This window comes from Cannabis sativa, chromosome 2, assembly GCF_029168945.1.
Source record: "Cannabis sativa cultivar Pink pepper isolate KNU-18-1 chromosome 2, ASM2916894v1, whole genome shotgun sequence".
In the NCBI taxonomy this organism is placed as follows: Eukaryota; Viridiplantae; Streptophyta; class Magnoliopsida; order Rosales; family Cannabaceae; genus Cannabis; species Cannabis sativa.
In genome coordinates, this window is record NC_083602.1 from 58,391,242 (window position 1) to 58,463,330 (window position 72,089).

Here is a 72,089-nt window from a genome sequence, read left to right on the forward strand (position 1 = left end):
CCCATCGAGAGTATACTAAATCATCAATTATTATCATCATTACCTTTACATTACAAAAAAAAAAAGTACCTAATATATAAAAATATAATCATATAATACTTTAATATTATAAAATATTTTATAATATTATTATAATATTTTATAAAATATTAAGTTACAAACGTTGTTGTAGGCGTTTTTTTAAAAAATAATCAAGGAATAACTGGTAATAATATAATATTCTCTCTATTCATTCTCTCCCTCCATTTCCCTTCTCATTTTTTTTCCTAATAATCATTTCTCTCCATTAGGGTTTCTTGTCATTATATCCAAAAATAACATCGTTGTGTTTTGTATGGTCTGACCACTAAAACTACTTTGTACATCAAATTCCTTCTTAGTCGTCGTCATCGTTAAAGATGTCAAAAAACATTTGAGTCACAGTTGATAATAATATACGCATTCTCTCCCTCCCTTTCTTCTTTCATTTTTTCCCCTGATAATTAATCGTTTCTCTGATCATTTTCCTGCAAGAAAGAAAGAAGAATTAATAGCCTCTTTTATTTTTAGGCACATTCATTCATTTTTCGACCAATTTCTTTTATTTTCTTCATTTTGGATCAATGGAAGCAAGTGAAGAGGTAATATATATTTTTATCAAAATATTTTAATTTAATTATATTTCTTATTCTTAATTGTCTTTCTCGTTTTCCTACAAATCCCTATCTCTCTCTTTCTCTCTTCTTTTTTGCTGCAAATTCTTCTTTCTTCTCCTCTCATTCTCAGATCGTAAAAGAGAGACTAATTAATGGCTTGAGTTGAGGTATTATTAATCTACTTTTTCTTTCTTTCTTTCTCTCTACTCTCTTAATTTTTCTCTAATATCCCTAGCTTTACTTTCTTGTCATTACATCTTGATTTTGAATAAATATTTATATTGACTTGGACTTGTACACGAGAGTTGTAACGCATTGACTCACAGGGACGCCACGTGTGTGTATTTTTACAAACTTATTTCTAACTAATCCATTAGTTTAGAAAAAGTGTGGTTTAATTAAAAACATTTTGATTAAATTAAAATAAAACTTTTATATAAAATACAACCATAATACGGGAATGCCCTGTTTATAAAATTCTTTTACAACAAGTTACAAAACTGCTATTACAAATTAAGGTTACATTTCCAACATAGAAAAAGGGTTGATCCTACTTTCCGGAAGCCAAGACACCACAGCTGATATGTACATTGATGGGAGACCTCTGACTCATGGTTGAACACAGTTCCTATCCTCCCTACCTGCACCACGAAGCACCCGTGAGTCACAATGACTCAGCAAGAAAAACTACTAGATCGAGAGCATTGAAAATGTAAGTATTCACATCTCAACATAATATACATACTCGTGATTCACACATATTCAACATGCATAGATATAGTTTAACGTCTATACAAACACATATATTACACAATATTAGAAAATCATAGCATCATATAGTCAACAACTTCATCATTACACTAAACGGATATTCATTCAATACATAATCACATATTCTCAGTGCTTCATAAAGCACTTTAATCTCACATTCTTATAATCACATAATCGCAGTGCTTCATAAAGTACCCTTACTACCCGTTATCCACGTGCTATGTATGTCACTATCGTAGCTCGATAAAGCGAACGATAAGTAAGAAACCTATTTGCAGTTTCAACGAGTAATTACTCATAACGGTAATAACCGTATCTTTATTCATTCACAATAACGGTAATGACCATGTCTTTCCCTCGATCATAATTGAGTCACAAACGATCATAATCTTTTCTCATCATTACCTCGATCACAATCAAGTCACAACAAATACTTATCATTAATCTCGATCTTAATCGAGGCACTAACGATTATAATCGCTTCTTATTTAACCACTTAGCGGTGCATAAAACTTTTCTTACCTCAAGTCCAAAGTCAGGTGTGTGGGCCGACCTGAGTGGAACGATGCTTGATGATCTCGGGTCCTATGTCACGATAAAGGTAAATTAATAAGGGTCTATTCCATAATACTGTCTAAAACTCGCATAAAATAACCTAGGGTTTTCTACCGAATCTTATGGTGAAAACACCCTAAAATAAATTATATCTTTTTGCTCTATTCTATGTCTCATACTGTAGAGCTCTTCATAAGCTTCGAAAACGGTATATAGAATGTCTAAAACGGACATTTGAGTGAAAAATTATGGCCAAAATACGAAAATTGGCAATTCTTAAAAAACTCACCAAACGGAATTTCGGTTGGTACTGCCCTATACCATCAGGAATTTCGGTTCACTACAGCAGAAACTCAAAAATTTCAGACCTTTAAAGTCCCAAAGCTTGCTCCAAACTTAACCGATTGTTCCCAAACTTCACAGAACAGTTTTATATCATGAATACAATGTATACAATCATAAAAACTCAAAAATTTATCAAAATAATAAAATCACCACACTTGAGTCAACTTTGAGTTCTTAAACTCAGTTCACCAAATTCAAACTTAACATCCATAAGATTCATTCAGTTTAACTTTAATTTAAACTTAAAATTAAGCTCTGAACTCAATTCAACACCACATATCCAAAACCACATAAAGCTCAACAAAACTTAACCTAAAACCTAGGAAAACAACAAGAAAAAGATGGAGAATTACTACAAAAGTCATACAACCTCTTAAAATCGGTTTATTCAGTTGGGAAATCCTTGAACTGAGTTGAAAATCCTTTAGTTCTTCAGCTGGCTCCTAAGGCAAAAAGGAAAGGAAGAGAGAGAGGTTTTGTATGACTTTTCTTAATTTTGGATAATCATCTTATTTTTCTAAGTAATACTTAAATAAATAAAATATATATATAAACTTACTATAATTTCTAATTCAGCCTAGAAAACACTAAAGACAAAAAAATTCTAAAACTCATAAAATGACTATTTTACCCTTTCCTCTAACACTTAAGTTATATATAACCTAGGGGTATTTCGGTCAAACCAACTATCCCAATAAAAACTGACAACTCCACTTTCTAATCTAGTCTAAATGTTTAAAGGGCGATTAGTTTTGTTTTATTTTTTAAAGCATTAGATTATTTGTTTTTAACATTTAGCTTGGTAGACAAATTCATCAAAGAGAATTAATTAGTAGTATGTCTTTTATTTGGTTCTATTATCTGTGATGAGTATGTATATTATAGGGTTTTTACAAAAATACTGGATTTGGGTCAAAGCTTACTATTTTACTGTCACAAAGAATTTTTTACAAAAATACTATCCTTTTATAAAACAACCGTAAAACAACAAAACAGAAAATTAAAATAACAGTGGAACAACTAAAAAATAATTGTGGAATAACAGTGAAAACTTAATACAATACACTTATAAAACTTACAGTATTTTTTAAAAAAAATTTGCCCCACAATAAAAAAAAAAAGTAAAAAAGTTAATAATTCCTATATTATTTATATATATATATATACATTTATATGTATAGAATTCTTACAATCTATATATATATATATATATATCTATTCTATATAAAGTGTGTCTATATAACTAAAATTCTTGGTTTATGAGAAATTTATGGGTGACTTTTTATTTTTATTTAATAAAATAATAAAATATTATTTATATATAATAAAATAATAATAAAATAAATCCTATTAATATTTGAATTGATATTTAATATATTTCAACTCTATATATAATCAAATTATAACTCTAGAAATTAAATATATATATATAAAATAATCGTCCATTTTATTTATATTATTTAGAATAATTCATTGTGGTTCAAGATCACAATGAACAGAAAAAGTGGCAAAAACACAAATGTAGTTCAAAATCATAGTAAACTAAGAAAGAATGAGAAGAGATTATTAAGCATTAAATATTCTCAGTAAACACACTCAAAGAATCGCATTGAGAGAGGAAAAAAAAGAATACCAATTGTGATATATATAAATAAATAAAAGCGAAGAATATTATATAATTATTTATATTCTATATAAAGTGTGTCTATATAACATAATTCTTGATTTATGAAAAATTCATGAGTGACTTTTTATTTATATTAAAAAATAATGATTTATTAATAAAAATAAAATGGTTTATTAATTTTAAAAATACAATTTTAAAAATTAAAAAGTAAAAACAAAACCAAACCAAACAGATTTTTTAAAACTACCAACCAATCAAAAAATTTTGTGTGGACTCATCTTTTAAATTTTCAGAAACATAAAACTTTTTTGAATTTTAAGCTAATCAAGCCTTTGTATATATGTACAGTTTGATAATAGATATATATGGGGTGGATTTTTAAATAAATTTAATTTTGTAGGTGAAAAAAATGACAAAATTGGTTGTAAATCACAAAGAGATAATTGAGGTTGAAAGGATGAGTAGGGAACCGAATATAGTTTATGATCGTAGATGTATATTTATATTAAAAATAAAATGATTTATTAATAAAAATAAAATGGTTTATGAGAAATTCATGGTTTAAAATATTTAATTTGATATCTTAATTATTAATAAACAATACCATAAATATACATCTACGATCATATAAGAATTTTATTCTAAAACTATACGATCATAGATTAAGTGGTCAAGGTCCAAAGAAAAATAATAATTTCTTATAATCTGAAATCAAGACACGAAAAACAGAAACTAATTGAATAGGACTCTATTCAATTGAGGTGTCGACCATGCATGGTAAGTAAAAAGCTATATATTAAATTTTATGCCATGATACAATTAAAAATTAAATAAGAATTTACTACTATTTATATATTATATATATATTGCTAAAGATGCAAAAGTATTGCATTTATATATCCCACGATGTTTCAAAAATACTTTGAAAAGTTCATCTTGAATTAATTATTAATATGTAATAAAAAATATTAGTTATTATACTATTATTTCAAACAAAGGAAAGTTCTAGCGGTGCTTCTACTTTCTAACCATAAACCTCAATTTTGGCTTCTTTAACCAGCTGCCACACACAACTTACTTACTCTTAATTTATAACCATTTACAATTTTTTAACACTCAAAAAGTTACTGAGTTTGTTTTCTATAGCTCTACTTATTAAGGTAGAAAAATAATTTTAGATTGACTCCATTCTGTTTATTAAATGAATTATTTTCAAGTTGACACATTAACTTAAAAATGACACAATAATGACCTACTACAAAGTATACACTTATATTCATTCTATTTATTGAGAATCAAAACTTCAATCTTATTCACTAGATTAGCCAGAGACACATAATTATATTTGGACATAAACACATGACACAATATTATAACTCAAACTCAGAAACACTTAGTCGAAACTTGAATGAATAATGCCACTCTTTTAAGTTTTAAGACTGTATATGACTAGGTAATTTTGGTTATTGTATTATTATTCCTGCTACATAGTTGATCATTTTTAGATTTTTGATGTGAAATTTCGTATTGTGAGCTTTTTAGAGAGTTTCTTATAGACTTCAATGAGTAATAGATTTATATAATTATACCTGGAATAAATTTTCATAATGTTGTTTGGTGGATTCCTATTTTGTTATTAGGTAACATAATATTATTATTCGTTAGGTCTGTCACAATTATTATTAAGTGAGAATGAATCAATTTAAAAACCTTTTACTATATTCAAAGGTGAGATTGATTTTAATATGAGCTTAGTTATATTTAATTTTATTTTGTGTATCTATTGTTTTATTTGAAAACATGTGAATAAATGACTACACTATATACAGCAATTAAGGACATCACTCCAACTACAGAAAGTTGGAAGAATAAAATGAGAGTGTTAGAAAAATTTGAAAAGCGGACAAATAAGAGTTCACCACTCAAATATCAAAAGCGCATGTTAGCAGACAAAAAAGTATACAATCAGTTAATTTATTGTTGAAATTGTCAATACTCTACTAATAAATGCTATATTTTCTGAATTTTGCCTGTACTCGCGTTGCAATAAATTATTATTTCATAAATATTTTTTCCCTTAAAAATGAACACAGGGTAATGATGTTGAACCTAATAACTAATAATATTTTTTTTAATTTTTAATTGTATCACTTTTTAATAACGTAGAAAAAAACTAGCATAAAATTTAGTATACGTGCATCGCACGTAACTTTTTACTAGTATATATATATATATATCTATAAATGAGAAGTATAAAACGGTGACGTGGCGGTTTAAAATTGTTTTCAATGTTCTTATCTATTCTCCCCTTAATTCCATCATCTTTTAATTTTTTTATTAAAACAATAAACTTTTTTCTCCTATTTTCTAATATTTTAACAAAAAAAAAACATAAATTTTTTTAAAAACTAACGGAAAAGAAATATTAATTCAACAGAATATTCATGATAAATACCATTAATTAATTATTAATTTTATTTTTTAATTTATCTACCTAGATATATTTAAAAATTAAAAATTAAAAGCTATGTAATTTATTTATTTTTAATATTTTTCTTATTTTTTTTATTTTAAAAATAAACATAATTTTATTCAAAAATAATAAAATAAATAAATATACCTAAAAATTAGAGCCTACGTTTTTAACTATTTATAATTATTAATAACTAAAAAAAATAAAAATATGAATAATTTCAAACTTATTTTTCTATTATTGGGTATTCTAATGTATTCTTTTATCATTTAATAATAATCTACTATTTAAAACTAAAGGCTATTATTTTTCTCTTCTATCATTTTTTTTCCATCTACATCTCAATCTCTCGCTACTCCCACCCACTGAATGTATAATTTTATGTATGAAATTTCTTTGTACACAATAGTAGAATGTATAATTTTTGAACTGTGAATATGTGATTCATAATATATAGTATAGAAAGTATGTTTATGTTTCAACTTTTGGCATTGTGAATGGTTTGTAATTGACACATGTTATGTCATGACTCTATATATATATTTTTTATTTGTGTAACAAATAAAAATTTTAAAAAATTGAATCATAAGTGGACCACCACAGTTTTGAGAGTTGGTCACTAATATTATAGTTGTTTCATTTAGTAAGCCTACATCTCAAGTATATCTAACTATCTATACAATATCTATTCTATATAAAGTGTACCTATATAACTGAATTCTTGTGTTTATGAGAAATTCATGGATAACTTTTTTTTAAAATAATTTTCTATTCAAAAATAATATATTTTTTTTATTAAGATGTATTTTAATATTAATTTTTTAAAAAATTAATATTACTTTTAAATTTTAATCGGGTTTATGAGAAATTTATGGGTAACTTTTTTTTTAAAAATAATTTTCTATTCAAAAATAATAATATTTTTTATGAAGATGTATTTTAATATTAGTTTTTAAATAAATTAATATTACTTTTAAATTTTAATCGTATAAACCTAACCGGAAACACAATCTCTGAAAATTCTCAATAAAATAACTAACCCCAAAAGGATGAGCAACCAATCGTGATTATTTAGGATAATAATTTATAATTTCTTTTTCTAAATCTCAAACCCTCAAACCCTATATTGCTATTGAATTATTGCCTCATCTTCTATGCCGTGATTCATGGCCTCTCTGCTGCGATTCCTCACTTTTTGTTGATTTGGGTGTAATATTCAGTGTTCTATTAGCGAGTTATCCTTTGTTGCTCAAGTAATTATTTATTTGAGTAAGTCTTCTATTCCCTTGCTATATTGCTTTACTTTTAAACAGCTTTGGGATATGCGAAATATAATGTCATCCGTTAGAGAGTTTGTTGGGCACACCAAAAGTAACAAGATATCCTTTTCAATTTATAATCCTTGAATTTTTGATGATGCTCATTTTGAAAGGCTAGGTGTAGTTGTAATGTCGGAGTAGCTAAATTTTTCCCAGAAGATAAAACTCACATCAGCACCGCCATTGCTGGCACCCATTCTGACGAATACTATTCTTCTAAGCTCATATCTAACACACAATCTTATGGGAACAACATAAAATTGGGTTGAACCAAGATGAGATAAACATTTTTAAGTGTATTACCTTTTAATATAATAAAAAATACCAAGCATAAAATTTAGTATACGTGCCTCGCACGTAATTTTTTACTAGTATTAATATATGCGTCTATATACATATTATATCTGTAATGACCGCTCTAATAATTTGGATTAGTAAAGGCAATTAGCACTAATTTTTATTAATTTATTATTATTTGTGAATTTATTTAATTGTGGACCCCAATATTTTGAAATAAATATTAGAGTTATAATTTCTCAATTCCGGAGATTTTATTAGACTCTAGGGGTATTATTTAGTTTATATGTGGAATATAATATTTTTGTAATTTTTGTTCGGCGACAACGGAAAATGCGATGGATGGCTAGATTGATCACATGGGTAAGTTTAGAACCTTATTTCTTAGTGGGAAATATCTTAGAGAGAATAAAATATCGGGATTGAGCGGGGTTATGGAATTTGACCATTTTACCCCTAGCTTTAGAAAAGCCTTAGTTTTTGGGTTAAGGGTATTTTGGACATTTAGTAAATTGATTAAATGAGTGTTAGGTGGCAGCCTTGGGTGGTGACACCTATATAATTTCAGCCTAATTAATGTAAAAGGGAAATACTCTTTGAAAGAAAGTAAATTAAGAAAAGAAATTGAAATTAAAGAAAAATATCATTTCTCTTCTCTCTCTTGGTGTTCGGCCCCTCTCAAACCAGAAGGAAACCCAGCCAAGTTACCATTTTTCTTGTGTTTTCAGCCATAGATTCAAGGGGAATCAACCTAAGGTAAGCTCTAATGAAACTCTTCTTTAGTTTTCAAGTTTTAAGTTTAGGTTGAATATGTGGAATTGTAAACTAGGGGCTGTTAAGGTTTGAATTGCCTAGGGTTCGAATTTTAGGGTCTTGATGAGTTGATTTTAAGTCCTAGATGCTGGTTTTAATGGTTGATTTAAGTTTTGTGCAATTCTAGGTTTAGAGTTCAAAGCTTTGAGCTTTAATGGAAAATTGAATTATAATAGTTTGTTCTGTGAATTGCTGGCTGGAATATATTGTTTATGCCCTAATTAGGTACTCTGAAAGGTTTCATGGCATTTGGTGGAAGATTGAGCATTGAATGAAATGCTTTGGGGAAACTGGTGCAAACCGGCTAGCCGGTTTGCAGGGCCACAAAAACCGGCTAGCCGGTTTTGGCAGGGTTCCCCGGGCCTTTCATTTTCTCAATTTTTGCCATTTTGATGCCTCGGATGGGTGTTTCCCCATTTCCAGAGTTAGAATAACCCATTAAGAGCATAGCAGAACCTAGGGTTTTGGTTTTGGATTTCCCGAGATTAGGGTTTTGAATCATGTAACTTACCCGGTTTCAAAATGTGATTAGGGCATTCATCTAGCACGAGATTTCCGTTCAGGTCGGCCAGCACGCTTGAATTCGGAAAACAGGTAAGAACTGAATATAACGTGTGATATAAATATCTGGGTGTATGTATATGTATGATATATATATGCATGTTGTGTGTATCCTTGTATATGTTTGGGTGATATCATAGCGACACAACCATTGTGTCGGTTCAGCAGTACAGGCATCGTACTGGTTAAGAGTGTTATTCACCCGGGAAAGTATGTTTTGGTACTATCATAGCGACACAACCATTGTGTCGGTTCAGCAGTACAAGCATCATACTGGTTAAGAGTGATATCATGGCCAATCATACTTTTGGATGCTATTGATGCTATCATAGCGGCACAAACATAGTGCCGGTCCTACAGCACGATTATAGCGCTGGTAGGAGTGATATCATGGTCAGTAGCACAAGCAGTTAGAACGTTCTTGCTCATCTGTTAAGCCCTGTAGATAGGTGTATGGGCGCCTATTTACAGGTCGGAATTTATGTGATATGTTATATGCATTTCTTACTGAGTCTGTCGACTCACAGTTTCTACTTTCATGTGTAGGTAAAGGAAAGGCGAAGGCTGAACAGGAGTGGACCTGAGCTCGGGTGAGATTGTACATGTCAAAGCAGCGCGACCTGGAGTGTTCGGTCTCGGGACATCTGAGACTTTGTATTTTGGTAGTCGCTGTGCGACCTGTAATAAATGTATATTTTGAAAAGTTAATTTTATAAAGTTTGAAAACGGGATCCCGATATATGTAAATATTTTATTATATTATAAAGTTTAATAATTAATATAAAAGTTTTAAATTGACACGTTTTTCGAGAAAATTCTTTGATTAGCAAAGATTGCACAATAATTAAAAAGCACTGTAGCGTGTCTTAGCATTAGGGCGTTACAATATCTATATTATATATATACTAGATAAATGTTACGTGCCAAGTCACATATGTTAATTTTATTTTAATTTTTAGTTTTTTAATATCATAATTTTAAAAATAATAATATTCAATATAGTAATAATTATTAAAATTTGAAATTAAAACATAATAGTGATTTAAATAAAAAAAATTATTATTATACTTTATAATAGTAATTAAAAAAAAATATTATTCGTCCTAAATTTATCTTCAGAATTAATGACAATGCTGATATGGTTAAACTATCAAAATATTCAAATTTAATTTAAATAATATTTAAAATTTAACTAATTCTAAATATCAAAATTTAAAAATAATTTTTTAATAAAAAAATAAACAATATGAACAAATTTATTATTAATTACAACCCTTTATGTAGATTAATTATATTTAGGTTTAACTAACTACATGGATGCTGACCCTTTACGTGGCAACATCTAATAATTTATTATTTTTTTTATTTAAAAAAAATCACCCAATAATTTCTTTTATATAGTCACATTTTATATAAAATAGATATTATTTGTTTCGAATTTGTGATATGATTATGTGGTTTTATTTTTTTGAAAGCTATTATTGTAGTTTATTAATTCGTTCCAAATTAATTTTCTTTTTTCTTTTAGAGTTATATACATGATTCTTGATTGTTTTGTTTTAAATATATAATTATGTATTTAATTTTTTTATTTTTTTTTTCTAATCTTTGATTTTAATAATAATAATAATAACAATTAATTATACTATTAAACATTTTATATACTAATATTAGGTATAATATATCCTAAGTGCATGTTTGACATCATAACTAAAAAATATTAGGTAAAATATATCCTAAGTGCATGTTTGACATCATAACTAAAAAATTATTTTTTATTTTTAAAAACAGAAAATTATTTTTTGAAAATAATTTGGCTTGTTTGGCCTTATTTTTTGAAAACAGTTTTCAGAAAACACAGGCTGTTTGACTTTACAGTTTAACAACTATTAGGAGTCGTTTGACAAAAAATTTCAAAAACTGTTTTTTAAAAATTGAGTTTTAAAAAACTAAAAAACAAAAAACATCAAAATGTTGTTTTCAATTTTCAAAAATAATTTTTTTTATCTTAACATATTATATTTTATATTTTGCTCACATACTCGAATCCTAGACCCGAAACCATACCCGAACCTAGACCCGGATGGATTAACGTCATGGTATGGTGTTAAAATATTGATTTTTTTTCGTAAGAAAAAATCTAAAAATAGTTTTTAAAAAATTGTGCCAAACACCATTAAATTTTTAAAATGACAAAAAACTGTTTTCTATTCTCACTTTTAAAAACACAATTTTAAAAACTGAAAACTGAAAACACAGCCAAACAAGCTCAAAGTTACAAAAAATAAGAATTTTGAAAACTGCAAAATGTTGTTTTCTGTTTTAAAAAACAATTCACTTTTGGTCAATATTGTTTTTAAAAAACACTAACTAAACATGACTTGTGTTTTAAAAACTTCAAAAATTATTTTTTGTTCCCATTTCTAAAAATAATTTTTTGAAAACAAAAAACAGAAAACAATACCAAACATGCTCTAAATTTCTCTCTCTATATATCTATATAAACACTAAAATTTTGTACTCTAAAATTACAATTATCATAACTATTAATAATATTTTAAAATCTTAAATATTAATTATATCAACTAAAATATTTTTAATATTTTCAAAAAAAAAATAATAACTAAAATATCTTCCATACTTTTATTTATGATTCTTGACATATATATTAGTTGTTAATATTTTTTAATATATAAAATATTTGAAAGTCGGGATGAAATCTAAGATTAAGATTGAGATTTGAAAACAACAATATTAGTGGCGACTACAAGTAAAATACGGTAATGACAATGGGTGAGATACGGTAATAACAATAGAAACTAAAATGATGGTAACAACTTTAAATGATCCAGAAATAAACATAATGCATTATAAAAAAGAATGTTTACTTAAATAATAATAATAATAATAATAATAATAATAATAATAATAATAATAATAATAATAATAATAACACTAATTTTTATGTAAACTCCCCTATTTGTTTACTTTATTTTTAGAAAAAAAAAGGTAATTTATAACTCTACTATACATTAATAGTATAAATTTTAAATTTTTTAATAATAAATAATAAAACACACTAAATAAACCTTTAATAAATAAAATTATCAATAATTAGTATTTAATGAATAAACTTAAATTCTTTTATCTTATTTTATGAAATTTTATGTTCTAATAAATAAAATTATTAATAATAATATGTAATTATATAATATAAGTTTACTATTATTATATATTATAATTATTTTTAAGTTACTATATATTATATTGATATATTAATAAATAATTATTTTTTACTTTTTTATTATTTTTTAATATAATACTAAAAAAATTAAAATAGCCGCGCGAAGAGCAGCTATATTACATAGTTGTATATGTATGTATATTGACTATGTTTGATGTGTATATTCTATTAATTTTTTTTAAGAGAATTATAATAATCTATGTATTATATGATAGTAATTTTTTAAAACTGCAAAAAAAAAATGTGGCATTTAAAAATAAATATAAAGTTATTTATAAATTAGTAAAGCGATTTAATTAATGATATAAGTTTAATAAAATGATAATATTATGACTAAAATTAAGTAAAAATAGACATTATTTAACAATGAACACTTCTCATAAAAATAGAGAGTGCAAAAAAGAATTTTCTTAGAGCACCTTCAACAGTAGCATTGTGAAGAATGTTTGATGAGGTGGAAAGCTTAGGTAGAAGATACCAATGGAGATAAGAAAATGATATTCGTGCATTGATGCCACATAATATCATTGATGTTATATTTTTTTTTTAAAATAAAAATTAAAAGAGCAATATATATAATAATTTAATAAAGAAAAAGATTTATTTATATTATTATGTATAAGATCATAATTATAGCATTCTTAAAAGATATTATACCATTGGAGTATTTTTTTTTTGAGGAAAAAACTGTTATTATAAATCAAATCATAGAGTCATTTACAATAACAGAGTTTATAGGCGGAGGAATACAATCTGACCAAAAACAATCTTCATCCACCCCGAGTGCAAATTTTGCCAAACCATGAGCGGCCGTATTAGCCGTACGTTTGACATGAGAAACATTTACATTTGGGAAAAAGGATAAAAGACTTCAAACATCCATAATAATATCATTAAAAGTAGAACAGGCTGCAGTTGGAATATATAGAGCATTTTTGACCCGTAGAGCATCTGTCTCAATTTGGAGTTGAGGGAATTGGAAATGTAAAGCATAATGCACACCATGGAAAAGAGCTAGTGCTTCCATCTCATGAGGTTCAAAACTGCCCAGTAATTTCTTGGAAAAAGCAGCAACAACCATCCACATAGAGTCTCGAAAAACAGCCCCTAGACCTCTAACTTCAGTCGACCGATCGACTGCTGCATCGATATTAAGCTTAACTACACCAGATGGCGGGGGCTTCCAGGGAACATTCAGACGGCAAGAGGCAGTGTGTGGAGCAGAATTAGTTGCCGGAGATGCACCAGAAATTTGAGGAGACTGCTGGTATTTCAATTGAGCTGATCTGAAATGCAGCATGTAATTTGTGGCAAAAAGGGACAGCTCCTTTGCAGACTTTGCCTTGTGACCATGTACCACTCGATTTCGCTCCGTCCATAATGACCATAAGTTGCATATAATCTGTTCTAGTTCAGCTTGAGAGTGAAGATTTGATAAGTGAATCAAATAATCCCCCTTATGCATTGAGGAAGCTTTAGACCAGTCAAAAGTGAAACCAGAGAATTTCCACATAGCCTTAGCAAACTTGCAACCAAAAAAAGCATGACCAACTGTTTCCCAAGCCTGACGACAAATCGAACATGTGGAATCGGTGATAATTTTCCTTTTCATCAGAGCAGTAGCTACAGGAAGGGCATCGTTGAAGACACGCCAAGCAAAGATTTTTACTTTCTGAGGCAACTGAAGTGCCCAAAAAAACTTCCACCATGAACTTTGTGACAAAGAGCTCGAACAATCATCAACATTCGCAAGAGAAGAAGCTAAATGGTAACCGGTCTGGACAGTATATATTCCTGAGGAGTGGTGATGCCAAGCTAAAATATCAGTATTCCTGAAAAAACTCAAAGGAATTGTTAGAATGCGATCGACATCCGACTGTGAGAACCATTGCTGCAGAAGGCCTATATCCCATTCTCGATTTTCTTTTATGAGATTAGAGACCACACCATTTATTGGTCCCTCATAGTGGAAAGGGAGGAAAGTTGAGTTCCCTATGATCCAAGGATCAGTAGCACATAAAACACGACACCCCTCACCTATTTTCCACCTTAAACCCGATGAGTGTTAGGCTAAAATTAGTCTAAGATTCGGGTCATATTTCGGTTAGTTTTCACTCTTTGTTTCTAGTTTTAGGGCTATATTACGCTTGATTCTTTTGTTTCAGGTCCTCGGGCATTTAAAGAAAGTATGTACAAGAATTGAGGAAAAACAGTGAAAGAATCGAGAAGAAAAACAAAAATCGGTGTTGCTGCCTATTCCCGTCGCGACGGGGAATTTGCCAGTCGCGACGGGAACTGACAGAAAGTTTCAAAAATTCGAAGTTTAACTCCCGTCGCGACGGGGGCTTTGCCAGTCGCGACGGGGACCCTTTTGACGGGATTTTTGGGCAGTTTCGTAATTTCACGAATTTTAAAGATGAGAATTGGTTTAAATAGTGAGGGTTCGTGAAAATTAGGGATGATTCAGAATTGGAACCCTAGAAACAAAGGAGGAGGCTAGAAGAGCGGCTTGTGGCGACCCGGATCAATTGCTTCAACTAGTTCTTTCTCTTCTCTTTAATTTTTCTATGTTCTTTTCTATTTCAATGTTAATTATGGATTTGATTATGGATGTTTTGAACTAAACTCCTATTTAGGGAGAATGATGAATGTTGTTTAAGTTTTTCCTAGTTAATGATTAATTGCCATTCCTCCATCTTGATTGTGAACACTATTCATATTTGTGTTTAATTTCCATGTGCAAGATTGATCACCTTTTACATGTTTTATGATCTCAATTCGAAATCTGAAAAGTGAGAATTGAGAATGCTAAAATTGGATAGTCTAGGTTTTGATGTGAAACGAAAGTATTTACATAGCCTTTGTGACATTTAGATTATTGCTTAATGCTGATTTCACGTTAGTTTAATTAAGAGATTAATTAGAGAGCATGAGATTTAGAACCTAGAAGATCTGAAAAGAGCTAGGTTAATTCATAATCTGTCATTCACTTCAAGAGAAGGATAGCATTTAGACATTAACATTGGTAACTTAACAACAGGATTCGTCTCCCTATTTTCTTATCTTGATTAATCTTCCTTTTGTTAGTTTTAATTTTCTGAATTGTTTTATTTAATTCATAAAAAGTATTCTTTTACCAGATAGAATCAATAGTATAATTTAGTAGTAATTAGTCCAATTCCCTGTGGTTCGACCTCACCTGTGTGAGTTTACTACTTGATTGCGTATACTTGCGTAGTGATTATAAATTTAGCAACAAGTTTTTGGCGCCGTTGCCGGGGAATTGTATAAAGATTGATATTACCCAAAATTATACTAACTTCTACTTTGGTATATTTTTCTCTTGCTGATTTTCTAACCTTTTTTTTCTTGCAATATTTTCTTTATCTATTTCAGGAATCCTTGTGTATGCGCCGTCAAGGACAAGCAGTCATATTACCAGTTGATCCTGAAATCGAGAAAACTTGTAGGAGAAACCGAAAGAACAAGAGGCAAGAAAGAGTTTTAGCAATTGCTGAAACAACAGAAATCATGGCTGCTAATGTGAATGCGAATGTTGTAAATAACGACAATAATGGTGGTGCCGTGGAAGACCAAGCTAATGGCCGTAGCTTGAGAGATTACATTCTCCCTACTCTGACGGGAGTGCAGTCATGTATCAGGCCACCGGCAGTGGATGCGAATAACTTTGAGATCAAACCTGCCATACTTCAAATGGTGCAGTCTTCAGTTCAGTTTGGTGGCCTCCCTTCTAAAGATCCTAATCTGCATCTCTCGAACTTCATGGAACTTTGTGAGACTTTTAAAGTCAATGGAGTTAGTGATGATGCCATTCGTTTGAGACTGTTTCCATTCTCACTTAGAGAAAGAGCCAAGAGTTGGTTAATCTCCTTGCCACCAAATTCCATAGCAACATGGACAGACTTAGCAACTAAATTTCTGTCTAAGTTCTTTCCCCCAGCAAAGTCTGCTAAGCTGCGAGGAGAGATCAACAATTTCTGTCAACAAGAGAATGAGTCTCTCTATGAGTCTTGGGAGAGGTTCAAGGACTTAATCAGAAAGTGCCCTCATCATGGTATTGAGAAGTGGATGCTGGTTCATAATTTCTATAACGGGTTGGTTGGTAACACTAGAACTCTAATAGATGCAGCAGCTGGCGGAGCCTTTATGAGAAAGAGTGCTAATGAGGCGTATGATCTATTGGAGGAGATGGCTCTAAACAACCAGCAGTGGCCAACTGAAAGGAGTCAATCTAAGAAGGTAGCTGGTGTGTTAGAGGTTGATGCCATTACAAAGCTGACAGCTCAGGTTGAGGCCTTAACAAAGCCGATCGCAAAGGCAAGCCAAACAAGCTCAAGTGGTTTGTGAGATATGTGGAGGTCCCCATCACTTTTCGAGTGTCGAGCGGATGTGGATGATTTGCCAATGGATCAAGCAAAAGCCATTGGAAACTATTCCCAAAACAATAATTATGGGCACAACCAACGGGGGTTCTACCAACGGAGAAACCAAATTTCAACAAAACCAACAACAACTGCAACAACAAAGTTCTAGTGGAGGCTCCACTATCCAAGCTGATTTATTGCTCCAATTCATGATGGAAACTAGAGCCTCTATTAAAACTCTAGAAACTAAAATGGAACAATTGGCTACTCAAGTGGAAAAACAAGCTCAAGGAAATTCGCCTAGCACTAATGATGCAAAAGGAAGAGAACAATGTAAAGCAATTTCCTTAAGGAGTGGAAAGAAATATGATGGGCATGAGATGATACAACCAGTGGATGAAGAGATTAAAGATCAAACGGCACCAACTCAAGCATCATCGGATAAGAAGATTACCGATAGTCCGGCACCACCACAACAAGTCTCCACCAATCAATATTGATCATCATGTGAAAATACCCTATCCTCAAAGACTCCGAAAGACCAATCTAGACAAGCAGTTCACAAAATTTCTAGAGGTCTTCAAAAGATTACACATCAACATTCCTTTTGCCGAAGCCTTGGAACAAATGCCCCGTTATGTGAAGTTCATGAAGGAGATATTGTCTAAGAAGAGAAAATTGGAGGACTATGAAACAGTGGCATTAACTGAGGAGTGTAGCGCCATTTTGCAAAAGAAACTACCGCCCAAGCTTAAAGATCCGGGTAGTTTCAATATTCCATGCTCTATAGGGGGTTCGGTGGAAACTAAAGCTCTATGTGATCTGGGAGCAAGCAGTAATCTAATGCCCTTGTCCTTCAAAAGGCTAGGATTGGGAAAAGCAAAGCCCACAACGGTGACTTTACAACTAGCGGATCGTTCTTTGACTCATCCTCGTGGGATAATTGAAGATGTGCTTGGTGAAGGTTGGTAAGTTTATCTTCCCCGCCGATTTCCTAATTCTTGATATGGAGGAAGATTCAACTATTCCCATTATTTTGGGAAGACCATTCTTAGCCACAGGCCGAGCATTAATAGATGTTCAAAAGGGAGAGTTAAAGTTGAGAGTGCAAGATGAAGAGGTCAATTTTAATGTTTTTGCCCCAACCGACATTCCTACCTGTTGCAAGATTGAGATGGTGGAGGGTTCTTTTGTTAAAGCTGATAAGAAGAAAGCAAAGCCTAAAGAGCGACTTCGAACGATTCGGCGTCATTGGAAAAGATTGATGTGTGGTAGTTCTGAAGGTGAGCTTACTCTTGTGCGAAACTCTGAAATCAACACGATTGGTGGTAAATTTTCTTCATTTAGTACGAGGGCTCTTTTGGATGAAAAGGGTCCGCCCAACCCCTTCTGATGGGGGTTCAGGTAAGTCCTTCTCACCTTGAGTATAATAGTACATTGGGGACAATGTCATATTTAGTTTGGGGGGAGAGACTTAAAATCTTTAATTTCTGCATTTTAATTTTCTGTTTTAGTTTTTCTGTTTTAGTTAAGGAATGAGAGACTTAAAATTTTTAAATTCTGCACTTTAATTTCTGCATTTTAATTTTCTGTTTTAGTTAAGGAATGACAATAAGCTTGACGATAGTTGTATACTGCTGATTAGTGTGATGTGTTCTGAAATTGTAAAATAACTGTGTGCTTGATTCTGTTAACTCTTTGGATTAGTTTGGATGCTTAGAAACCTGTGTTTATCTGAAAAAAATATTCAATCTGTGAAATATGTTATAATTGTTTTACTATGGTTTGTGGTAAGATTGACAGGATAGCTTAGAACTTGCATGTTTATTCTTTTGAGACGAAATCCTTGATAGTGTTCAATTGGAATATGATTTAGGCATTTGTTGGATAGTTTGAGCCTTTCAAGCCTACCGTAATAAGATGTATCCATAGTTAACCTTTTGAGCCTAAACCTATTATGTTTTTCACCCATCGATTTAAAAAAATTACAACCACACTATTAATTTTTCTTCACCATGTTATCCATGATATCATAAGTGACATAATTAGTTTGGGGGAGGAGAAACATGTAGTGTGAGGAAATAGTGAGAGGGAGAAAAACTTGTAAGATTGAGAAGAAAAAAATTGTGTAATTCAAGGTCACTGAAAAAAAAATGAAATATGATGAAAAAAAAAAACACAATCAAAAGTAAAAATATGTGTGGAAAAAAAAAATTTCAGTGATGTTGAAAAATAATAGAGACGTCTTCTATCAATCTTGGTAAATTTTGGAATATTATGGGATCTTAGAAAAAGAAAAGTAAGAAGCTTGTGGGTTCTGTTTGAGTGCTTATGATATCTTGAGCCAAAATTGACTTTTGCCTATCCCTGAATATCTGAGCCATATTATCTAAGCCTTGAAAAGACCTAATGATTCCAAAGAATACTGTCAACATTAGTGGAGAAAGGTAAGCATGCAAGCTTATGAGTTATCGGGCTGTGGAACTGTTGGAAAGAGTAAAGCTTTTATAACAATGTTTCACATTTGAATAAAGTTTTGCAGTTGTACATAGTGTTATAAACCGAGCATCTAAATTAATTGTTAGAGTTGGTAGAATTGAAATTCTAGTTTGAGCAATAGAAGAGAACAACACATGAGGCAGTAGTATTATGATTATCTGATAGCGTAGTTAGTAGTTAGTAGCATTCATCTTACTCGAGGGCGAGTAAGAATCTAGTTTGGGGGAATTTGTTAGGCTAAAATTAGTCTAAGATTCGGGTCATATTTCGGTTAGTTTTCACTCTTTGTTTCTAGTTTTAGGGCTATATTACGCTTGATTCTTTTGTTTCAGGTCCTCGGGCATTTAAAGAAAGTATGTACAAGAATTGAGGAAAAACGGTGAAAGAATCGAGAAGAAAAACAAAAATCGGTGTTGCTGCCTATTCCCGTCGCGACGGGGAATTTGCCAATCGCGACGGGAACTGACAGAAAGTTTCAAAAATTCGAAGTTTAACTCCCGTCGCGACGGGGGCTTTGCCAGTCGCGATGGGGACCCTTTTGACGGGATTTTTGGGTAGTTTCGTAATTTCACAAATTTTAAAGATGAGAATTGGTTTAAATAGTGAGGGTTCGTGAAAATTAGGGATGATTCAGAATTGGAACCCTAGAAACAAAGGAGGAGGCTAGAAGAGCGGCTTGTGGCGACCCGGATCAATTGCTTCAACTAGTTCTTTCTCTTCTCTTTAATTTTTCTATGTTCTTTTCTATTTCAATGTTAATTATGGATTTGATTATGGATGTTTTGAACTAAACTCCTATTTAGGGAGAATGATGAATGTTGTTTAAGTTTTTCCTAGTTAATGATTAATTGTCATTCCTCCATCTTGATTGTGAACACTATTCATATTTGTGTTTAATTTCCATGTGCAAGATTGATCACCTTTTACATGTTTTATGATCTCAATTCGAAATCTGAAAAGTGAGAATTGAGAATGCTAAAATTTGATAGTCTAGGTTTTGATGTGAAACGAAAGTATTTACATAGCCTTTGTGACATTTAGATTATTGCTTAATGCTGATTTCATGTTAGTTTAATTAAGAGATTAATTAGAGAGCATGAGATTTAGAACCTAGAAGATCTGAAAAGAGCTAGGTTAATTCATAATCTGTCATTCACTTCAAGAGAATGATAGCATTTAGACATTAACATTGGTAACTTAACAACAGGATTCGTCTCCCTATTTTCTTATCTTGATTAATCTTCCTTTTGTTAGTTTTAATTTTCTGAATTGTTTTATTTAATTCATAAAAAGTATTCTTTTACCAGATAGAATCAATAGTATAATTTAGTAGTAATTAGTCCAATTCCCTGTGGTTCGACCTCACCTGTGTGAGTTTACTACTTGATTGCGTATACTTGCGTAGTGATTATAAATTTAGCAACAATGAGAGAAGTTGCTTGCCCCAATGGATACCTTGCCAAGTGAGAGATGGGGAGTGTCCAAGATTGGCTTCAAGAAAAGAGTTTTGAGAATAGTAATGACTTTTGAGAAGCTTTGCAAGGAGTGTATCAGGATAGGCATGGAGTCTCCAAGCTTATTTTGCAAGAAGAGCTTGATTGAAGTGTACAAAAGAACGAAAACCCATACCACCGCTATCCTTCCTTTGGCATAAAAGTTTCCATGAGCGCCAAAGAATTTTGGAACCATTCTCATTCATTCCCCACCAAAAATTTGCCATCATAGACTTAACTTGGTTGCAAAAATACATAGGCAAGCGAAAACAACTCATAGCATACGTAGGAATGGATTGGACTACCGCTTTGAGAAGAACTTCCCGACCTCCAGCTGAGAAAATCTTCTCATTCCATGTATGCATAAGCCTCCATATTTTTTCCTTAATACCGCTGAACATCTCCTTTTTATCTCTGCCCGAGTATGATGGTAGCCCCAAATACTTTTCATGGCATTCACAAAGGGGCATAGACAAAGTCCTATGGAAAAAAACTTGAGCAGCAAGAGTAGTATTGGGTGAGAAAGACATAACTGATTTCTCTGGGTTGAGGACTTGACCTGAGGCACGATGGTAAAGATCTAAGACACGCTTGATAGCAAGGCAAGAACTTTCAGTAGCTTGACAAAAAAGGAGGCTGTCATCTGCGAAAAGTAGGTGTGATATTGGTGGAGCTTGCCTGGTGAGTTTAAAGCCTTGGAGATGTCCCTCGGATTGTTCATGATGAAGTAAGCGTGATAACCCTTCCGAACAAATGAGAAAGAGATATGGGACAGCGGGCATCCTTGCCGAAGACCCCTTGAAGGAGTAAGAGAGCCCGTGACTTCACCGTTCAGCAGAAACGTGAAAGTGTTAGTGGTAAGACAACCCATAATCAAATCAATCCATTTGGTAGAGAAACCCATTTTTTTCATGACCTCCTTGATGAAACGCCATTCTACTCGATCAAAAGCCTTACTCTTATCGAGCTTTAAAGTAGCAACACCACAACGACCTGCTGTTTTATTTTTGATGGCATGGACAAGTTCAAAGGCCACAAGAATGTTGTCCGTGATCAACCGGTTGGGTAAGAAAGCACTTTGCATTTCAGATATAACAATAGGGAGGACATTCTTAAAGCGACCAACAAGGACTTTAGTTACAAGCTTTGAGATGACATTGCAAAGACTGATCGGTCGATAGTCTTGAACCCTTTGAGGATTTTTAATCTTTGATATGAGGGTTATAATTGTCTTATTCAAACTTGTTGGATCAGCACCATCATTGAGGACACTTAGGACTGCATTTGTGACTGCTTCACCCACAACAGACCAATTTTATTCGTAAAACATGGAGGACATTCCATCAATACCAGGACTCTTATCAGGTGCCATTGAATGTAAAGCACTTTCAACTTCAGCAGCACGAAACGGCTTGGTGAGCTCATCATTCATGTCATCAGTGACCATGTTTGGAATTGCATTCAAAGTTTGAGAAAGGGCTTCTTCATCAATGGTATCCGCACTGAAAATGGAGGCAAAATAATCATGTATTGCGGCTGCTATAGCAGTTTTGGAGTGAACCCGATCCCCTGCTTCAGTAAGAAGGGATTTGATCTTGTTATTTGACTTTCTTGTAGAGGCTTTAGCATGAAAAAATTTTGTGTTGCGATCACCCGAATTAAGCCAATCTACTCTTGAACGTTGCTGCCAGTAAATTTCTTCTTGCTCCAAAAGATCGTCAAGAATAGCTTCAGTGCGTTGTAGTTCATTCATAGTATCTTGAGATCGATGATTGAGGTTGCTTAGAGCAGTGACACGGGCTTGAGAAGCAGCTATGTTCTTCTTCATACTGCCATATTTGTGCTGGTGCCATTTTTGTAAAGAAGTGGCACATGAATCCAGATTTAGTAACACAGTTTGTATCGGGTCAGCATGTGAGTGAGAATTCCAGGAATTTATGATCAAATCTTTGCATTCGGGATCAGAAAGCCACAATTTTTCGAACCTGAACCGGCTTCTTCTTTTTTCTTGCTGAACCGTGCTATCCATAGGGGTAATAGTTGCAGAAATGGCTCTATGATCCGAGCTGTAGTAGTCATGGTGCTGCACAGTTGGGATACTAAAAGTAGACCCCCAAAGAGAGTTAACAAAGCACCAATCCAACCTTTCTTTGATGGTATTGGTGGCTAAGTGATTTTTGATCCAAGTGAATGGTTCCCCTTCAAAGGGAGTCTCATGGAGTGAGCAGTGATCAAGGACTTTACGAAATGTCTCCATTTGCGACTCATTGCGGAGACCACCCCCAGATTTGTTGGCATTAGAAATTATCTCATTAAAGTCCCCAATTGCAAGCAATGGGAGGTTTGGAGCTACATCAGCCAGCCTTTTAAGAAGAGTCCAGGAAGCATCTTTATTATGGCTGTGAGGTGAACCATAAAATGCAGTAAAATGAAGACAAGGTTCAATGCCACTTCTGATATAGCAATCGAAAAAAGTGTGTCCATAAGTTAGAAGAGTGACATCAATACCATCATGCCAAAGGAGCATTAAACCGCCACTCATACCAACTCTAGGAGACTCAAGGCCATTATTAAAACGTAAAGACTGCCGAAAACAGGAAATAAAATTCCTAGGAAGCTTTGTTTCCATGAGAAACAAAACATGGGGCGATTGTTGAGTAACAAGCAATCGTAGGTGTCTGAATGCGTTCGGGTTCCCCAAACCCCGCGCATTCCAACTTAAAATTTTCATGATGAATGGCGAGGTTGCGAAGCAACCGTCGCCGGACAGTCAAAAGAATCAATAGAATCCTCGTCTAAAGAAACCATAGATTCAAGGACAACTTCAAAGGTGGAGTGGGAAGCCGATTGACCCCCAATACCACGCCAGCGCTTAAGGATTTTCCTCATGGAGATAGCATCACATTGTCTCTTTATGGTAGGGGCAGGAGGAGTGTTTTCTTTCCCACTTGCATCAGCAGTAATGCCATGGGAAAAAGCTGAGGTTATGGTGGCAGTAGTAGTGAGTGAGGAAAAGGTTGGATTCATGGGTGAAGGTGAGCATGGCCATGGTTTGGGTGAGGGAATTGGGAGTGTAGTAGGTGTGGATGGTGGATAAGTAGCAAAAATATTTGGAGAAGAACCAATAGCACCCGTATCTGGTATAAAGATATGGAAAAATCAGCCACTATATTGGAAGGATGAGGGTGTTGATTGTTGGAACTTGCGGATGGCGTAGAATGGCCTGAGTAAAAAGAAGTGTTTATTTTTGGATCAAAGGGAGCCCCGAGTATGTTCTTGCCTTTGTTTAAAGGCAAAGGTGAACCGTGTGTTATAGAAGAGGAGATTGGTTGGGTTATGGAAGAGTTGGTAGGAGTTGGGAAAGAGGAAGATGTTTGGTCAACTGTGTGTGTAAGGCAGGGCTGTGAAGATGTTGAGATTGTGGGCAGGGTGATGGTTGTGAGGGGGCTAGTGGAGATTGCAAGGGTGGAGGGGCCTTCATTGACATGCAGCGACCTAGGATGAGGCTTATTGCTGGTGTGTAGTTGTGGAACAGCAGAGGAAAGTGATTGGTGAGCCAACCGTGTCAAAAGAGGCCAAGCATTGGTCTTAGAAAAATCCGTACAGTAGCGATCATAGCCATTCGTTGGGAGTCTTGCACCCTTAAGCCAAGGCCCATAAGGGAGGTCATCATCATTTCTATTATCCATTCTTTCCATAAATTTGGGACAATGTTCAAAGGGGTGTCCAAGGATGCCACATTCAAAGCAAAACTCAGGCAAGCACTCGTATCAGTAATCAATCCAAAACTCATCCTTAATAGATGGCAATCAGATCATTTGACCACGCGGAAGTGGCCTAGTGACACATATTTTAACCCGGACCCTAAGAAAAGGCCCCCAACCTTCATTTGTGGAGTCCTCAAAAACTTCCATGAATTGCCCGATGGTGTTTCCAAGTGCTTCAGCAAGCGCTGTGGTTTTGTTGAGGAAAGGTAGCCTATAGATTTGAACCCAGAAATGAGTGAAAATCAAATCCTCCGTTGAGACATTTTGCAGAACATCTGGCATGAGTAAAACGATTAAGTGGTTCTGAAAATGCCAAGGCTCCTTTGTAAGGACTCTTCTTCTATCTCCTTCACACCCACAAGAGACATGAAACATATCAGTTTTGAATTCAGTAATGGTTACAGGAAACCGACCTCTCCAATGGCCAGGCATTTGATCGAAAAAACCTGGTATGTAAATTGGCTTTGAGGAAATAACACGGGCTATGAGGGAGAAAGGTGAGGTATTAGGGGTGGAAACCGAAGTTAAGGAGATAATGTTTCTCTCCTCATCAGTAAGGGATAGGGTGGATTGTAGTGAATCAGTAAAGTGGTCCATTGCAACAATAGTATTGCAATCGGGGGCAGAGAAAAGAACCAGAAAAAACCTGGAACAAGGGAGGAGCAAGGCGGAAGAGGGAGGAGGGAAAAGGCGGGAGCAGTTAAGAAAACTTAGGATTCAAAAGTAAAGGGAAAAATCAGATGGAAAAACAGTTGAAAGGGAAAAAAAATAATTAAAAATACAACCATTGGAGTATTTTTAAAAATGAAGGTGTTAAAATGATGTGAAAAAAAAAAGATAAAATAAAATATTATATTTTTAGATGATGTGGAGATATATAACAGTTTTAAAAAATACTACTATTGAAGATGTTCTTAGCACTATTATTTTTTTTTGAATAAGAAAATATTTTAATCAATCCTAATTTAAATATGCTCCATTCAAGATCACAATATTACAGTGTAATTACTCAATTAGAACCAACTATTAAATATCTTATAAATAAAATATTTTTCAAATTCTCCACCTTAAAAAATCCCGCATATACTATGACTAGCAGATCTTAAAACCAAAGGACAGAGCTCCGCGTTATGATTGTGCCAAATTTGAGGGTTGAGGATGATGGAGTTAGCGTGGTAAGCCAAGAAGACATCATTTCCGAAACAGGAGTAGTTGGTCCATCTACGCTATCATATATCGTTGTCTATTATTATTGTTGTTGTTGTTGTTAATTAGTGCTTATATATATCAAACATAATGGCCCATTTTACTTTCTTTCCTATGTTCGTGATTCATTCATGGGGTATGATGGGACTGGCTTCAGAAGGTAAGTTAGGATAAAACCCCAAAAAAATCTCATTAGAGAGAGAGAGTAATTAAAGACGTACAATATTGTTGTTGTTCATGATATCATTCAATTCAATGGAGTGGGGTTCATTCGGTTATTTGTTATTTACTTTCTCTCTAAACGTATTGTCGTTTAACCCTTCCATACTCTTATGTTTCCATCTTAAAATGCATATACATCCATAAATGTATGTTCTCACGTACCTTATAAACCACCTCATTTATGATAAAGGATCCAATCGAAGCGTTTAGTTTTTTTTTTTTTTCTCTTTCAGCTTATTCATTATTAATTTTTATATAATTTTTGTTTTTGTTTTTTCTTTTTAGAGTTGGCAGGTAAATCTCAACCTTTATATATATAAACTAGGTAATATAAATGTTATTAGTGTGGTAGTTTTAAATATGTATTTTTGTGAGTTGCTGTAAATATTTTATTTTTTTTAATTATTCACTAATTATATTTTTTAAGTTATTATTAATAATAAATAAAATATTTTTAAAATTTAAAATGATAATATAAAAATTTAAATTTAAAATTTTAAAATATTTATTATGAAATCACTTAAATATATTTGGAATAAATTGATACATATCTCTTTTTATTATGCATTCACCAAAATAGCTGCAAAATAAATTTAATTGAAATATAACTATGTTATTTACCTAATAAAACATGTTATTTATCTAATAAAATATGTCGTTTATTGTATTTTAGACATGTTGTTTATCTAATAAGGCTTGTCTTACCTTATTTTAAGGTAGTAATTTTTGTTTATCTTATTTAAGACATGTCCTTTACTTTATTTAAGACATGTTATTTACCTTATTTTAAGCATGTTATGTACCTTATTTTAAGGCTTGTTTACCTAATAAAGCATGTTGTTTACCTTATTATAGAGTGGTAATTTTGCTTACCTTATTTAAGACATGTCATTTTTACATTATTTAAGGCATGTCGTTTACCTTATTTTAGGTATGTTGTGTTATATTATTTAATATAATAATATGTAGATTAAAATGTGGTAATATATGTTATAATATATATTAAGTATTTGGTAAATAAATTGTGTAACATATGATTTATTTAACCTAATAAAATTGTAACCTACACTTTGTAACATGGAGAGGAGTTACAAAATTAATTGCTTTTGTAACTTCTTTTGGTTGATCATATTTTTGTATAATAAAAGAGATGTTACACAAAATTGATGGTAGGATTCAAAATATTATGAAATATAGTTGTTACAATTATATTAAGGCTCATTATATGAGAATAATGAGATGGTGTGTTTGAATTCTAAGTGTGATCACCTAAACACTATATACAGGAGTCTGATGTGTTCATTTGGATGAGAAGTTTTCTATCAAGAAAACACATTGCTAGAAAATCCTAAGGCTTGATAATTCCCAATGCTATATCCTAGAGAGTTCCCTTAGTGCTTAGAGATAGCGGGAAATAAGCTTTTAGACAAAGGTGCAATACCTTGTTCAAGCCTTGTATTATATTGCAATAGAGTTGTAATACATCTTATTTTTGTAACGCCCTAACACTAAGGCATGCTACAGTGCTTTTTCAATTACAGTACTATCTTTGTTAATCAAAGATTTGTCTCAAAAAACGTGTCAAATTAAAACTTTTATAATAAATATTAAAATTTATAATTTACATAGTCATTTGGGATTCCGTTTCTAAACTTTTATACAAAACATGCCAAAATACAATATCCAGGTCGCACATCGACTACAAAATATAACCCCAGATGTCCCGAGACCGAACACTCAAGGTCACGCTGCCACGACATGTACAATCTTATCTCAGCCAGGCTCACTCCTGTTCAGCTTTTGCCTTTCCTTTTCCTACACATAGAAGCAGAATTGTGAGTCGACAGACTCATTAAGAAAAACATATAACATATCATATAATACCGACTTGTATCTAGGTGCACATACACCTATTTACAAGGCTTAACAGATGAGTAAGAATGTTCCATACTAGGGTACAACCACTATACCACATACACTACGTACCTTGTTGTACGAGTGTTGGTAGGATTTGTTTCGTACCCCGAGTACCACTGAGTGATATACTGCAGACACCCTGCACTTTCCCGTACTAGTGCTGGTATCACTGTATTGTACTCTCAAACAATATTCACTATACCAAGGCATTCTGTACCATAACTGTACAAGTGTTGGTAGTGCAACTAACATTTAAGCATGCATATACACTTAACACATATATACACTCAGATATTCATATTACACATTATACACAGTTCTTACCTTCTTTCCAGATTCAAGTGTGCTGTCCGACTTGAACGGAAAGTGTCGTGTTAGATGGATGCCCTAATCACATAATGAAGCCGGGTGAATCACATGATGAAAACCTTAATCCGGGAAACCTGAACCCACCACTCTAGGTTCTGTTATACTCTTTAGGGATAACACTAACTCAGAAAATAGAGAAACACCCAACAACGACACAGAAATGGACAAGAATTGAGAAAATAGCTAGCTTATTCGGGGATCCTGCCAAAATCGGCTAGCCAGTTTTACAGGCCTGGCAAATCGGCTAGCCGGTTTGCACTAGGTTTCCCCAAACGAGCCCCAACTTGCTCAAAACTCATCCAAGTGCTTCCATACTTTCCAGAACACCTAAACAATGCATATACAACATATTCCAACCAGAAAATCACAAAAAAACTTAGTGAATCAAATTATGCCATTAAAGACCTAAACTTAGGTTTCTAAATTCAAACTTGCATAAATCCAATCTCAACACAACCAAATCAGCTACTAGAAGCTAGAATCAACTCAAATTAACTTTAAAATTCGAATTGCAACTTAACCTAACCGTAATAGCCACCAATACCAAAAATCTCATACTCAACCAACCTTAAAATTCAAGAACAAAGGAATAGTGTTACAAGGGCTTACCTTGGCTTGATTCTCTCTAGATTTCTTGCTGAAAACACCAAGAATTTGCAGCAATCTCCCTTACTCTAGCAGGTTTCGAAAAGAGAGGGAAGGAAAGAGAGAGCTTTTCTATTTTTTTGGTTTTCCTCTAATTTTCTTTAGTTGGATAAAGGTTAGGAAAATCAATTTTCCTTGCTGAAATTAACTTTGCTAGGTGTCATATAATTAGGCAGCCACCTAACTCTCCCCTTTAACAAATGACTAAAATGCCCTTTAACTTAAAACTAGGATATTTTGAAGATTAGGGGTAAAATGGTCAAATTCCATAACTCCGCTCAACTTCGATATTGTATTTACTCTAAAAATATTTCCCACTAAGAAATAAGGTTCTAAACTTACCCATGTGATTAAAACTAGCCATCTATCGCATTTTCCGTTGTCGCCGAGCAAAAATTACAAAAATAACATAATTCACATATAAGTCAAATAATACCTCTAGAGTTTAATAAAATCTCCGAAATTGAGAAATTATAACTCTAATGTCCATTTCTAATAATGGGACCCACAGATAACTAAATTCATAAATAATTCTAAAAATATCAGAAATTAGTGCTAATTACCTTTACTAATCCAAATTACTAAAGCGGTCATTACAATTTTCTTCCATTGTAATAATATCTCTAAAAATCAAAAGTTTATTTCTTTTCAATGGAAAATGAGATGAATCAAGATTTTGAGAATACAAGGATAAGAGATTTTGTGTGAAAACTATTCATGGGTGAGCATGGTGGTGTATATTATGTGTTTTACTATTTTAAATAATAGTAATATATGTATTAACATATTTTTTTTTGTTGAGATAGGAAAGTTTTATATGTTAATATATAAAGAATTATATCTATGATATATATGTATATGTGTCATATATATGTGATCATGAATTTATATCATATTGTTATGTATAGTGATATAGAATATGATATTTAAATTTATAACATGTTTATATGTATATATTTGAGATATATAATATATAACATATGAATATGAGTTATGTGTATTGTATATATGATGAGATATAATATAATATACATATATGTTGTGAGATTAAATATGTAGAAATAATTATTTTCTATTCTATGTATTTATATGTAACATGCATATATAGTATATATTATATAGCATTCATGCATATTAAAGTGTAAATAAATGTTATATATGTGTGAGGTATGTAGCATATATAATTGTGTAATTAATATATGGGTATGCTCTTAATGGGTATTACCCATGTATGGGTATTTTATTCTTGACCATTGGATTAAATATCTAATGGTTGATATTTATAATCATTAATTAAATATTAAAAAATTAATATTTCCTATTTTGTTATTCTCTATATTCCTAAAATAAATAAAACTATTAATAAAAATAAAAAATTTATAAATAGAATTGTTATTTAAAAAATAAAACACACTAAAAAAATTAACAAACTATTTTTTTTAATAAAAATCATTTTAAAGATTAAAAAGAAAAAAAGTGTATATTTATTTTTTTATAAAAAATTTCTTCAAACTAGAATTCTAAATTACATTACTGAAAATAAAAAAATAATAATTTTAAGCTTTAAACTGTAATACACATAAAATGTATAAGATTTTTTTTTAAACCTAAAATCTTTAATTTTATAATAATTAACAATTATTTATATGTTTTTATTTTTTTTAAAATACTTGAGTTTACCAAATCTATAAGAACAAAACCAATGAAGAAAATTTTAACTAAAAAAAAAATGAAGGAAAAAAAAAAAGTGTCATAAACATTATTGAATAATGGCAATTGCCAACACAAGAATTTAAACACAAAAAATTATATTTGACCCCTAGACAAGATTATCATCTTCCAATCCTAAAAATATAAATAATGAACAACACCTCATTAGTTATTCTAGGAGAATGATTCATGGTAATATTAAAAAAATCATTGGATGGTAATAATATTTTTCTAACAATGATAGCCTAAGTAAGAACTCAGAAGTATTGTAGCGTTTAATTTTTAAGAATATGAATAATATTAAGACAATTGGATTCCACAATCAAGCTCCTATTCTTCTAATAAAAAAAACACATTAATATACATGTAAATGATTTTTAGTTTTACAATAATAAATTATTAATAAACTCATAATTTCATAAAATAATAAAGTAGTAATTTTAATTAATTTTTAAAAATAATTTATAATTTTTTTTTCAAATTATTAGTTGTAATTATTATTTCCAATTTTATAAAAAATAAATATAATTTTTTTTTTTTTTTTAAAAAAATAATTTTTAGAAACTTGCCATAAAAAGGTTATTAGATTATTACCTTATTAATTTTTTTTAGTTCCCATCAATGGGTATTACCCATTAAGAAGTGTTCCATTAATATATATATTATGTGGGTGACTATTTAATAGTTACATTTTTATTGTAACCATATGGTTACATTTTTCTTTAACCTGTAATAGCAGGTTACCAATAGGTAAACTTTCTTTTTTAGATTTAGTTAATTATAATTAACTATTTTCTTAAAATAATTAATTAAATAGACATTCCTTTTTTAGAATTATTTAATTATAATTAACTATTTTCTTAAAATAATTAATTAAATATTTAACAAGACCTCTTTTAGCAATTAATATTTATATTTAAATCCTTACTTGAATTATTTTAATAATTAAGCCATTTAATTATAATATTTACAATAAAATTTATTTTTTTACAAAAATTAAACTTCTTTTGACACAAATTAAAATTCTCTTCTTATAATAAATTTTTAAATAATTAATTATTTTTAAATTATATTTAATTATTTTGTTACAATTATATGAACTAAGTATGAGGCCTCAAGCTAATCAATCGATAACAAGTGCAGCCATTTTTTTTCTAAAAAATCCTTCAACTTATTTCATTTTTTACTTTTTAAATATTTAAATAAAAAATTAAATAATTAAGTGTAATAATTTAAAATTAAGATTACAAGAATAATAAAATTTAAATTATGAAATTATATGTGTATAATTTTAAATTATAAAAAGTTTTGCTATAAAATTCTAAATAATTTAACTATAAAAAAATAAATTGCTAAAAGATCCTTATATAGTAATAAATTGCAAAAAATTAATTAATAATTATAAATAATTTAATTTTAAAATATAATTAATCTTAATTAAAGTTTTATAAGGAAATAAATGATTAGGTTACTTTCAGGTTACAAGTTATTTATAATTTATTTTTATTTAATTTCCAAATTAATCACAACCATTTAATAGTAATCCAATGGCTTAAAAAAATGTAACCATGATGGTTACAATAAAAATGTAACCATTGAAACCTCTTCCATATTATGTGTATATGATATATGATATTTACATGTGTATATAGTTATATGTATATGAGATATATAACATATATGTTTATATAATTAATATTATGTATATTACATACATATTATATTAATTGGCATGAAATTATTATTTGAGAGTTATAATTCATGTATGAGAGTTATATATTAATTTTGTACATTAATATACAAATTATATAATATATATGATAATAATATTGATAGTAATATAATAGTATTTATTACTATTGATGTGAAGATTATTATCATATATATTGTGAATAAAGAGAATTTGAAATTCTTTTTTCAATAGTAATTTTGAGAAAAGAAATTGTAACTTGTGAGAAGTTACATTATTTGAGAATTTAAAGTGATTAATATCTCATTTTATGAGATAAGAAAAATGAACTATGAGAGTTACACTTATGAGAATTGTCTTGTCATAGCAAGAACAAATGGATCAAAAGTGGATCAAAACTTGTGAAATGAGCGATAAAGTGGAAGAGCAATTTTGGACTCAAAGTAAATGAATCAATGTGGATTCAAAAATTATGAAAAGATAACAAAATTAGAGAAACAATTTTGAATCTTAAATAATCAAAGTGGTGAACAAAATTGATGAGAATTTTGTTAAATTTTGTGTAATATTTGGGTTAATCTCATTAAGAATACTCTATTCAAGAATAACCTCTAATTTATTATAAAAAAATCAAGTCCCAATTTGGGCCAGTTATAAATAAGAATAACCTCTAAATTGTAATTAGTTATACATTTTTCTAAGTCCCGTCTTACCAAAGTATACCTCTATATAAGAATAATTACCTCTTAATAAAATATATACATGTATTTTATAAATTTATTTATATAAAATTAATAATTTTATTTTAAATTATAATATTATATTTACTCTAAAATATTTCTATTATGATATAATATTAATGATTATTTATTGTTATTATTGTAACATTGATATTTTTTGGTTTTTTAATTTTTTTTTTCTAGCGTAACTCTATTTAGTTATAACCTCTCAATTAGAATATAATTTACTTAGTCCCAAGTGTATTCTTGGATAGAGGTTCTACTGTAACTTCAAAATAATGAATAAAAATAATCACATTATTTTGTACGTGGTGATGTGAGTTTAATATTTTAGTTTTGTTGAGAAAACTAAAAATATCAAATGGTATTTTTAAAGTGACTTTAAAGAGTCATTTCAAGAGAAATACATACAAAAAATGTGAAAATGCGTTGAGATATTGTTGATTAATTTATTTGATTTTAAATTTAAATTCTAAATCAAGTTTGGCTATGTGCATATGTGAAATGTTGACATATTTGGTGTCAAATTTTGGTGAAGATAATTTCAAGAAGGAAATTAAATTTAAGAGAAGTTATAGGGACAAAGCGGTCTTCTATAAATTAAAATCAAAGCATTATCTTGATAGTGAAATGTGAAAGTGTGGGGTGATACTCTAATGTGAAAAGCTTAAGACATGCTTGTTGTCTTAAAATGAAGTGTAATCTAGACATGTTTGGTGTCTAAATTAGTGTTTAATTTTGATTGGTATCAAAATTATTGAGAATTTGAGTTGTGTGAAAAATTAATCTTTTATGATTGAATTTTCAAAGCTTAAGTACTTAAGGAGAAAAGTGGTCACAAAGTGAACACTATATTTTTGTGATAGTCAGTAGTCCCGTGATCCGTAAGGGGAAATACCGGGTAAGCTATGCAACCCCACACTGCCTGGGGAAGGTCAAGTGGGATGATTCTGAGACTGTGTAGGTATGAGACTACACAGTTGAAGAGAGCTTGAATAGATTGATTGGTACTACCTATATCAACATGGTGCATCTTATTTTACGGTAGCCCATCACGAAAGAACTCCACGGTTAAGCGTGCTTGGCTTGGGGTAATTTTAGGATGAGTGACCTCCTGCGAAGTTTTCTCAAGTGTGTGAGTGAGGACAAAGTACGTTGGAAACACTCATGTTGGTCTATAGGGCCAGTCATCAGTCCATGAAGCAACTAGAGTGACGTACTCGTGTATAAGAGTCATTATTTCGTGGGTGTAAGGGCCCAATGGAGGCTTGAAGCGGGGACGTTACAAATGGTATCAGAGCCTTGACTCAATCGAAAGTGTGGTCGACGAGGACGTCAGACTCCATAGGGAGGGTGATTGTGACAATCAGTAGTCCCGTGATCCGTAAAGGGAAATACCGGGCAAGCTGTGCAAGCCCACACCGCCTGGGAAGGTCAAGTGGGATGATTCTGAGACTGTGTAGGTATAGGACTACACAGTTGAAGAGGGCTTAAATAGATTGATTGGTACTACCTATATCAACAAGGTGCATCTTGTTTTACGGCAGCCCATCACGAAAAAACTCCACGGTTAAGCGTGCTTGGCCTGGGGCAATTTTAGGATGGGTGATCTCTTGGAAAGTTTTCTCAGGAAGTGTGTGAGTGAGGACAAAGCACGCTGGAAACACTCGTGTTAGTCTGTAGGGCCAGTCATCAGTCCATGAAGCAGCCATAGTGACATACTCGTGTATAAGAGCCATTATTTCGTGGGTGTAAGGGCCCAATAGAGGCTTGAAGCGAGGACGTTACAATTTTGGCATGCATGATTCACATGGAATCAATAGTGAGAGGTTATAACAACTCGCTTAATCTTTGTACAAGATTAAAGCATGAATTTTCGAGGGATGGGACCTAAACACCCTTAGCGTTTCTCTCATTGATGGTAACCTATCTTAACACTAGTAAAAATCTAGTCTTAAGTTCAATAGGTAATAACAGGTCAATAGAGTGAATGTAGTACTCAATTGTCCCATCTATTGATGCGTACATGTGGTGAAAATTGATGGTTAAAACTGAAAGGTTTTTAAATGGAGCTTAAGCTTAAGAAAACTCACTTAAGCTTAACAAGTGTCTAAAGAGTTGTGAGACACTAAAGCTCCACCTATATGGACTAGAGGTGGTGCTGCCTCTTATGAGAATCGGGAGTATTCTCTAGCGAGTCTATGAATTGGAATTTTGCACATGACCATTAACGGTGTAAGAGTGAGACATGTTGTCTCAAGTGAGCATTAGCGAGGGTATGTGTGTTATCACCGGTTTGTACTAAAGAAATAGTGGTTCAATGCTACGGCAACCAAAATTTCATCAAACTTTGTGGTAACTACACTAAGGTAAAATTCAAGTCGAAAGATATTTTACCTAATGCACATAAGCAAGACTTCTTTGAAAGTGTGTATTTATTCAATCAAAGTGGGAGAATGTTATATTTTGATATAATATTTTAATTGATTAAATAAATATTACAAGTGTATCACACATTTTAATATAGTGGGGGATTGTTATATTATTTAATATAATAATATGTAGATTAAAATGTGGTAATATATGTTATAATATGGGTGACTATTCAATGGTTACATTAAATATGTAACTATGATGGTTACACTAATTTTGACAACTGGATTACTATTGAATGAATATGATTAATTAAAGAATTAATAAAAAAAATTAATATATTACCTATAACCTGAAACTACCATTTATTTACTATTATATTTTATTTCCTTATAAAATACCAATTAACATTAATTTTTTAAAAAGTTAAATTTAATTTAATTATAATTACTAATTAATTTTTACAATTAGTTATTAAATAAGGTTCTTTTAGCAATTAACTTTTTTTTGCATTCAAATTATTAATATTTACAACAAAATCCCCCTAATATATCAAAAAATTTAGACATATGACCTTAATTATAAAAAAAACTAAAGATAATAAAAAATTAATAATTTTTTTAACGCATTACAAAAATAAAAAATAAAAAAAAATAACTTTTTCTTCTCTTTCTTCATTACATCATCTTCTTTCTCATTTAATACAAAGACACAACCTCACTAAAAGCTTCTTCTTCCTCTCAAATGTACAAATCCAACCCTTAAGATCTTTCTCCTTAATTCTCAGACCCAACCCTCAAGATAGCTCCCATTGTTCACAAGCTTGGATAAACTAGTATATAATTATTATTTTTAGTACACTTTAGTGCGACAAACTAATGGGCAAATTACTCATTTATTTTAATATGAATTATTTGATTATATGCTTATTTAAATATATGTTAATGTATACATATTAATTTATGTTTTATTATGAATTATTATACTTATTAAATTTTATAAAGAAAATAAATCTGAAAAAGATAAAATAATCTTTAGAAAAAGTTAATCCTCAACAAATTTACTAAAATAAATATTTTTTGACAGTAACATACTAAAAAATTAAAAAGTAAAAAATTATTAATTAAGTGTACTAAAAAGTAAAATGAAATCTATTAAAAAAATAAAATAAAATAATTATTGAATTTAGTTTTCTAGAAAAAAGAAAGAAGAAGAAGACAGTATAAAAACAAAAAAAAGGTGTAAAAATACACTAGCTAAGTTTCACTATTACTATATAATTTCTCAATTTTATGACTAAAAAATTATCTCTACCATAATCACAAAACCAATATCTCCACCGTAGATATTTCTATATTTTTTTAATCCTTTCATGTTTCTACATTAACTAAAGAAATGAATTATTCTTAGTGAACTTAATAACTACCATCTACATGATACCTCTTTATTCACACATCAATCATTTTTTTTTATAAACTTTTGAATTCTACAATTAATATTGATGTTAATTAGCTTTATACATATTTTTTAATTTTTTTTAAATTTTTTTTCTAAATCATCGAACCTAATTGATAAATTGGAAAAATGACATGTGATTCCAACAAAAAAAATAAAAAATTGATTAAGTGGGATGATTAAAAAACAATAAATTTGAAGATAGGAAAAATAGTATGTTGAATTATTTTATAGGTGTTAAAATACAGAAAAAAGCTTAGTATTATTATTATTATTATTATTATTATTAGTTTTATTACATGACATTTCTATTAATTATTTTCTTAAAATAAATAATAAATTAATACGAATAAAAAAATAGATAATAAAGAATGAAGCTTCTAAAAAAAGATATAAATAATAATATTAAATAAATAACTAATAGAGTTTATATAATTAATTGGAAGCATTGCTTTCTCTATATTTTTGAAAAGAGTGAGAATATATACATACTGCATTAATATATATTGGGTGTTATATAAAAAAAATCTTTCAAAAATTATATATGTATATGTAAAAAGAGGTTGGTTATTATTTATTAAATACAGCTGCTATTACTGTTTTAATATAGAGTGTTAATAGAGGTTTGTTCTCTCTCAAAAAAAAAAAAAAAAAAAAATTTGAGGTTTGTTCAATTTTCTTTTCTTTTTTTTTTTAATTTAAATTATTAAATTTACTAATAAATAAATAAAAAATTGAGAATGTGACAATATATAATGTAAAAATCTTAGAATGTTATCAAACAATTTATGAATTTAGTTGTACACTTATATATAGGATAGATATTAGATAGATTGACACTGGAGTCTGGAGTCGTTGAGGAAGATGATACCATATATATCTATTTTGTTTAATAATTTAAAAATTATCATAGTACAAAATTTATATATTTTCTAAAAATAAACAATAATAATAAGGGGTTTTTTATTTTTACACTTTAAAACAGTTTTTTTTTTTTGTATTTTTACGAAATTTTACATAAAAACTCCTATTGCAACTAGCGCTGCAACCTAAATTGCAACAAAAAATCGTATAGAAATCCATATAGCAACTAGCGCTGCAACCACTTTAGAAACCCAAATCGTAAATTTAAAAAAAAAAATTATAAAAATAGTATACGGGGTAATTCTCCAATAATAAATAAGTAGTAGTAAGAGTAAAAAAAAGTGGTTAATAACGAAACATGAAACACAATTTTTGTTTAGGATATGAATTATTATCAAATGATAAAAACTAACTAATTTTAAAAATGGATAAATACCATTTTAGATCCTATATTTTGTTAAAGTTATTAATTGGATCATCTGTTTTGTTAAATGATAAAATAGATTCTATATTTTTTAAAATGGTAAAAATAAGACCCTGAGCTCAATTTTTAAATTTTTTTTTTTTTTTAATATAACTAACTTTAAGACATTTTCTAATATGTTAAATGGCGGCAAAACCCTCAATACTTTTGTTTTGGTTTCATTAAACCCCCAAAACCCAAATTTCTGCGGGTAAACCCCCAAAATCAGAAAACTGTTAGCAATTTAACACTTCCGTCCAAATTTAGCTGTTAAATGCCAAGTTGGATTGTCCACGTGGACACAATATACACATGGCACAATTTTATTGGTCCACGTAAATAATTATTTAAAAAAATAAAAAATTAATTATTTTAAAAATAAAAAAAAAATTAAAAAAATTAAAAAAAATTCTTTTTTTTTTCTTTCTTCTTTTTTTCTTTCTTTCTTTTTCTTTTTCTTTGTCATGAACCCTAAACCTAAATCCTTCCCAGCCACCACCCACCATGAGAACCCTAAACCTAAATCCTTCCCAGCCACCACCCACCACCCACCACCATTCTCTTCCTTCCCAGCCATCGTCACCATCTTCCTTCCTTCCTTCCTTCATACTGTTACCACCACCACCACCATCTTCTTTTTCTTCATCATCTGCTACCACCACAACCATCCAAATCACAAAAAAAAAAAAAGAGAACAACAAAACTAAGCTCAAACCAATTCAAACAAAATTCAAATCCAACAAATAAACAAACACATATATATATACACAAAATCTTAACCCCAAAATTAATATTTGAAAACCCTAAATTTATTTCCCCACAAATATAATAATACTAAGTAATAATATAATGTATATTATATTTTTCTAGAAACCCCTAAACAGGAGCAATGAGGTATTCAGAGGAGGAGGATGGTTATTATGATGATGTTTGTAAAGAGAGGAGAGAGAGAGAGAAACGAACAGAGAGAGAGACGAACAGAGAGACGAACAGAGAGAGAGAGAGAGAGAGAGAGAGAGAGAGAGAGAGAGAGAGAGAGAGAGAGAGAGAGAGAGAGAGGAGATTGACCGGCGCTGGCTTGGTGGTCCCCGACGTCCTCCTCCACAACCACGTCGAAGCTAGTTCGCCGGCTTTAATGGCGGATCTGAGATGGAGGAGTTAGAGCAAACATGTTATGGGGCTTCGAAGTCGGTGGAGGAGGACGAGGCCGGAGGAGGTTTTTGTTCAGTGGTGGTTGTGGAGGAGGACGTCGACAGAAGAAGAAGAAAGAGAAAGGGATATGCGAGAGATAGAGAGAGGAGATCGAGTGAGATCTTTCAAAGAAGGAAAAAGAAGGAAAAAGAAAAAAAAAAGAAAGAAAAAGAAAAAAAGAAAGAAAAAAAAAGGAAAAAAAATAGAAAAAAATATTTTATTTTTATTTTTTTTAATTTTTTTAATTTTTTTAAATAATTATTTACGTGGACCAATAAAATTGTGCCCCGTGTATATTGTGTCCACGTGGACAATCCAGCGTGCCAGTTAACAGCTAAATTTGGACGAAAGTGTTAAATTGCTAACAGTTTACTAGTTTTGGGGGTCTACTCGCAGAAATTTAGGTTTTGGGGGTTTAATGAAACTAAAACGAAAGTATTGGGAGTTTTGCCGCCATTTACCATTTCTAATATGAACAAATACAAAAAAATATAACCAGTTTTGTCCTAATATATTTAGATTAGATTATTATTAAATTTTATTTTGACAAAAAATCAGTTCAGGATCTTATTTGTATAATTTTAGAAAATACAAGATTTATTTTATCATTTAACAAAATAGAGAGTCTAATTAATAACTTTTGCAAAATACAAAATCCCAACATGATTGAAATATCAATGAATATATTGAATGAAAAAAAAAAAGAAGAAGATATCAATAAATGTATCTATATATATACTAAAGACAAAAGAAGTAAGACAAATTGAAATAGTTACCTCTTTACAACATCTATTTATAAAGGACACCGCACCTTTCAAAAATATGTCCAAACTATATTAATTTTAAATTTATTATATTTACAACTCATATTTTAATTTAAAATAAATAAAGTGTATGCTCTTTGTTTTTCTCTTCCAGAAGAGAATACATTTCATATTATTTCCAGCTAATAATTATTTTTCGTCCAATAACAGAAAATTAAACAATAAATAAATAGTATTCAGTCAATCACCTAACATTCCAGTGTAAAACCATTAATTATCTCATAGAAAAATATGAGAAGAGTCTTCATCAAACTAGATAAAAGCTTTGTAGACTTTGTAGAACTAATTGTTTTCTCTCGCCAAAACAACGCCAAGTGCAATCACTAAAACTTTCCCAATAGTCAAATTAATTTCCTTAATTCTCCTTCAAATGACACATGAGAGAGTTGCATATAAGCCTATTACATGTGATAGTATAGAAGCTTTTTCTTTAGATCATCATTATATATATATATATATATGAGAGTAATTGGCGGTAAAACTCCCTCAACTATCAATTTACTTGCAAAAAACCATCCAATCTCATATTTTGGTGGGAAAACATTTAAAGTACTGTTCTATTTACATTTTTAAGGTGTCGTCTGTCCACCCTCGTTAAGTCCTAATTTTGCCCACGTGGCAATGACAGGTCACTAAAAAATTATCCTACGTGACAATATTATACAAAATAAAAATAAAAAATTTAAGAGTAATTTGCGGCAAAACTCCCCAAACTATCAATTTACTTGCAAAAAACCATCCAACCTTAAAATTTTTTGGATGGTTTTTTGTAAGTAAATTGATAGTTGGGGGATTTTGCCGCAAATTACTCTTAAAGTTTTTATTTTATTTTGTAAAATATGGCGTTTGGTAACACTTTTTTAATCAGTTTTTTGTTTTTAAAAGTAGAAAAGTGAAAATATTTTTCAAAAACATGTTCTATAAAACTGTTTTTACTTTTCAATTTATAATTAGAAATCAAAATTTTAAAAACAACAAAAATTACTTTCAATATTTTTTTAAACAGTTTTTTTTTCTTAATCAATCTTTTAGATTACGACCAGACCCGGACCCGAATCCCCTCCCCCACGGCCCTGGCGCTGAACCCGACTTTTGACTTGAACCCGAATCCGACCCTGGACCTAGACCCGATTTTAATAAAATCAAAAAATAAAAATAAAAATGAACTTTACAGAATACACTTTTATTTTCTGTTTTTAAAATTGAAAAACGAAAGTAGTTACAGAACGCATTTTTGTTTTTCAAAAAAAAATTTTCAAAAACAAAAATTTTACTTTCATTTTATGATTAAAAAATTAAAAAATATAAGTGTTACCAAATGACACCATAATTTTCTTTTGTAACTGAATATTTATATTCAAAAAATTAAAATGATACACTCAAAAAAAAAAAAGACGTATATTATTATTTTTGTTAGTTACCTTTTTTAATTGTTTGGCATTAATATAATTAGTATTAAATAATGTGCACGCTTAGCCGCATTGTTCATCTTGACAGGAGAAAAAGTACTAAAGAAAAATTTAAAAAATTAGAAAAAATAAGAGGGCAAGAAAAATATAAGACGTCATCCAGCCTAACAATAACATTATATATATAGATAGATAGATAAATATAAATTATCCTTTTATCTGGTTCATAAATTCCACACGACATGCAAATTTGGATTTTGGTTTCCTTCCCACTATTATATAAAAGAAAATTTCACAAATAATAATATATACACAACTTAGTGGGTTGTAATCTTTCTTTAATTATTATTAATGTCACTCAAGTGGTACTTAATAGACTGTTAGTCAAGTCTGTATTTATTATCGTAATACGACATATTAGTGATTATATATGGTTCATAAAAAGCAAGGGAAAAAAATAAACATTTATACATATACAAGCGAAAACGAGAGTTGTTAATTACTCAGTCGTCAAAAAGATATGGTCAGTTAATCACCACCGTTAATTTTATACGATTACGATGTCCCTATCGCCAGTTGCGATCTCTTTTCACTTGATAATAACATTTATTTTTAAAAGGAACATAATAACATTTTATGCAAGTTGCCTAATGAACTGACTCCATAGCTTTCATTTTAAACCGTTGGTTTCTCACCTTGCTAGATATTTATCTTTTCTTCGTACATGATATGTTGTCTTTATTAGAAAAGTATAAAATAAAATTAAAGTAAGAGCCAAGTAGCATGGCCGCACGCGGTGACCAATATGGCACTATGAAAATTTTATTAGGCTATTGTGTAGTTGCTTAAAAAATTTAGCACATGTCTCAATTCTTTATTCAATAAATTGATAATGATACAATTTTTTTGTCTATTTATGAGTTATGGTAACATTTAATTTTTCAGGTTAATAATATTTTCATGACTTATATTGATGGGAGTAATTGTTTATTTAAATGATGCCTTGCTTAGTGTTAATAAGACATAAGAACAAGATAGTAGATTTATTTTTGAAAATTGTTGGTTAGATGATGCTTCTTTTAATGGTTTAGTCAAGGATTCTTGGTTTTCTGCTAGGAATAATTGTTCTAATAGGATAGTTTGATTTGCTTTTTATATTCTCAATATAGTTTGAAAAATTGGAATAATTTTAAAAGAATTAATAATATTCAAAATGAGCTCAATATTTTGCAATCTAAGGCTATGTTAACTAAAGAGGGGCTAGATAATTTGAAAAATCTTCAATCTTATCTTGAGAATTTGTAATATAAAAAAGAAATTTATTTACATCAAAGATCTAGAGTTAACTTGCTGAAAACTAGTGATAAAAATACTAAGAGTATGTTTGGTTGTGTTTTCAGTTTTCAGTTTTTAAAAGTGACAATAAAAAACATTTTTTTGTCATTTTAAAAATTTAATGGTGTTTGACACAAATTTTTTAAAACTATTTTTAGATTTTTCTTACTAAAAAAAATTAATATTTTAACACCATATCATGACATGAACCCATCCGAGTTCAGGTTCGGGTATGGTTCCGTATTTAGGATCCGAGTATGCGAGCAAAAATATAAAATATAATATGTTAGACAAAAAAAAATTGTTTTTGAAAATTGAAAACAAAATTTTGATGTTTTCTGTTTTCTAGTTTTTAAAAACTCAATTTTTAAAAAATTAATTTTAAAAATTTTTGCCAAACGACCCCTATTAGTTTTTAAAAACTGTTTTCAATTTTAAAAAACAAAAAACAGTTTTCAAGTTATGAAGTCAAACAACCTCTAAATTTTTCTATAAAAGAGCTACTTATAATACCATTAAGAAGCTAAAACTTGATAATGGTCATTTTGTCTCCTCTTTGAATAGTATTAGCAAAGTTGTTTTTAATTTCTTTCACTACAAGAAGATCAACTTTTGTGGCAAAACTACTTAGTTGCGCTAGCAATAGTAGCCCTCTTATTTAGGTATTGTAAATTTTTATGCTGGTGACTTACCTCGTCGGTGTAGATAATTTTTCCTGACGCATTTACTGAATTTCTTCAGGAAATGTCTTGGAGGTGAATTGCCAAACGATGTTTTTTTTGCGGGTTCCAACACTTTTTCCGGTGACATTATACGCCAGCATAGGTAAAAAAATTTAGCGGGAAAATTCCCGTGCGATGAAAAAGTGTGAGGGAAAGTTGGTGGGAAAAACTTTTACCACTGCACTTAATTGCACCGGCAAAAGTTCCTCCTGAAATAAAACGCAGCGTTTCATTTTAAAGTTTTTTGTAAAAGTTTTACCTGTAAACCTAAGTGCGCCAACAATATAATTAATGAAATAAAACTTGAAAACTGAACCTTCTTTCCCATTTCGCACCTCTCTCTCTCTAGGCGTTCTCTCTCTCTGCCCTTCTTCTTCATCTTTGATCACTGCCACCGATGCCCCTAGAACTGCCGTCCACCTCCGATCTGTTAAGGTTTATGCCTTGAAAAGCCTATAAAAATATTTTTTAATTATTAAATAAAGAGTTGAACATTTGATATATATATATATATATGAATGACTATTAATATTTATTGTTGAATAATTTATTAAATACTGGAAAATTTCTTATTCATATATGAGGTTGTGGCTTGTAGTTGTACAAAGAACTAAGACCACTTACCTATGAATAAAACAGTCAGCAACATATTAAAGTTATGGAATCTTTAATCAACTGTTGCTAGTACGGTTCACTGATGCTCGTTCTTTGGTGCAAGTAATCTTGGTTCGGATTACGGATCTAGTTTGACATCTAAGTGAATGTACTGTATATAATAGAGATTATATATGACAATGACCGATATGAATGAAGCTACCTTTATTAACATGTCGTTTATCATAAAGACCTTATTCATATCATAACAATGATCAATAGTAGATCGGTCTAAATTCTAAGTTATCATGAACTCATGTTCATGTTATTAATTTCTTTGATTTACTTGTTAAAATTTCTCAGAGCAGATGATTCTTACAACTTCTATTTTGAGAATCTAATAATATAGATGACTGGGAATGTACAATTATAGAATCTTGACTTTCCTAACGGATCGAATATTGGTTTCCTTTAAGTGTTAATTTTAGAACTAGAATGTTGTGCACAAAATTTATATGTGATCTAAATTATAATTCTACTAGTGAATTAATGGTACTAGAGGATAAATAAGTAATTAGAAAGGTAAAACGGTAATTTGATCAAAATAAATTATGAACCAACACATGGAGAGCTAATTACTGGAATTGATTATATCAATGGATACAGTATTAAACTCACTAAATATAATTCTATAATTACTAAGAATATAATTCTATATTTATAGTGGAGTAATCATGGAATTAATAAACAATGAAATATTTAGTTGACGAGACTCAATAAATAATTTAGTTTATTGGAGCTTAGCATTATAGGATTTGTTGAGATAAAAGTTGTTAGGACAAAGGACTCCATCCTTGTCCTAAAAGACAAGGGTAGGCGCCTAGCATTGTTGCTATCCCTATGGGGTTTGCCTTTTTATTTAATTAATCATTTAATTAATTCAATTAGGTAAATATCTAATTTGAAAAGTAGTTATAGATATTTTAAGGTTATTAAGATATTATCTCAAATGGTTAAGAGATTTCTCCATAAATATCAATAATTGAATTCGATTATAGATATTTATTTATTTAAACAATTAAATATAATTAAATTAAAGAGATTTAACTACTATAAATAGAAGCCTGATTTGAGAAATTAGAACAGACTTCTCACTCCAGAACATCGCTATCTTTGAAATACGTAGAGAGAAAAAGAAAATTAGTTTTCTCTCAATTGTTCTTGCTCATGTGTTGAGAACTCAATAAGAACAAAACTTATACACTTTATCCAAATAGCCCGCACTATTCTTTTTGTGTGGTGGATCGATTTAGAAGATATTTGTGTGAGTCCAATTATCATCCTTATCATATGGATTAAAGGATACAACATACGAGAAGTTTTGAGGATACCCTAATAGTCATCAAGAGGTATATTCTCATTTTTATATTTTTATGTTTTAATTTAATATACACATATCTATAGATCTATTGGGATATACAATGATAATCAGATAATATAAAATTCTTCCACTGCATACCTAATTTAGTACTATAAAACCAACAATTGGTATTAAGAGCAGTTCCATAAACGTGTTTACATTAAATATTGTGTGAGTTTTATACATTTATATATATATATATATATATATGATATGTATGTGAATAGATGATAATTTTACTGTGAATATATGAGAGGTGATGAATCGTTTAATTATATGGTATAATTGGGTGTATATTTTGTTGTTATTATTTTTAAAAAATAATGTAAGTCATTTTGGGGCATAAGAATTTAATATAATTTATTTTATAAAATTATTTTACGTAAAAACTGTACCTATGTAATGTTCATAGCATGTGAACTCAGGTTCTAAACTTGAAACCCGACCATGCACGTTAAAATATTATTGCATACAAGCTCAGGTTCATGGAGAACCCCGGCCATGCACCATGGCACCATTGCCTTGGGTACCGTGCCCCATGCAACATCAACACATGCATGCTCCCCATGCATGCAGCCATGCAGAACGTGTGACGTCCTTCACGAGAGAAACAAATTGGACCTTAAAGGTGTACATGTAAATGTAACCTGTGACCTCTATTAATGGTCAATACTAAAGGAGTATAGACTGGCCTCGAGACGGTTTTGTTTTCGTCTTCTTAAGGTATGTGTCTATACTATTGCTCAAGGTTGATCTCTTGACTAAGATAAGAGGAAGTGATGTATTTTAGTGTGACATCGACCCTTAAGGTGACACACTAAATTAAGTCATCTAAAATAATGAGTTACACTCACAAAGTGCAACTAAGCTTCATAGTAGTTAGTTGTTAACTTGGTCAAAAAGCAGTACTTTATATTTTGAAAAGAAAATATGAGATATTTAAGTTTCAAAATAATAAAGATGATAATCGTCTCATAGGCTTAATGAAATTGATTAAATATCGACCCTAAGGCGACAATCAATTGTCAAAGAGTTTTATCGTGGAATAACTTAAACAAAATTTTATGTGTTTTACTTGTCTACACTCATGCATCATGTTTATAGTAATTCCAAATTGATATTTATTATTCATACATAATCATTATGTTACTTTATTAATTTAAGTCATGTCTACTATGCCAATCCCCTTATTACTTTACTAGTATTTGAAAAATTAAATGGTGATAACTTTTATAAATAGAAATCGAATCTGAATTTAACACTGGTTTGTGAAAAATCACAAAATTTATTCTAACTGAGGAGCATCTTGAGGAGCCCACTACTAATGCCCCGAAAAATATTCAGGCCAAATATGATGCTTGGATTCAATCCCAAATTGGTTGAGAACCTTCTGATATCTTTCTAGAAATTACTCAATGGAAGGATTCCTCCCAGTATGACCGTATAACGACCTTCTTTTGTTAGGCCTTTGATCTTAGTTGCCTCGGCCATAAACTTTGAATGTAATCTTTCAAAGTTTCACCTTCTCTTTACTTTACCTCGAAAAGGTCTTCCAATTGTGATGGTATCTGCCTTGAGTATGAAAATTGTGTATAGAATTCTTGAGAGAATTCATTCTAAGAATTAAACCTCCCTTGTGCGAGCTTAAAATACCATTGTTAGGTTGTTTCAGATAAAGTTGCTGGGATGATTTAACATCGTACATCCCCAGTAATATTTTGGAGATTTGCTTGCATCTCAAAGTACCTTATATGTGCTAAGGGATCTTCTCTCCTGGTATACATCTTCCATACTGACATCTTGAACTTAGGCAGGAGTAATGCATTAATGTATGCTGAGAATGGAGATACTCTTGAACTGTCTAGTTTTAGGTCTGTCAGTTTTGGGCTGGCTAGGCCCTTTATCATATCTCTAGTTTGATCCAATTGTGCTTGCAGAGATGGATCTGATGCGGTGGACACTTGTCCAAATGGCCTTTCTTGGTCAGGCTGAAACCCTTGGTTGGCTAGACCTTGGTCGGTCAACCCTTGGCTGAGTAGCTAGCCTTGGCTGACCAGCCCTAGGCTAGGCAGTTTGCCATGGCCGACTAGCCCTTGGTTGGTTGCTCTCCCTTGGACGACCAAGCCCGCTTGTGGGTTAATGGGAGGTTTATCATACTATTTGGTTGGGTTTGGCGGATCATCCTGCCTAAAACTATTGTTCAGTGGCGGAATAAAGTCACTTCTATTCTTGCTCCTCGAGTTGATGTTGTCTTGTGCGTTTTTCCTTATCCCATGACCTAGTCTGTTAAATAGGCCTTAGAACGAACTGTTCCCAAATACTTTAGGGAGGGGCATCACTATACTGGCTGTGCAAAGGTTGGCCGATTGGTGATGCTTCTTCTTTAGGAATGTCTGGCCATCCCCTAACACCTCTTGGTGCTAGGAACTGGCTACTCCGATCGTATGGTCTGTTTGGCAAGATTTGACCGTCTTTAGGCAAGGGAAAGTCTATCCTCGTGCTCGAGGGACTTGGTAAGACAGTTTGCCCATTATTTAGCTGCCCATAGGTCCTGCCTGAACTATTGATAAGCCTTCCTTATAAAGGATCTCTTATTAGATCCTGGCCTCTTCCGACAGTTCTCTTTTTGAACTACCTTATCAGGTCACTGACCTCCCTATTACAGTGGTTCAACTCCGCCTGATGGGCCTAAATGATGGCCTCCTGGTCGTCCATCCAGCTTAGAAATTTACGTCTCTGTTGGATGAAAGCATCGCAACCAACAACATGTGTTTCTTCTATTTGGGTGACCTAGCCCACAACTTCTTTGAGCCTGGCTAGCTTGATATTCTCTCCCAGATCCACTTGAGGCTTACCAATTGTTGGTTTGCCAATTCCTAGCCCTATTTCCCCTGCATAATATCGGGGAACAGTCCTAACTGCACTCTGTAAAGGTTGTTCCGTGTTAACATGACCTTCTGTTCGAGGTGTTGCTGGTGGATCTGTTCTGGGCGATAAGGGTTGATCATTAAAATTCATCATCATAGTGGGATCAACAGGATTAGTGGTATTGGCTGGCTTTGCAGGATTCGTTAGATTAACGGTGTGGGTTAGATTAATGAGACCTTCTGTGGTGGGAGGAACTCGAACATTGGGATTAGCCATCATATTATCTTGAGGAAGACCTGAGGAAGTGGGGGTAGTGGTTCTCCTAGATAAAGATATGATGATGATCAAGATGATAAATAATACTCTTAATGAAAGTACCAAAATGTTGACCTCAAATTTGGTCAACTAACAGCGGAGCCTTATTTATGACTAACAATAACCACATGTAAATTGTAAAAGAAAATAATAAAATTGGCACAACAATTTATAGAGGTTTGACCCCTTGTTTAGCGGGCAATGACCTACTCTCTTTTTATTTGTATTAATTCTAGAGATAATATCACGCAGATTATATGCTTTTACCTTGTAAGTGTTGGAATTTATTTTACCAGGATCTTAGATCTACTCACAAGTATGTTTATTAACATCCTAAATATGAACTTTCTAAAACGATAAATTAAACACATATAAAGTTTAAGAAACCTTACATTGGGTGCAGCGGAATATAATGACTCCTTCCGTTCAGATATCTAGCCCTTGATTCCTTTCTGTAGCAGAGCATTATCAATATCTGAACCTGGATCTCTTTCTCTGAATCTTTGATGCTGAAACTCCTTTGCTGATGATCTTTCTTCACGATCTTCCTCACTATGATTGAGGTATCACTTGATGTGTGTGGGCACTACTGTAATCACTAAGGATTTCGAAATTCTCAAGAGGGAAGAGAAGAAGTGACAGCTAAAGATAGGGAGAGAGAAGGCTCAGGTTTTTCTCTGAAGGAAAAATAGAAAATTTAAGTGTAAATTTCCTGAAGCCTTCACTATCTATTTATAGCATTCCACTAGGGTTAGGTTTGAATTATTTGGCATTAAAATAATGAAAAAATCAGTTTAAATTTCCTACAAAAGTGGCTGGCCCTACACTTAGTGGATTGGGCCTTGCTTTTTGCAATTTTGCAATTTTAACACCTTTTGTATCTGATTTTCTCAAAAATACCAATTTCCTAATTCAACCATTTAAATGCCAATTCTAACTATTTAATAACTATAAATAATTATTAAATAATATTGTCATTTATCATATTTATTAATTGAACCATACAAAGTATCATAATTAACAAATATGCCCCTATAAACTCTTTCTTTACAATTTCGCCCTTACTTAGTGAAAAATTCACAAATAGACATAGTCTAATTTGAGAATTATAATTGATTAATCAAAACCAATTACATGAGTCTTACAAGCAATATTATCTCAACTAGTGGGGGGACCATGGGTCTATATAACCGAGCTTCCAATAAGTAGATCAAGAATTTAGCACTAAAATTCACTAACTTATTAATTCTTCGTTGAATCCACGCATAGAACTTAGAATTGCACTCTCAGTATATAGAATGCTCTATATGTTCCACCATATAGACACATCATTAGTTATCCATTGTTATAATCCTAATGTGATCAATGATCCTCTATATGAATGATCTACACTGTAAAGGGATTAAATTACCGTTACACCCTACAATGTATTTATTCCTTAAAACACTTGACCCCGTATAAATGATATTTCACTAATGTGAAATGAGTACTCCACCATTTATGTTCTTTTGGTCAAGCTCGAAGGAGATCATCCTTTGCTTACTACTCGCCAGATAGAAGCTATAGATTCCATGTTTATGATAGCGCTCCCACTCAATTGCACTACCGTGTTCCCAAAATGTACGTATCACCCTGACCTAAAAGTAGGCTTAACTAACAAATCAAAGAACACGAATAGCCTTTCAAGATTGAGCCTAATCATATCAGGATTAAGATCATTTGATCTAGGATCAACTAGGCGATATTGACTTGAATAGATATTACGGTAAGTTTAATAAATCTAAGTCAAAGTTCAATATCGGTCCCTTCCGATGCATACTCCATGCATCCAACCTGAGCTTTACTTTAACCAATGCTCTGGAAAGAACATAGTATTTCTCCAAATACAAGTAAACTCTTGTTGTAGATTATCATATCAGTAAAACCCTATGTCTGATAAATCTAGGAAACTTTATTCACATAGTCATGTTTACTTTCCAATGTGTTGACGACACAATAAACAGGATCAAGTATGTGAAAAGGGTTTCAGATGAATTTATACATTATGTACATATAATCATGAAATAAATCATGTGAACCATGCAACATTAAATGTTATTTCTGATCTATATTAATAAGTAAATCTGATTATATTGAAATGAGTTTTATTTAGGGCATAAAACCCAACAAACTCCCACTTGCACTAATATAAAACAAAAAGTGCGTTTCAAATAATCTCAACACCTTGATATACAAATCAAGTGTAGTAGTAGTAAACTCCTCGTAATAGGATCTGAAAGGTTGAATTAAACACAACCTTTTCTCCACTATTACTCTTCCTTTAATCACAAAATCATTGATAATGTGAAATTCCTCTCTATATGTCTACTCTCTTGGGATACTGGATTCTATACCTTTGGCAACTACTTTTGGTTAATCAGGAAATTAACACTAGTAGTTTAAGGCAATTTGGAATGGTGCCAAAGATGTATAGAACTTTCCTTAGACTGAATAAGTAACTTTCCCGCAGACTTTAACATTCAGTCTACCTCTGGTAGACCTAGAGACTTCAGATAGGTTTTTACACTTCTCCAAAATCACTATTCCACCCCCAGAGTAATCACCATCTTATCAGAAAGATTTACTAGCACATAGGCAAATTTCGAAATCTGATATGGTGTAGTCTAAGAGTTTTAAACACACCCTTATAGACTAACATATAGTTCCTCTTCTTTATCTTAGGATTTACTTGATTGTCTTCCAATGTTCTTCTCCTGGATTAATCTGATACCTACTCATTACTCCCACTCAACAGATGTCTGGTTTAAGGCATACAAAAGCATATCTAAGACCTCTCACTGTTGATATAAGAAATTCTTTCATGGCTTTATCTTTTCTGGAATAGTTAAGACTTTTCCTTAGATAAATAAAATCTATACCTAAGAAGTTGTGAAGCTTCTATAGATTGCCATTAGAAAGAAAATGCTTCAGCATTTTACTAAAGTAAGTTGCTTGCATTAGAGTAAGTAATTACCAGGTATACCACAAGCCATAGGTTTAGATAAACTCAAACCTGTAATACTAGGAACAGGAAGTTTTGTTAAGTCCATTGAATAGACTTATAAACGAAAATTTCCTTTTATGTCCTTGTAATAGAAAACTTTAGGTTATTCCATGTGAATGGATTAAACCATAGTTCTATAGGCTTTCTTCTTAGTTTCTTATCTTGACAATCCATTACTTGTTTAAACTCACAATGGATTTTAATCACTAGTGTCTCCCAAGTCATAAGAAGGTGAGTTCCTAGAAACTCTCCCACTACGACAAGGTACCGCGAATTATGTCGAAGAAAACTAAATGGTATTAACCTCTTTGGTTGTGACAAGACAACAGAGGCAGTGGGATCATCATATGTCATATAAGATGATAGAACACTTTTGGAATCAAGAATTAAATATCTCCTTTATTTGCTACTTGTTTTTCAGACTTAGTCATTTTCTTAGAAAAGTAGTATTTGTTTGAACAAACACTTTCTTATCTATTGACAATGGGATGGTCCACCCCTAATCACTTAGAATAGCTAAGAAACCATGGTTAACAGTTCTAGCTTTTCTTAAGATTTTGATTAGGTCATCCATGAATCTAGTAATGATTTACATTAAGTATACAACCATTACATCATTCTGAAATTGTATTACCATAGAAGGATTTAGGCAACGACTAGTAACTAATCATCAATATGCAACTCGATATTTCTGGGGAGGTAAGTTTGGATATAATTCAAAAATCAATTTAATGATCTTTGAACTGCATATCTACTAACTATTTCTCCACCCCTATCAGTTTGCAAGATCTTTAACCACTTACCTTAACCATTGCTAGAAATTAATGAAATTTTCAAACATTTCAAATTTCTTGCTAAAAGGTATAATCTAGAGTTATCGTTTTAAGAATACAACGAAAAACTCATATCCACCCCTGAATGTACATCCATCTACGAATGAAATGAACTACTTTCAGTGGATATAGGCATATTAACTCTTTGCAGAGATTGATCTTGTCAAATCCACTATGAACAAGATACAAATGCCATAGATTAAAAAAAATGGTAGTGTTTATTGATGACATAGGTTTAGTTACATCAAAGAGTTCTTAGAATACTTCAAGTGGATCCTGGTCACAGAATACCTAACTCACATTCCATACAGTTTTAATCCATTAATAAAAGATGGATATTAAACACTTGAGAAAGTGTAACTGTATTGTATTCTGGAATTAGAAATTTAAGAAAATTTCTATTTGGAATCTAAAATTAAAGTCAAAGACTTAAATTTATACCAAATATAATGAATAATTCTATCTTGGACCAGCACTACTAATACAAACTCTAAGTCAGATTTGCCCATACAAGTAGGAAATTTCTAAGATTGAGGATTTATATCAATTGGGAATAGAATTTCGGGATTATAATCATATGCGTCATATAAAATGACATGAAATGATTTATAGACCATTCATCCAATGATATGTTTTGAAAGCTAATTCGAAATGAATAAGCTAAGAGGAATTAGGATAATTTCGTTTAAAATAAGAATCCAACGATGCTTCGATTAGCGAAAGTCAAAGTAATCTTATTTATATAATCTTCTTGTTTCATATCGTAAAAATACTAGTCTAAGGTGTCATCAATTGATGAACAGCTAGATGTCGCATGTACAATATTTATCTTTCGAAATCTAACACTATTATGTATGTCTAATGGTGAAAATCCACTAGGGATTTATCTCATTAGATAAACAAGCCAAGTTAGACCAACAATGAAGATTCGAAATTAAACTACAACTTAATAACAGAAAATAACATGGTTCAATATAAATTCATACACAATTCAGAAATTATAAGCATATAGCAAGTAGGAATGACTAGTGAAAATACTAAAACATACAATCCTAAATAATTTCCAAGGTTTTCAACAAACCGATACAAAGGTCCCTAAGAGGCGAGAGTCAAAGCATCATTTATTGAATAGAGTTGTCAGCTCATCTAAAATAGAAACCATTCTAGCAACCTTTTATTCGATCAAAATAAGAATCCAACGTTGTCTCGGTAGGCGAGAGTCAAGGTTATTCTCATTTTATGAGCTTCCACCATTGTTTCATGTTTCATAAGTTTATCTCTAAGTAGTCACCGTAGGGGAGAGTCTAATAGAGATGAAAACTTACAAAACACTTATCAAAGGAGATCTTACGGTGTTAAATGCGTTCAACAAATAACCATCCATAGGGGACGAAGTCTAGCGTCTCGAGGTTATATTGAAAACATTTAACTTTTGTAAGACCAACAATGGAGATCGAATATCTTAATAATAATCAAGCTCATTATTTAAAGTGAGTTGTATTTTCTTTGATTCTCTTTATTTAATTTATTTATTTTAAATATATATTTATTTAAAATTTCCAATTTAGAATGAAAAATTCTAAATATAAATTTTAATTTAATATTTATAAATTTTACTTAGATGAATTATTTCCATCTTAGTAATAATTTCCAATAAATATTTAGAAAAATATTCAATTTAAGCTGTTACAAAATTAATATAAATTAATTTACAACTCAAATTTAATTTTCTTTAAATATATATTGCATTTCGAAAAATTAAAGTATTTAAGAATACAATTTTCGAAAATGCATGTTAAAATAAAAAATTAATCCTGGAAAAATTATTCTAATTTAATGTTGGCCCAAAATTAATTAATAAAATTAATTTACAACAAAAAATATAATTTTCCTATTTAATTAAATATATAAGAAAAATTTCAAATATTTAAGTATGATGATGAAAATCAACTTAAATATTAATTTTCTATGTAATTAAATACACTAGAAAAATACTTCAAGCAAAAATATCATCTATCTAGATTTTCCTTTGACTAATTAATTCAATTTCTAATAATATACTTTAATTCATTTTATTTTAAATTAATCAATAAATGAAAAAATCATTGATTTAAGTTGATCCAAGAATTAATTAAAATAATTAATTTACAACTTAATCTATTTTTCAAGATAAAATTCGAAATTCTAGCATTTAAGAAATGCAATTTCGAAAATTGATTAATAAAATAAAGAAAAAATATATTTTGAAAATTATTTAAATTTAGTTGAAAAATTAAATTTCAACTAAAAATAATTTTCTATTTAATTAAATGTCATGAAAAAGAAATATTTAAGTATGATGATAAAATCAACTTAGATATTTAATTTTCAAATTAATTAAATGTATTAAATTCAAGAAATAAATAATTAAGTGTAGAGAGGCTTAATTATTAATCTCTAGTTTAATACTAGGAAAAAAATATACTTAAAATAAATTGTACCAAAATTAATTATTTAAATAATTAATTTCACAATGTATAATATTTTCCTATTTAATATTAGAAATAATAAGTAGTCTAGAAATAACTATCTAGAAAATATCTTATTTGACTAAGTATCTTTTCCACAAAATTTGAAAAAAAATATCTAATTTAAGTTGACTAGAAAAAATCTAGAACTTAAATATTTTTCAAATTTAAATTTAATTAAATATCAAAAATTAAGTTGTAACCACTTAATTTGAAAATATTCCATTTTAAGTTAATATTCGAAAAGATATTAACTTAAAAAATATCTAAAGAATCTTAATAACCAATGCCTAAAATTCCTCAACTTAATTTTGAAATTTTGAATTCAAAAGATATTCAGATTTAAGTTGGTTAGTTGAAGATAACTAAATATCAACTTAAATAGGAATATTTAATGAAAAATTTAAATTAAGTTCCAGAAAGAATCTAGATGGTTATAATTCTATATTTAATTAAATACAAGAAAATACATATAGTTTAGCTTAGAATAAAAAATAATTCTTTAAACTATATTTTTCTTAAATTAATTTCAAAATAAATGAAATTAATTATGTTGCTAATCAATTTTAATTAGGTTAAACTAGTGTAATTAACCTAGTACGATCATTCAAATCGAGCAAATGGGCCTTCACAATTGGGGTGGTTTGTGTGAGGGGGAGTCTTGGGTTCGGTATGTCGTACCCACTTCTATGGCTCCCAACTCTCACACAAGGCCCAAAAGAGAGGAATTTAACCTTAATAAGAACAACTGTTATTAATTGAATAAGCCCAAAACTAAATGGGCCTAAATAAAATCTATCAATGACTATGACATTTTATTTTGCAACATTAACCTATATGCATCTATAATAAAATTAAACACATAGGCTCACACAGGCACACTTTGGATGGGTCCTATCATGTTGCTAGGTCATACACAGATGAAAGAAGATTGTAAATATACTGTTACAAATTATTATCTTGATCAAGGAGCCATCGGATCATTAGATGCGGCAAAAAGTAACCATGGCTATTTGCGATCAAGTAATAATAGGTTTTAAAAACTTACACATAAGCTAAAACACATACTCCCGCAACAAGGTTACTGGATAGTTGGATGTAGGATTTATTTAATTTTAAATAAATATTTAATTTCGAAAATAATTAATTAAATAAAAAAAATAAAAAATTTCGAAAATTTTTAAAAAAATTTAAAAAAAATTCGAAATTTAAAAAAAAATTTAAAATTAAACCTACAATTTTTGAAAAATTAGGTTTCAACCAACCTAAATATCATTTCAAAAATTTGCTAACTACTTTTAAATTTTAAATGTTATTTTATAAATAAAAATTAAATAAAAAATTAGAAAAGATAAATAAATATCTTTTTCAAATTTTTAAATGTAATTTAAATAAATAAAATAACAAAATTTAAAAAATTAGCAAAATATCTTATATCTATTTAAAATTACATGATTATAAATATCTTATTTTAAATTTAAATATGGTCAAAATATCTAAAAAGATTTAATTAAAAAATCTTAAAAGATAAGATATTTTTAAAATATCTTAAAAGATATTATAAATATCTTAAAAGATATTATAAATATCTTAAAATATCTGACCTTAAATTTAAAAAAAAATATAATCAAATTTAAAAATAAGATAGATTTTTAAGCAAAAAGATAAATACTAATTCTATTCAAATTCAAATTACACTAATATCTTGAATTAAATTAAAAAAATTTAAATTAATTCAAAATGATAATTAGAATTGAATTAGGAATAGTAATAGTATATATACAAAACCATAAAAAAAATTGGAAGTTAATTCCATGAAAAAGTATGAAAAATTGAAGAAAATTGAAAAAATTCGAAACTGTACGGACAGTTCTGCGATCGCAGGAAACTATCAAGACAAATTTCCGATTTTGTCAAATCTTCAAAAAATCATAACTAATTTAAATAAAATCCAAATTGAGTTCTGTAAAAGGCTAACTTGCTTAATTTTTTCCATACTATCCAATAAAAATAATGCCAGAACCGAAATAACAATTATTTTTCACGAAAATTTCACAATCATCAATCAATCATCAAATAACACTCAATACAACATGATACCATCCAAAGAACATACAAACAATCGTTTTAAAGTCCAAATTACATGTAAGTAAATCAATTACCATGGCTCTGATACCAGTTGTTGGAATTTATTTTACCAGGATCTTAGATCTACTCACAAGTATGTTTATTAACATCCTAAATATGAACTTTCTAAAACGATAAATTAAACACATATAAAGTTTAAGAAACCTTACATTGGGTGCAGCGGAATATAATGACTCCTTCCGTTCAGATATCTAGCCCTTGATTCCTTTCTGTAGCAGAGCATTATCAATATCTGAACCTGGATCTCTTTCTCTGAATCTTTGATGCTGAAACTCCTTTGCTGATGATCTTTCTTCACGATCTTCCTCACTATGATTGAGGTATCACTTGATGTGTGTGGGCACTACTGTAATCACTAAGGATTTCGAAATTCTCAAGAGGGAAGAGAAGAAGTGACAGCTAAAGATAGGGAGAGAGAAGGCTCAGGTTTTTCTCTGAAGGAAAAATAGAAAATTTAAGTGTAAATTTCCTGAAGCCTTCACTATCTATTTATAGCATTCCACTAGGGTTAGGTTTGAATTATTTGGCATTAAAATAATGAAAAAATCAGTTTAAATTTCCTACAAAAGTGGCTGGCCCTACACTTAGTGGATTGGGCCTTGCTTTTTGCAATTTTGCAATTTTAACACCTTTTGTATCTGATTTTCTCAAAAATACCAATTTCCTAATTCAACCATTTAAATGCCAATTCTAACTATTTAATAACTATAAATAATTATTAAATAATATTGTCATTTATCATATTTATTAATTGAACCATACAAAGTATCATAATTAACAAATATGCCCCTATAAACTCTTTCTTTACAATTTCGCCCTTACTTAGTGAAAAATTCACAAATAGACATAGTCTAATTTGAGAATTATAATTGATTAATCAAAACCAATTACATGAGTCTTACAAGCAATATTATCTCAACTAGTGGGGGGACCATGGGTCTATATAACCGAGCTTCCAATAAGTAGATCAAGAATTTAGCACTAAAATTCACTAACTTATTAATTCTTCGTTGAATCCACGCATAGAACTTAGAATTGCACTCTCAGTATATAGAATGCTCTATATGTTCCACCATATAGACACATCATTAGTTATCCATTGTTATAATCCTAATGTGATCAATGATCCTCTATATGAATGATCTACACTGTAAAGGGATTAAATTACCGTTACACCCTACAATGTATTTATTCCTTAAAACACTTGACCCCGTATAAATGATATTTCAGCTAATGTGAAATGAGTACTCCACCATTTATGTTCTTTTGGTCAAGCTCGAAGGAGATCATCCTTTGCTTACTACTCGCCAGATAGAAGCTATAGATTCCATGTTTATGATAGCGCTCCCACTCAATTGCACTACCGTGTTCCCAAAATGTACGTATCACCCTGACCTAAAAGTAGGCTTAACTAACAAATCAAAGAACACGAATAGCCTTTCAAGATTGAGCCTAATCATATCAGGATTAAGATCATTTGATCTAGGATCAACTAGGCGATATTGACTTGAATAGATATTACGGTAAGTTTAATAAATCTAAGTCAAAGTTCAATATCGGTCCCTTCCGATGCATACTCCATGCATCCAACCTGAGCTTTACTTTAACCAATGCTCTGGAAAGAACATAGTATTTCTCCAAATACAAGTAAACTCTTGTTGTAGATTATCATATCAGTAAAACCCTATGTCTGATAAATCTAGGAAACTTTATTCACATAGTCATGTTTACTTTCCAATGTGTTGACGACACAATAAACAGGATCAAGTATGTGAAAAGGGTTTCAGATGAATTTATACATTATGTACATATAATCATGAAATAAATCATGTGAACCATGCAACATTAAATGTTATTTCTGATCTATATTAATAAGTAAATCTGATTATATTGAAATGAGTTTTATTTAGGGCATAAAACCCAACAGTAAGTTCTAGACATGGCTCTCTTTGAATGTTATAATGATGAGAACTGATGTATGACAAATTCTGAACAAGTGAGATGAGAAAATAGGCTTAGTGTCTAGTGATTAGAGAATGTAGTGTGAGAGAGGAGTGAGAGTGCTCTAGGGCTTGAGGGACTTAGAGTTTAGGTCCCTTTTCTTTTTGCCTAATGCCCTTTATATAGTTTTAAGGCTTACAAATATCCCTTAAAATAGAAAAAATTACTCTTTTATCATATATTTAAGTTACAAAGATAACTAATTATTATCCCTAAAAGATATGTAGATAGTTTGGGGTTGAATCTCTACTTTCGTGGGTTGTTAGAGTTGTTCTGCAACTAAAACTGAGTTGTGACCCATCCAAAAAGATGGTTGTGGACCCCGACATTCAATCGGGCTTCCTTTGATGCTCTTTACCTATGCTGGTCGACCTACCCTTTGCTTGGGGCTGGCCAACACATAAACTTCTTTAGCCGGCCAGGGTGTGGTCCGACCAGACCCTCCTGTTTAGCCATTTCCATATAGCTTGATCTTGCCTGAGTGTTTGGATCTCTTGTTAATTGATGTGTTGTACATGGTGACTTTGCTCACTTATTGACACGTTGTATTCTACGTTGCCTCAGTCTTGCCTATATGGACATGCCACGTCAAGTAGGCAAAAAATTGGGATAACATATGCCATATCTAAAATATTAACAGAAACATAATGCATTATCAACATCATATTTGACACATTAATGTAAAATTTCAAAACTTTTCTTATTGCATTGACTATTCTGTTAAATCTTCAAAAGTTTCTTATTACAAAAATAGCACAACTTTTAAGGCCTAAGATAAGTGTTACCATGTGGATCAAACTCCGAAGAACAACTAAATAAGGAACCTTATGCAAAGCATTCCAGCCAACTACACCACACACTCGGTGGTACAATTAATCAGTCATTTAAAAAATAAAAAATAATCAGTATTTTTGTAAAAAAAAAAAACTTATAGTCCTTAGAGATATTTAAAAATAGAATAAATAGGATTATTTCCTCCTAAAGAAACTAGCAATAAGAAAAGTTAGGGCAATGTTAGAGCAAAACGATAAAGAAACTAGAAAGAAACATTCAGACTGTTCTTCCCTTTCTTAACTTTAGGGAGAGAAATATTTTCAGCAACATTAACTTTCAATTTCTTCTTAACATGGCAATGATCACTTTTCTTAGTAGGCGCAGCAAAGTCTGAATCATCATCTTCAACAACGGGCTGTTTGCCTTTAGATTTGTTGGCAAGAGATTTAACACTTATTTTTGAAAGTTTTTTCAGCAATGATGATGAAGAAGATGAAGACTAAGTAATGGTCATTTATAGAACAGAAAAAAAAAAGAAAGAAAAAAATTAGAAAAAATGTGGTCAGATAATGGAGGAAGACAGTTGAGGAAGATAGACGAAATCGTTTTTTTTTTTTTTTGGGACCAAAAATGGTTTTAAGAAAGGGAGAAGTTTTAAAAAGAAAGCTACAATGAAAATTGAAATGAAACTAGAAAAAAAATGATAGGAAAGGAAAAAAAAATAGATAGTGTGAAGGTGGCATAATGATATTATGCATGTATAAGAAATATTAGTGTAAATAAAATAATATCAAAAATAAAAATATAAGAGGAGTCATGTAAAGGTATAGAATAATATTTTTGAATTTTTATATTTTTTATGTATTTTTTTTTATAGTATTAATTTTAAAAAAGTATAAAAATGTTTTTGTTTGTGTAGAAATAATTTTTTTTTTTTAGGCTAATTAGGATTTTTACCCCCGAACTTTGACATGTACCAAATCATGCCTCCTGAACTTTTAAGGTTGTTAAAATGATCCTTGAACTATTGAGATTGTTGAATATATGGATTTTTGTCTAATTTTAGTAAAAAATTTCTAACACGGATGAAAATTCTGAGGATATGATTACTGTTTTTATTTATTTATTTTTTTTTGTGAAAAGGCAATGATATAACTTTGAAAATTATTTAGATTCAATTTATCTTATTTTTCAAAATTCTATGTCCAAAAAAATAAAATACAACCGTCGAAATAATTAAAAAATTCCTTTCAAACAAAATAATTAGAAAATCTTGTTTTGTTAAAAAATTGTAAAATGTCTCTGTTTTTTTTTTTTTGAAGAATATAAAATGTCTCTGTTAGTTAAGGAAATATTTATTAGTTATGAAGATTGGTATGTTACTGGCATGACCTATAAACTTAAGGTAGTTTCCTTAAGTTTACTAAACAAAGATGTTAAAGGATTTTTTTTTTTCAATTATATAAAGAAGTTTACTAGATTGTTCTCCATAAAAATCTCTTGTTAATCACAGTTTCAAAAAACATAAAAGTAAAAAACCAAAACCTACACCGCCACTTCTAATTTAGAACCGACACGTGTCACTGAAGGAACAGGCAAAAGAAGGTCGGTAAGAATCACGGTTTCCTTTTCCAATAGGGAGGTGAAGGGTGTTGGAACACGTGGCAGAATTCATTAAGGCAAGCAGATCTGATGAGATCTAAAAGTCCAAAACAGTCCCGTGAAGCTAGCCGCGTTAGATTGATATTTTCATTTTCACCCAGACTCAACCCAACTCAACCCCCTCACTTGAGGGCAAATGACCCGGGCCCACCCACAGTATACCAAAATACTACACAAAATATCAAACCAAAACAACCCCAAATACCATTTGGCCCATTTCCATTTTACAGTATTTTAGTCTTACTCACATATAAAATACGACTCCTTTTATTTACTGTACTACCTATTCATTACAAAGTAAAAATCATTCTAACACTCCCCTAATAATTGACTTCCAAGTTTCCTCTTTCATTTACTCATATTCACATATAAATACTACTCATTATTACCAACTCGTTATTAACTCAATTTTTTTTTTTTTATTTCTCTTTTTAAAATTATTTATTTTGGAAACGGCCAAAGACCAATAAAAGCTTTTTTGTATATATAGAACATTATATGCCTCTCTCCCCTTTGATAAAGTGAAGCTACGGTCAGTAGTTCCACTTTGTCTCTCAGGCTCAGTTTTCGCCGGAACTGTTTCGGAGAAGATTTAAATTAAGTAAATAAAAATAAAATCTTTTGGACTCCGAACAGAATCTAAACGTAAGTGTATTATTCTCTTTTCTGTAGTTTTTAGGAATTTCACAGATTTGGGGATTCTTCTTTTCTTAGAGTTTCGAGCCAAGTTTTTGAGTAGTCTTTGGGTTGCGTTTTATGGATCCGAATTTCCTGGAAAATGAACTTTTTCTTCTTATTAGGTAGATTACATATGTTTAGAAAAATCTCAGTGTTATTTTCTGCGAAATTTGGTAACTATTTGAATTAGTTGACTTAATATTGTGTTTTTATTTTCTTTTTCCTCTTTCCAGAAAGAAGAAAGGAAGTCTTTTTTGCTGAACCATTTTTTATACATTAGAAAGATTAAAAAAGGAAAAAGAAAAGAAGAGGTGGAATCGAATGGCGGTGAAGGTAGCCACAACTGGTTTGCAATGGCCGATTCTTCCTCATTCTCCATCTTCTTCACAAACGCTGGCCTCTGCCGCTATATATTCTCCTTCTTCTAAGCGCCGAAGCCGTGGAGACGGAGCCACGCTCGTGTGCCGGCACGTGCGAAAATTGCAACGCTCCTCCCTGTTCGGGACTACGTCGATTAGGCTACACCGTTCTTGGTCATGTGAGATGCCCAAATCTGAATTCCGTACTATTCGGAGAGCCTCTACCGCCAGCTTAGAGTCATTCTCCGACGAAGATTTCTCGAAGAACATTCAAGAATTGGCGCTTAGATTCCAACTCTCAGATGACGACGACGTTGACGATGAAAGCACGGGCTTCTTCAGTTCTTTGTCAGAACTCGATTCCGAGCGTAATAGTTTCAGTTATGAAGGTTCTGTAATGAAGAGCAGCCTCAAATTCGTAGATAACCGGACTATGTTTCCAATGGAGCCGCCGTGGCCGGGAATTAAACAGGAGCTGCCAGATTGGACCATGAAGGACGAAATTATTCCGGCTAGTATCGAGCGGAAGGCGAACAGCGTCGATCTGCCTCACTCGCTTCGAATTATAAAGAGAAAGATACAATGGCAAGATAGTTTTAGGGAAGCTGGTGAATCGGCTTATTGTTCTGTGAAAAAGGCCTTTTCTTCCATGGTGTTCATAATAAGAGAGCTCCATAGTTACACTCTACAAATGAGTGGACTTATCTACTGCGAAGAGTTACAGGACGTTCTAAGCCGGGTCCAGAAGGAGATGCACGCTTCTTTCGTGTGGCTATTCCAACAAGTGTTCTCTCACACGCCGACCTTGATGGTCTACGTGATGATTCTTTTGGCGAATTTCACAGTTTATTCTATGGGTCATGACACTGCGTTTGCGGCTGCAGTTTCTCCGTATGGATCTTACTCAACTGCAATGGAGGCTGCTTTGATTGACGCGCATGACAATAGCCATCATGGCAAGTTTGATTCTTCGTCAGTTAAGTCGTTTTCAGTGTCGTCCGGTGGTAGAACAACATCAATTGGGGGAAATAATGGCGGTGGTGGGGATAGTCGGCCGGTTGCTAGTGGAACCGACGGGGACGGTGGATTTAACGATTCTGATCAGTTTCGGGGTGTTTTGCCTGATGGGGCTTCTCAAATGTCCTCATTTGGGACTAGGGAAGCTGCAGCAGCAGGGTCCTCTGTTTCAGACCAGGAGACCAGAGAAGAAGAGTTGGCATTATGGGGTTCTATTGTGGACGAAGCCGCTTCTTTCAGAGACGAAGCTTTGGACCAACAAACAATTCGGAAGTTCGTTTCTCCGGTGAACGCGAAGATTGAATCCGATAATTATGAGGAGTTTGTCAGAACCGATCTCGTTTACCAAATGGGTTTATCTCAGAATCCCAGCAATCCTCTCCTCTTGGCCAATTACGCTCAATTCCTTTACCTCGTTGCTCATGACTACGACAGGTACTGTTTCTACATTCATTCAAATTTTCTAATATTTTTATTTGTTTTCACATTAAAAAAAAGTTTAAGGGCTGCTTTATTTTGGTTTAGTTGTACAAGTAAATCTTGTAATTACTCATTGATAAGATAATCCTTGTCCTTTTACAGTGTTTTACACCTAAATTAGCTGAATAGTCCCCTATAGCAGAATAGTCCTGTGTTGAATATTCTTAGTTAACTTTAATATGATCCATCTTTGTCGCTGTACTCAAATTGTGGTTAGGCTGCAACTTTATGATAACGATATGTGTGGTGTAGGCAAATAAAATCATGAAGTTCGAAGAAAATAAATTAACTTTTTGATATGGTCATGTGCTCTATGTGTCCCACATACGAAAAAAAATCTTTCATCTAGTGTATGTAAAGGCTTAGAGAATTAGTCAAATAATTTATTTTGACTTATATAGTTGAGTAGAATGATAACAATTGATTAACTAAACTAAACTTAAACTTAAACTTAAACTTAAACTACACACATACTGATTACTGACTTTATTATATGATTTTTTATATAATGGTACAGAGCAGAAGAGTACTTTAAGAAGGCAACTGGTGTGGAGCCACCAGACGCCGAGGCTTATGACAAGTACGCAACGTTCTTATGGAGAGCCCGAAACAACTTATGGGCTGCCGAAGAGACCTTCTTGGAGGCCATTAATGTCGACCCTGCCAACTCTTACTACGCTGCTAACTACGCTCACTTCCTTTGGAACACTGGTGGCGAAGACACCTGTTTCCCTCTCACCTCTGATGATACCAATGAAGATTGTTAAAAATAAAAATAAAAAAAATAGATAAATGATAAATTGCCTGTCAGTGTCGAATCTACCACACCCCACCTTATTTTTCTCTTGAAATTGGTCACAAATAAAATTCAAGGAAAAAAAAAATAGAAAATTAGCTTTTATTTTAGGGGATATATGACATGGCTTTTTTTTTTTTGTTAATTATTTAAATTTTTATGTTTTTAAAATTTTGGCCAAGGGAAGAATGTGGATGGTCACCTGGCCGTAGAATGGGGCTATGTACATGATGCGGCTACAAATCGGCAGTGTTTGGCTCTGCGTGTCTAGTGATTAGTACTCTCGAGATCTACTACCACCGCCTGGGACTTGGGTTATGCTTTTTGCACAGATTTTTTTTTTTTGTTTTGTTTTGGTAGACACGAACACATGGCAAATGTAATTAGCTTTTTTTGTTAATATAATGCCATTTCAGATTAAATGAAAAAGGAAAAACTTACACCATCTCCAATCTATTTTCATGTTTTACATTATTTATACACTATTTATTTATACTTAATACTATTTTTATACACTATTTATTCACTGTTTTTATTTATTTTTAGTTTCATCTTCGACTTAATACTTTGAATTTTAATTACACTAACAAAGTATTCTCATATATATATATAATAATCTTTTCATTTTATCAATTAAATTTAAATAATTATTTAGATTTAATATACATTTTATTAATTAAGTCATAATTACAAAATAAATTACACTTTATTATAATGATTAACTGTTTCATTCTAAAGCAGTCACCTTCGAGAAATTGCAAATAATATCGATCTCTAATAATTAAATCACAATATTAGTTTATTTTGTATATGTTTAAGAGCACTTACATCAGTTTCCTATTCTATATCTTTTAAAATAGTTATGAAAATTTTATTTTCTTTATGTTACCTTATACATTACATTCACATTGTACTATAAATAAGATTTTTTATATTTTCTTCTATAGTTGAATTAGTAAAAATGAATGAAATTGGACAAACAGGAGTGTTACTGTCAACCTCCTGTTACAACCTCTTAGTCAACCTTCACACTCAAAAACACATGTCTGAATATTTCTTTTCAATTTTTTTTTTTTTTTTTTTTTTTTTTTTTTTTTTTTACAGCGGTGTTCATTATACTTACAACATCATCTCTGTAAATTTTTAAAAAATTTCGAATAGTTTACCATGCTGAAAATATGTTTGAAGTTTTTTGAACACGCGTGGTATATTGGAATATCAAAAACTCTATTTTTGATACTGTAAACTATGCAGAATTTTCAAAAATTTATAGGGATGATACTGTAATTATAACGAATACCGCTATGAAAAAAAAAAATTAGCATATGATTTTAAACGTGGAGGTTGACTAAGAGGTTGTAATTAACACTCTTCTTGGACAAAAGTCCTTAAATCCAACAATCTCAATACTTCAGGGAAAATTTAACGACTAGAAAAGTTAATGGGGCATGATTTGGTACATGTAAAAATTTAGGGGACAAAAATCCTAATTAGCCTTAGTTATTTGAAGGTTCTTGGAGATGGCCTAATGTACGGTAGAAGTCTTACTCTGCAATCGTTATTTATGTTGAGAAAAAAGCACGTGTTATTTCTGCAAGAATTGCTTTATATTATATACTAGTAAATGTAACCGTGTTTTGGGCGACTTTGTAATAGAATAAAAAGTAATTTGCAGTATAAATACTTAAATTTTATGCCGAGTAGCAGATAAGTACCTAAGTCATTTTTTTGACGGTAAAAATACCTTCTGTCACTAGTGTGGAACTTCCATAGGTACTTGGCCGTTAAATGTCATGTCAGTATCCACGTGTCACTTGTTCATTAGTTCATGTCATTAATTTTTTATTTATTATTTAAATTTTTAAAAATAATTTTAAAATTATAAAAAATAAACAAAAAAAATAAATATAATCGTTTTTTATCTTTAATTCTGTATATATTATCTAAAAATTAAATAAAAATAATTTTTAAAATAAAAAAAATTACAAAATTATCAAACACATAAACTTAAAAATTAATCTGTTAAAAAATAGTTGCTGCAAAAAATAAAAAGGAACGAAATTACTGAATAATCCTATGTTAATAAAAAAAATCCAACAAAGAGGACTTGTTTTGTTAAACACAAAAACTTAAAATTAAATTAAATACAAAATTAAATTCAAAACTTAAAAATTCTGAGAACATTAAAATCCCTAAACCCTAAAGTCACGTTCTTCTCCCCCTTCACTTTCACGAACAAGAACTGATTTCATGTTCTTCTCTCTTCTGCGATTCAAGGGGTCAACTTCATCCCTTATCGTATTCTGAGAACCAAGGGGTCATCGTTCTTCTCCCTCATCGGCGTAGACCTGCGAACACTCCTAAAACATTTTTAAACAATGTATGACTTTTTATTAAGTTAATAAAAAATAATATGAAAATTTGAAACTCTCAAAAAAAAAAAAAAAAAAAGTAAAAAGACATTGAAATAAACATAAGATGTCACCTCATTTCTGTTAAACTTTCCTTTATAATTTTTATTTTTTTAATTATATAATATTTTCTTAAGTTTTTAATTATTATTTTCATACATAAAATAGTTTTTTCCACTACAAAATTATTCACTTGAAATAAAAAAAAATTATTTAACTTATAATTTATCAACTCTTTATATATGAACTCAATATATAATATATAGCTATAATTAAATAAATATAAATATATAAATAATATATTATTTTTTTTTGAAAAGAAAATAATATATTAGTTGAACTACAAAATTTTTATAACTAATTAGGTAATATATTAATCAATCATCCGAAAAATAAGTTAAAATTAATATTGAGTCATATTAAAATAAAAAAATAAAATTTTTATTTATAGATTTACACCTAAGTATTTTTAGACGACTTTTAAATAATGACCTTTTCTTTAGGAAAACTTAAAGTTTGTAAGAATACATTGAAAAAAAAAATAATATACCACCTACTTACTTTTAATTATATAGATTATATTTTCTTCTACTTATTTAAAAAAATAAAAAAAAAAAAAGATTTTCTTCTAGCTAGGAAATAGGAATCTTTCGATCTCCTGGAAATTAGTGGTTTATTTCGCCCAGTGACCGAAAAAGAGTCAAAAGATTCAGCATAATACACACAAAATATGCTGCGAATTACAAGCTTAAAAAGCAGATACTTTATAGTTTTTAAGTATGCAATATTATGCATGAGTTGCAATATATAATATAAAGATTTAAAAGAATAAGAGGGAACGTTTTTATTGAATATTGAAAGAAAGAAAAAAATTACATGGATAGCACTAAAAGGAGCACTAGATTGGGAATCTAAATACATAACTAATGAATTAGTATATGTATCTTCTTTGTAATGAAGAACGTGTTATTCTTTTAGTTAAATAATATATAAAATGAAATCTAAGTAATACAACGTGTTGTACTTTTTTATATTTTCCAAAATAAATAGATAGATGTTAAGGTTAAGCAACTAGGCCTTGCAACAGCTGGATTTAATTTAATATATATCAACATTTATATTTTATGAGGACTAAGCAAAATAAATTTATATATTTTTTAAAAATAAAATAAATAAAGAAAATCATTTTCAATCTTTAAAAGGACTGTTTGTACAGTGGAATAAATCAAGCATATGCTGTCAGGATTCTTCTGATTGGTTGGTTGTACACGACCGTGCAATACATATCTTTTTCTTTCTTGGAATACACCTTTGTGATAATTCAATCCTAAATTATTGGACTCAAATTTTTATGTTTTCTTCTAAATGGCTTTTCGTTCTTAATTTTACTCTTTTCTTTTTCTTTTGGTTAAATAAGAAAAAAAAAAGTCTAAACTCAAGTGTCAACTCTCAACTAATTGGATTTAGACTTTTTTATTTTTGTGTTATTTATAATCACATATATGAAACATAAAAACATGGCAAGCACATGGGACCAAAGATAGCATAATACATAAGGGGTCCGTAATTTGGTGTAGCCAAGCAGAAAATGACGATTTTTTCACGTGAAAAAGTTACTTATAATGACTAACCTCTTCACCAAGTCTAAATTCATTATTATTATTTTATTTTTTCAAGTGGGTGAATATTTCACAATTATTTTTGGTATTTAAGTCGCTTGTATTGCACAAACTAGAAAATTATACAAAAGCTGAGATATACCTCCAACCTCACTTTTACATTCTCAAACAATTTGTGAAATAACCACCCCAACTCTTGGTGGCTAATACCATTTAATTCTGCAGATAAAATTCCATTTTAGAAATTATATTGAATTTTTCTAATTATATACATCACTACCATATCCCAATAAGCTGCATTTAGCCCTCCAAATATTATAAACAAGAGCCCAAATTACTTACCCAATACACTCCTTTTTTAAACTCGTTCAACTTGCTTCTCTTTATTTAAGAACGTACACCTTCAGCTGAAGAAAATCTGGTGTAAATATGAAGCCAAATTTAATTCTTGATAAAAATATAGACACAACTTGTTGAAAAAGCTCTTAGCAAAAAAAAAAAAAAAGACCCTTGTTGAAAAAGCAGAAAAAAATAAAATAAAATTGACTTGTTTAATATGCAAAATTAATATCTATTTCATTATCACCGTACCGAATCACTGACACAACAAAATATTTTTGTTTCCAATCCAATTAATATTATTTAATATCATTTCATTTTGTAACTTACAATTGCAAAACATGTGATTTTATGAGGTTCATAATGTCGAAGTTTGCATTTCTCTAACTTTTGCCACCAGCAACTGTCATTTTTGGCGTATAGCTGACCATGTATAATAATATCATTACCTTACAAAAAAAATGTAATTAATATCATTAGATATTATTTGATGAAATAGCAAATCTTTCTAGATTGATTCAGAACCACAACAACACATTGAAAGAGAAAAAAAAAAAAGAGATTTTGAGTGATAGCAAAAAAAATTATATATTTATAAAAATGACAATTTAATTCGACATATCAATAATAAATAGTGGTAATTTTTGGATCTAGCATCTAAAATAAACAAAAATAACCACTATCTTATACAGGTCCGATCCTGAAATTTAGTGGGTCATAAGAAAAAAAAATTATTTTTGGGTCCTTATTTAGAAAAAAAAAAAGTGGTATTAAAATTAGCAAAAAAAATTATGTAATTTTAAAAGGGGAAGAATTTTTTTTGGGTCCCTGAACTAGGTGGGCCCTAGACACAGGCCTAACCTGCTTATGCTCAGGGCCGGCCCTGATCTTATACGATGTTAAAGAGTCTTCTATTTAAAATAGATAAAGTAATTTGTAGTCAAAATTCTTGCATTTTGAGATTTGGTACGATCAACCCTAGTACAGAAAAAATTAGGATTGAACTCTCCAATCTTGATAATCGTTTTGCTCTGATTCTTTCCGTCTATTTAGTCTGTTAAGTGCCAAAGTAAATTTTGTTGGGTTTTATGCCCTAAATAAAATTCATTTCAATATAATCAGATTTACTTATTAATAAAAATCAGAAATAGCATTTAATGTTGCATGGTTCACATGATTTATTTCATGATTATTTACATAATGTATGAATTCTATTTAAGTGCAGAACATATCAATTTGTTAATGATTATAGTGTTGTCAACACAGTGGAATATAATCTTAATTATATGTTCGAAAGTTTATTCCCTGATTTGTCAGTTCACTGGATTTAGATTGACATGATAATTAGCGATAGGTATTCTTACACCTTGGATAAGTGTTATGTCCTTTCCAGGGCATTGGCAAAGTTTACCAGCATCGGATGTATGGAGTATACATCGGAAGGGACCGATATTGAACTTTGATTAGATATATTAGAATTTACCGTAATATCTACTCAATTCAATATCACCTGTTGATCCTAGATCAAATGATCTTAATCCTAATATGATTAGGTTCAATCTCAAGAGTGTTATTCGTGTTCTTTGATTTGTTAGTTAAGCCTACTTTTGGGTCAGGGTGATACGTACATTTTGGGAACACGGTAGTGCAATTAAGTGGGAGCGCTAACATAAATATGAAATCTATAGCTTCTATCTGGCGAATAGAAAGTAAGGGATGATTTCCTTCGAGCTTAACCAAACGAAAATAAATGGTGGAGATCTCATTTCACTTAGCTGAAATATCATTTATACAGGGTTAAGTGTTTTAAGGATAAAATACATTGTAGGGTGTTACGGTAATTTAATGCCTTTACAGTGTAAATCATCTATATAGAGGACAATTGATCACATTAGGGTTATAACAATGGATAACTAATGACGTGTCTATATCGTGGAACATATAGAACGTTCTATATACTGAGAGTGCAATTCTAAGTTCTATGCGTGGATTCAATGAGAATTAATAAGTTAGTGAATTTAAGATATAAATTCTTAATCTTCTTATTGGAAGCTCGGATATATAGACCCATGGTCCCTATACTAGTTGAGACCATACTGCTTGTAAGACTCAGTTAATTGATTTTAATTAATCAATTATAATTCTAAAGTTAGACTATGTCTACTTTATGAATTTTCATTAAGCAAGGGCGAAATTGTAAAGAAAAGAGATTCTAGGTTTATTTATTAATTAAGAGACTTTATATGTCTAATTAATAAATATATTAAATGACAATATTATTTAATAATTAATTTTTAGTTATTAAA

General features: G+C 30.6%; 2 protein-coding genes and 1 non-coding gene across 4 annotated transcripts; 1 reads left to right on the forward strand and 2 right to left on the reverse strand.

Moving 5' to 3' along the window:
* Positions 1–16,612: 16,612 nt before the first annotated feature.
* On the reverse strand, positions 16,613–16,719 carry LOC115721538 (small nucleolar RNA R71). Its single transcript, XR_004012553.2, has one exon. It is a non-coding gene; the product is annotated as a small nucleolar RNA R71 (small nucleolar RNA).
* A 7,025-nt stretch (positions 16,720–23,744) lies between these two features.
* On the reverse strand, positions 23,745–24,706 carry LOC133034400 (uncharacterized). The gene is made up of 2 exons (XM_061109481.1): positions 24,298–24,706; positions 23,745–24,154 (listed from the first exon to the last, which is right to left on the reverse strand). Exons 1-2 carry the CDS (start codon positions 24,704–24,706, stop codon positions 23,745–23,747), a joined length of 819 nt encoding a protein of 272 aa, XP_060965464.1.
* A 37,454-nt stretch (positions 24,707–62,160) lies between these two features.
* On the forward strand, positions 62,161–65,859 carry LOC115718466 (uncharacterized). 2 transcript variants are annotated; one of them, XM_030647250.2, is made up of 3 exons: positions 62,161–62,729; positions 62,996–64,573; positions 65,136–65,859. In XM_030647250.2, exons 2-3 carry the CDS (start codon positions 63,084–63,086, stop codon positions 65,383–65,385), a joined length of 1,740 nt encoding a protein of 579 aa, XP_030503110.2. In that variant the 5' UTR covers positions 62,161–62,729; positions 62,996–63,083; the 3' UTR covers positions 65,386–65,859. The 2 variants fall into 2 exon arrangements, with proteins under 2 accessions (XP_030503110.2, XP_060966656.1); XM_061110673.1 differs by having other exon boundaries at positions 62,560–62,884.
* The last annotated feature ends 6,230 nt before the right edge of the window (positions 65,860–72,089 follow it).

What these genes read in the sequence shown, in the direction of transcription:
- LOC115718466 (XM_030647250.2), top strand. Translation starts at nt 63,084, where the DNA reads ATGGCGGTGAAGGTAGCCACAACTGGTTTGCAATGGCCGATTCTTCCT. An exon ending in GTTGCTCATGACTACGACAG is followed by an intron (nt 64,574 to 65,135) that starts GTACTGTTTCTA and finishes ATAATGGTACAG; the next exon opens with AGCAGAAGAGTACTTTAAGA.
- LOC133034400 (XM_061109481.1), bottom strand. Translation starts at nt 24,706, where the DNA reads ATGGATAATAGAAATGATGATGACCTCCCTTATGGGCCTTGGCTTAAG. An exon ending in ACCTTTGCCTTTAAACAAAG is followed by an intron (nt 24,155 to 24,297) that starts GCAAGAACATAC and finishes TCTTTATACCAG; the next exon opens with ATACGGGTGCTATTGGTTCT.